Source organism: Dermacentor andersoni, chromosome 7 (assembly GCF_023375885.2).
Source record: "Dermacentor andersoni chromosome 7, qqDerAnde1_hic_scaffold, whole genome shotgun sequence".
Classification (NCBI taxonomy): domain Eukaryota; kingdom Metazoa; phylum Arthropoda; class Arachnida; order Ixodida; family Ixodidae; genus Dermacentor; species Dermacentor andersoni.
The window spans coordinates 73,589,442-73,650,389 of NC_092820.1; the positions used below are offsets into that span (position 1 = coordinate 73,589,442).

The 60,948-nt window shown below is 47.0% G+C and overlaps 2 long non-coding RNA genes and 2 other non-coding genes across 4 annotated transcripts; all 4 read right to left on the reverse strand.

The window, feature by feature from the left end:
* Nucleotides 1-7,429: 7,429 nt before the first annotated feature.
* On the reverse strand, nt 7,430-12,294 carry LOC126534302 (uncharacterized). The gene is made up of 2 exons (XR_011895710.1): nt 11,315-12,294; nt 7,430-7,891 (listed from the first exon to the last, which is right to left on the reverse strand). It is a non-coding gene; the product is annotated as an uncharacterized lncRNA (long non-coding RNA).
* Nucleotides 12,295-28,395: 16,101 nt separating this feature from the next.
* LOC126534999 (U2 spliceosomal RNA) lies at nt 28,396-28,584 on the reverse strand. Its single transcript, XR_007600448.1, has one exon. It is a non-coding gene; the product is annotated as a U2 spliceosomal RNA (small nuclear RNA).
* A 13,943-nt stretch (nt 28,585-42,527) lies between these two features.
* LOC140219425 (uncharacterized) lies at nt 42,528-44,813 on the reverse strand. The gene is made up of 2 exons (XR_011895711.1): nt 43,184-44,813; nt 42,528-42,666 (listed from the first exon to the last, which is right to left on the reverse strand). It is a non-coding gene; the product is annotated as an uncharacterized lncRNA (long non-coding RNA).
* A 76-nt stretch (nt 44,814-44,889) lies between these two features.
* On the reverse strand, nt 44,890-45,081 carry LOC126534990 (U2 spliceosomal RNA). Its single transcript, XR_007600444.1, has one exon. It is a non-coding gene; the product is annotated as a U2 spliceosomal RNA (small nuclear RNA).
* Nucleotides 45,082-60,948: the final 15,867 nt, after the last annotated feature.

Genomic DNA, 60,948 nt, shown 5'->3' on the forward strand with positions numbered 1-60,948 from the left:
CAACTATCACGCCCTGACAAACTTTGTACGTTTTCACGGAATATGTACCGCGAGACTCCCTCGTGCAACTCTCGCGGCTCGGAGTAAGCTACAGAAGCTAATAAGCAAACATCAAATTCACTCTAGAAATCAGTGAGCTAATCAACCTAATCAACCAACCGTAACAATTGCCTCCTTTTAGGCAGGTATTGTGTGACACTCCAGCCATAACCAATGCTGAAACAACCATACAGTAGTAGGGTAGTACCGTAAAGAAGCCATGACCGCTATGTCTTTTTACGTTAATATTGCGTCTTTGTCTTTTTCAAATAATCATTTTTCTTTTTCCGAGTTTACTGGTCAACGCTTGGGTACTGCGGGTGCGGCGCAACGTTGGTGCGGCATTGCCATCAGCTGTGCTAGCAGGCCGTTACAGTCAGAGCGGGCGATTTGAATTGCTCTAGTCGCGAATTTCCCTGCAACTTAAAAAAGAAACGTGTTGAGGCTCCTCCGGGTGGCCAGCCGTTGTCTGTAGGTGTGCAGCAATTGTCGAGTGCAGCTGCGCAGGGCGTGGTGACCGTCAAATTGATTTATAAAAGATGATGCGAGTCCAATGGGTGTGGCCACGCACAATCAGATAGAAGCTATCTAGCTGAAACCAGCTGTTATCGCTAGATGTTGCTTGTGCAGCCCAAAGCACGATGTTCAAGCGCTACAGGCAATGATGATGATGATGATGAATTATATTGAACATATTGTCGGTGTTCCAATAAGTAGCTAGCTGGCTATCCTTCTCGTAACGGGACCATCGCCAAGTTTCTGATTTAGGTTCAGTTTATCATGTGATGCACGGTCAAAAGCCTTCAAGTAATATTCAGCCTTGTGATGATGCCATGGTTGTTGCGTCGTTGTTGTTCCAGCTTTGTCATCGAACTCTTGTCATTACTTCAGCAACGTCATCCCATTGTTGTCAAGCAGTCATCGTTGTGACGCCTTCCTCCTTCCATCAACGTTAATCTTTCTTCATCATTGCATTGCACTCGTGCTGTCACCACTCAGTCATTATTATGCTGCTCTTGTCATGCCTCCATTGTCAGACCATTAACATAATGGCGTCTTCGTTGTGCCATCATTGTCACTCCAGCGTCATCATCCTACTCTCGTCATGCCAACGCCGTCATACACTTGTCGTCATTCCATTGTCCTCATATCGTTGCCATGCCATCGTAGCCGTTGCACCATTGTCATACATTCGTTGTCATACCGTTGTCGGAATGCCATTGAGGTGATTTCATCATCATCAACATCATCGTAACTTCGACATCCGGCTCTCGCCATCATACTGCCATTGTCAACGATTCAGTATTGTCACCCCAGTGTCCTCATGCCGTCATCGTCACACCACCTTCGTTGATCCATCAGTGTTATTCCTTGTTTGTTATTCTATTGTAATCACGCTGTCGTCATACAATCGTGGTTATGCCACCGTTTTCATGCCATATTTGTCATTGTGTTGTCATCACACAGACGCTATCATGTATTGGTTGTTATACTGCCGACGCTATGGCATCCAATTGGTCGTGCCATAATAGTCATTCCCACTTCATCATCCAGTTCTCGTCGTACTGGCTTCATCACCTGATTGTCGTCATACAATCATCTCATTGTCCTCATGTTGTCGTGGTCATGTTGTCAATGTCATACCATCGTCGTAATTTAAATGACATCTTATTGCCATCATGCCATGTCTTTGTCTTCCGATCAACTTCATTCCTTTTTTGTCATTCCATCCTCATTGCGTTGGCTTAATACAGTCATCGTGATGCCTCCATGCTTACGGGCGACTTTGGCAAGCGAGTGCCATAGCAGTGGGGCAATATTGCAGTATGTGGCATATAGCCGAAACAATGAAATGCTCATAATTACAACTGCGCATGTTACATAAATGTGGCTTCAGTAATATGGTCTGTCACTACGTTGCTTAATTGCTATTTGTATTACCATTGACAGTCATCGTGAGATATGAGTCTGCTGTAGTTTTTTTATGAAAGAGCATATTCTCTCTGATGACTGTGCACAGCAATGGATCGCTATATGAGACGTTCAAGCCGACTTTCTATTTAAGACACGATTGCAGCTGAACTGCTGACATACTGCCCGACAATGTCACATTTTTTTAGGGGCGTGCGAATAACAGTTTTAGAGAACAAATAGACTATTTGAATCATTTGTGAATGATGTACAGCTTTCTATCCATTCATATCAAACAATTTTGATGACCCAGTAGTCACAACAATGGAATGTTTCTGTTGTTATCCTGCATGTTACAATTAAAGCATGCTTTATTAAAAGCACAAAGGCAGCATTTATTAGAAACAACTAAGCAGATTGTTTGAAGACACACAACGCTTAGGAGAATATGCAGTCATGAATTATCAGTTTATGAAGGTAAGAACAATTGTGCAGGGGGCTAGTTGCGTGGTTAAACATATATGCTGGAGTTTTTGAGCAAGAATGAATGGACAGACTGAAAGTGAGTACCCACACAGGATAGGAGCACAATTGTACTCGGTGTACTTTTCCGGGAAGAGGGGTGGGGGAGGGGGCGACCAGCTTTCCTAACCCCCGTGTATATATATATATATATATATATATATATAGGTGACCCAGGTGATATATAGGTCACCTGTAGGAGAATATGAGAATATACCTCATAGTAGGAGACAGTTCAATTGCGCAGCCTAAGTCCTCTCGCACCACCAAGAATCTGGCGTCTCTCAGTGGTGTAATCTTCCTTCGTGTAATTGTCGTATACTTTGCTATCACTAATATTGCTTCACCTTTCTGGCGAAACTGCAGCCTCTCTCTAATTTTCCATGAGTCCGAGTATAAGCACTGCTCCGCGTGACTGCTATTGATTCCGATTTTGAGTGGATGCGGCTTGGCCTCATTTCAGTTACTGAGTTAATCGCACAGGGTGTTCCAACTATCATGCACCGAGACTTAAAAAAGAGCACTAGCTTTACTACAGCCGCCAGTAATTTGTTTGTTACTGAGATTTATTTCGGTAATTAAAATTTCAAAATCCCAGCTCTGCTAGCACCACACCGAAAGAGTGCGCGCGCAGCTATATTTCATGCCAAAAACTTGCTTTCGTGCCATAAACCAAATTAAAGTGACGGTTTATTTTTCACGAAAACGTATGCCTGCTGCAAAAACAGGTTCATGCCAAAAAATAAAAGCGAAACAAACAGACCGATAAGCAACCCACATATAGAGAAAGGCAGAACAGATGCATTCAAGAAAAAAAATATACACGTATCACTTCTAAATAAGCTTTATTGGCAATCAGAATTCCTGCACAAAAAGTAATAAAAAACATCAGATTTCAGTTTGCCCTTATTGTCTATGAATTCGTAAGCCCTGTTGAACACCCGCTGCTGCCTAGAGGACGTGTTCAAATAGGTCTCGTTCTGCAGCCACGCAGTACCGAGACCGCTTTATCATATCTTGAGTGGCTTTCTTGATGACCAACGCTCGAATTCTATGGCAGGCATCCGTTATCCTTGCCTTTAGCTAATCTGATGCCTGTCTTGATCATGTAAGCACGATCTTTCACATAACCCCAAAGAAAGAAATCGAGTGGAGAGGGGTCAGCTGATCTAGCCAGCCAATTTACACGCCCGTGCCTTCCAATCTATTGCATATAAAATGTCGCATCCAGCCAGTTGCATGCTCGGCTACTGCTGTGTGTGGATGCCCCATCTTGCTGATGCACACAGAGTTGGAAGACATGACAGTGTGACTTCGCTGAGAAACCCATCAACCACTCCTCGAAGGATTTCGTCCACGTAACGCTGTCCAGTCAGTGTGTGATCGAAGAAGATGGGACTGATTATAGCACCAGCATAAATTCTACACCACACATTGAACGACCACTGGTACTAGACCCAAGTGTGTTTTACCCAGTGTGGACTGGGGACACTTGAATAGTGTGCATTATGCAAATTTACCTCGGCACTTCTGTGAAAATTGGCTTCATCTGTGCGCATGATGTTGCTCAAGAAGTATGGTGACGCACCCGCATTTGCGAGGACCCAATTATAGAAATCTAGGCGATTCCGCAGGTCCCTATTTTCTAAGTATTGGTGCTGGTTAAGGTGATGCAGGTGAAAGGCCGTCATTTAGAATGCTCCAAACTGATGACTTGGAAATTGGTACCGGGGCGGCCACGTCCCGCATGCTAGCAATAGGGTTTGAGGCCATAAATGGTAGAACATCCGTGCATAGGCTAGGTTTCAAAGATTGAACCATCCACCGCTGTTTCTCGATGCTGCCGGTCTGTCTCAGGTTTTCATAATTTCTGATGATAGTCGATGCGTTTGGTCTAGCACCACACTTCTACGGCCGATATATATTTACGGCCTTCCTCTTGTTGCCATTTGCAGCTCTGAAGGCAAGGATCATCTTTTCCTTCTGCTTATTAGAGAAAGACACGGCGACTGGGATGAAACAAAATGCACCTTTAAACATTTGCACTGATGTTATCAATTTGCCTTTATGGCGACAGGTTTTGTGGCAAACAAAAAAAAAAAAAACCATCCATGCACTTTATCTATGCATTCCGCCACCATTAGAATTGCAGACACTGCTGCAGGGAACCAGACCCATGACCTCATGCTCAACAGCACTACAGTATGGCCAGAGAATGAGCACAGCGTGTTTGGTTTGATTGACAAACCATGTACAAATTATAGTAATTAAAGAGTGAAATCTTTATGGAGACCTGCAATCCACTGCGCGCTACACACGTGCTGAAAGAAGAGTGCCCGACTTAAAGACCCTGGGCCTTATAAACATAGCGACAACTGCTGGCAGCGCCTCATAGTTTGTGCCAAGAGAAAATAATTTAAACTACATGCACTGAGCTACATTAAGCAGCCACGCGACATTAGGCAGGAAATCCGCTAGTTCAATCTCTCTTATTGTTAAGCCACTCCCTCATCACCTTACCTTACCATTTGCGAGAACAGGCGTGGCCTGCTAGCTGTTCCTGGCCCACACCGGGGGTCGTGCTGAGCTTGCTGTCCAATCGCACAGTTCAGTGGCGAGATCAATGCATTTTGCTACTTTTTGAAGATTCTAGTTGGGGAGGGGGGGTCTTAGCACAGCCACCATCAAGGCACCTCTTTATGTTGGGGGAGCTTACACACTAGAGAAACAAGAGACTTCTTTCAATGGTAACTGCATCCTAAAAAATGCCATGGTTCACATAGTATATTTGCATGGCCTTTTGGGCCATGCAAATGGCTTGCCATTTCAATAGATGCTTACAATGTGCAAGTGATTCCATACTGCTATGTGCTGCGAAAGCACAAAATTACTGGAACGCAGTGAAAAAGATGATGGGAAAGCCACAGTGAATGGCTATTGATTGTTGGCGTAGATATTCTTCACAATTGGAATCAAGTCCACACTGTCAGTATGCAACACTCTGGCAAAAAAGCAAAAAGAAAAGTTAAGGAATAAAGAAAAGGCGATTGGAAGCACTAGTTAATTTGTGCATTGTGACGCTAAAATGAAATCAATTGGTGACCGCACAAATGGACAATGTTCAGATTCCTGATGGGCAGCTCTTCACGAGCCAGCCAGACATTCACTTCTCAGAACAGTCACATTGCCGAGTTGCAACTGTCAGTCTAAGCTGCACACCTGGCTCTTTACCAGTTTTGCGAGGACTCCCTGTCAATTATTGCCCTCATCGGCATAAAGGGCTTCCTTCACACTCATTGGCAGGGCTACTTACCTGTGTGAGCAACACACAATGTAGAATGTATGTAAACATTGCCTTTTGGAGCCCTTGTCAATCTCTGATAATGGCAGCCATGCATCTCAGACACCTTGGTGGTGGCGCCCATGAAAAATTGGCACTTTTTCCTGAAGGCTGGAACATTGAGAGCGATAGCAAGTTCTTGTGCTATGCTCAAGCTCCTCGAATGGGGCTATAATACACGGGGGCAAAATGTTGGCGCGACACAGTACACCAAGCAACCGCTGCAGCACATGAGAAACACTGCCTTGACAGCTATCAGGCATCTCACAACAACCAGCACATCTCTAGCAGTAGTACAGGTGAACAGTAAGGAATGTGCCCCGTAACACGAATGTGTGCCCTCTGCATCAGCATCTTTGTTCCAACCTCCAACCAGCAATCACCAGCTGTAAAAATGGGTGACAGGGTCAAAGAAAGCTATTTGCTTTAAAAAAATGGCAGGCATGCCTAACATGAAAATATGCCTTTATGCACACACATTTTTGTAGTGTACAATGTCATTCAAGTCAGTATTTCAGGGGCTACTGCAATTTGGTCACCTAATGAACGCATTTACACTATTTTCTTGAAATGTTCGCCCTCGCTGGACACTTCATGTGCATTGTTTACCTACTTGGAGGTGGTGACACGGAGACACGTTTTTGTCAAACGACTACGCATGAAGTCAAAATTAGGTCTTTTCTCCTTTGAATGTCCTATTCAGATTTAAGGTGCTCACACTAGACATGTTGCAAAATTACGAGAACCAGCCAGACGAGGTTAATGGTGTTGATTCAAACGAGCAACAGACCAAGGGTAATCTCAATGTTGGTAGTGGTAGGCCTTAGACACCGGGCACGGAGACTTACCGTGGTGCCACCTGTTGTTGGCACCAGTGACATGTCGATTTAAACCACATGCCAGAGCATCAATACTTTAGCGCTGCCACATGCTTTGTTCTGCATCGTACGGGCATGCAATTTTGCCCATAGTTAGCAATTCTCTAGCACGAACGATTTTTCGTTTTTCAACTTGAGTGTTTGTGTATGTCATGAAAAAATTTATGTTCTTCCAAACAGATTTCCCACACTTTGCATGCGACCTGTGTGGGATCTATTTCAAAGAATTAGCAAGGTGTACTGTCGTAGCTTCTACGGAAGCTGAATGGCAGTTGTGGCCTATCCTACGTAGGCCAGACCAAGCCTAGCAATAATAATTGGGGAGCATGCCAACAACGTAAAAACAGAAGTGCGGCAGCAACCTCGCCTAGCATTACCAGTCATGTGGGTGCAACCCCAAAATTCAAGGAAATGACAGACATCATGAGGTGCAACCAGCGCACATGCATTGTTTGCAAAAGTATTCAAACAGAAATTTCTCGTTAGAATGTGCGTCGAGAGCCCAATTTCCTTGTGTCACTACCATATCTGCTTCTTTACTCAGTTACAATGATGAAATGACAATAGTTGGACAACCGTGCCCCTTTCATGGAAGTGCAATAACAGTGGTGCTTGTAGCTAAATATAGCAACAGTTCGTTTCTGCAGCGGCACTGATCGTGCAAGTTGACTGGAAAAGTACACACATTGGTGTTTATTAATAGGAGACGCTTATCATTTAAAGAAATGTGACACCAAGATACAAGTTGCATATATTTTATTGCCCAGTTATGGCAAAAAATATTCCCCGTGAAGACTATCATCAGAATCGCAAGGATGGAACTTTCCTCGATGCTAGCTTCTGGGCTAGCCATACAAGCCACATCTACTCACAAATTCATACTTCGTGTCCAGTTTTCAAGCAGCAGTTCCAACAAGAGCTTGAAGAAACCTCACAAACTTCTACACTGTGGTCACCTTTTGCTCCACATGTCAGTTCCCAGCATTGCATAGGTGTGACAGGAATGCTAACAAAAACGCCGCACACTTTCCTACTTGTTCCTTCTGGACACTTTGTTACTTCGAGTACAAAGACGCATACCAAGTTACAATTTCCAGTAACTTTGATCCTTAGGTGGTTCACGTGACTGTTGCTAATGTCATTATTTATCTGTACAGTCTGTCATTTGGCTGTGGAGTTGCAGCTGATCCTTGCCCTGTACCTGCACACATGAACAAAGTTGAAGAATAGCAGGGTGAGGAATAAGCATGTCGAGATATCCGTGCACACATATTCTAAAAAAGATACTCATTCTAAATAATATAGGGCCACTGAAACACTTTTCAAATACTGTAAGACAGCATTCTCAATCTGTAGACAACAGTGCTGTAAAAATTCAAGCACAATATTGCTCTGCTGCAGGCAAAAGAGAACCAATAATCTAGCAATACAAGCAGACTGCTCTCTCCTGAACGTTTCAGGGCTCCTGCTTTGTCTGACACCCTACGTGGTGCCAACGATGACATTCTACATAAAGTGCAATGGCCCATGGACACAGGCCATCGGGCAATCACTTATGACCATGAATTCAGATTTAGAAAACAAAAAGGTGGTAGCTGTGAAGGCATTCCTCCCACGCAGTCACCATTCCTCTCGCGGCTTACAACTTTACAAAGGTTAGTAAACATACACTTTAGAACACTCCTTTTCTTATTGAAACATTCCTTTGCCTTGGCCTGTTAAGCATAAATTTTAGCTTCTCTAAGATTAAGCTGTACCTCTTGAGCGAGACAAGCTATGTAATCCAGACATCTCGCTAGAAGCACCACAGGGACTGCCCTCCATCTTCTTAATACTTTTCTCTCTTTCTCCTATCAAGCGATTAGCAGATTTTCTGGCACATTCATGCTTTATCTACATTATGCATCACTGTAAGCAAGAAAACCTGGCTAGTAAAGGCACATCATCAGCCCATTGCACCAGACACAATGGTATTAAACAAACACGGCTCCAGAATGCTGACAAACAAAGCTGCCTCTAGTGTGCCCAGCAAAGCACCATGAACTGCTTCGATTGCTTGCATAAAACAGCACGCTACCTTTGAGACCCCACGAGTTGACAGCTTTCTTGTTCCGAAAATGGGGCACACAGGCTTAGCACATACCAAGCAGGCCGTAGTTGGTGGACAACTTATACTGCCTATTTCACTTCCTATCATGCATAAAACGAGGCTCAAAGGGACAGACAACTGCTCAGAACATGAATGAACCCTGCCGATGGAATGATTCTCTATCGTAGTGGCTAAAACGAGGCATGTTTTTTCTCATTACATGTGGATTTATATTTTTAATTCATCACTAAAAGTTGCAAAAGATGACCTTTGGCGCCCCACGCGGCAAAAGTATGAAGCTGCGCAAGAGGTCCACCATGTGACATTCTACTAGTGTATGCAGTTCCTGGTCTTTGTATTAGTATTCAAATGTAGTATACTTTTTATAAGTTTTTCCTCACTTACAATGTGCAGATAAGCCTTCCTTTGTAGTGAGCTTAAAAGTGGCACTGCCTTCGCTTTTGTTTCGGATGAGTTCGCTTGGCTTGTCTATTGACAGAACAACAACTACGGGAGCCAGCCAGCCAAGACATAGGCGTGTACTTGGGAAAAAACGCGGTACTAATATAAGAAATGTCTGCACAACAACTCGAACTTATTGCACCAGCTTTTTATTTTCAAAAGTGGTTGGAAAGGTCAAGATGTAGGTGGTTAACCGCAGTTACACTCACTCCTGCAAAAGCAGAACGATGGGCGGCTTTCACAATTTGCGAGGCGAGCTAATGACATCGCTCTCACTTCTCAGCATTGCTGGAGGAGGGACTCTTACTTTTTTTAGATGCTGCTCAGATAAAAAAATTCTGCTTACTAAACATTCATGTGCTTTTGGAAGTAACCGCTGCAGATGTGAACACTACCGAGGATGAGCTTTGTGTTGCGCCATAAAAAACTAAGTCCTTAAAAATTGGTCCCTTTAAGTGCCTGTTTTGGGCACCCTAAAACCCGCTTCTGGCTTCCTCAAAATCAGGTCTCCAGTCACGACATTTTCTACACATAACTTTTTTGCACTGAAACTATGTACAGATCCACTAAACACTTATACCAGTAAGTGTCAGAGGGCTCTAAGTTTGCTGCTAATTTACTAGAATACTTGTTTCTAAGAATCAGTTCCAGCTTTGCTACCCAGGAGGTGGATGTCCATCACCATGACATCACAATACATTAGGTCTCTCCGTTTCTGCCATCGCTGTGGCTATTACATACTTGCTGAGCGTCATGCTTTCAGGGGGGCATGAAATGTGCGGTAGAGTTTCTCAGAAATGCATTTCAGTACTCTTTTAAAGGGACCAACAACCAATATTCATTGTACCCATTTTTCTTAGTGCAATGGAAAGCTCACCATTCAAGGTGTCTAATCATGAATGGGTAACGCTGAGAATGCCGTGGAACATATCAGAACTTTTCAGTCTGCTGTGACAATGTAGTCATTCACGGGAAGCGCACTGAAAACAGCAATAAGTCAGCGTGACAGCAATTACAAGCTGGCATTGGTGGGAGGCAGACAACAGTGCGCCATAGCTGTGAGGAAGTATTTTACGAAGCCGATGTTCCGGCAATTCACATTTTCCAAAGTGTTAAATTATTTCTACAATAATAGCTATGTGTTCTTGTGACTTCTTGTCCAGCTGCTTTGGTCATTAACCAGTCAAGAGTTTTTTTTGACCAAGTCAATTTAAGTTCTCGAAAGTGAAAGGGTGCTTTTACATTTGATGGGCAGTTCAGCATGTTGCTGTAGCCACGAGTATGCTTATATTGCAGTGCTGGCACCCATATTACAGCATAACTAGTTTATGGCATTTCTTATCTCGCAGGGAGACCACACAACTTTGGGCACTTATTCGCAAGCTCATGTGTGTATGACGGCATATGCGCCCCCATGTATTGCGGGACACCTTTGCCCTCCGTTAGCATGGACTTTCTTCATAATATTCACAGAAGAGATCGCAAGTGTCTACTAATATAGGAACAGCAAACTTAAGCAATAAGTATGCTGCACTTCATAACAGCCAGCTTACATACAGTTGCCTAATACACTACACCCCGAGTGATTACATGCAGCTGTACTTCGAGTCTCTGTGTGGAGCGCAGAATTAGCCGCACGGCAAACTAACCCCGGACACGCCACTTCCTGGTTTTTGTGATTTTCTTTGCCAAATTGAAATTATAATTCCTGCTTAAATTGTGAACAGTGTGCTGGATCCTATCACTATGAACTACGGCAATTTCTTTTCCATCGTTGTCTTACAACACATCCTGGCCAGTTGTGAGTCTCTTTAAAGAATCCAGCACCCTCAGAAGCTTCTCTGTCGTGAAGACAGCTGCTTCAGTATTGAAGCAGCTGTCTGCTTCAATACTGAAGCAGCTGTCTGAAGCAATTCTGTAATAGAAGGTGGCAGCCCACCAACCGACTGTCTGAAACAGGCAAACAGTGATTTCACAGGGCCACCTTAGGCCTTCTGTCCAAAGAGGGGAGAAATTTGCAGTGTGTAACACAAGAAAAAAAAAAGCAAATTAGGTTTACAGAAGGGCACTCACTTGACATGCTAAAGACGGTACTTTATCAATGCCACTGTGAATTAGTAGTCAGGGGTGCAGCCTTGTATGCTTCGTTTGAGGTGGTTACTTGATCTGCAGCCAGAACGCTGAAGTCCTTTTAAGAAGACGATGTGTGCTTTCTGCCATGAAAATCAGTCATCGCCTGTTGTTATTAAAGGCTCCTATTGCTGTCTCTGTGATCTCATCTGTCGGCTGCGAAGCTGAACCATGAATAGCATGAAGAACATGCCGCTTCGCACACGTATGCAAGAAGGCAATATGGCCGAGCACCCCTGAAACTCTTCTCCGTGCCTGGATGGTAGTGGCGGTTTCCTTGAAGATACTTGGGTGTCCCAATCACGATGGATGAAGAAACACGGGTTGTACTTGCCAATCTTCCTTGAAGTCGTTTGGCTCCTCATAAGAATGCAACAGTAATCTTGCCAGTTTGACATGCAAGAAGTTCACATCACTGTCAATTTATTGTGGCACACACCTTCTCAAATCACTTCGTGACCATCCATCAGCTTTCTTTCTAGAAAGTTCATCCAAGTGTTCGTGTAGAGCATGAAAAAGAGAGAGAGTTGCCAGACTGCAAGGGGTGCAGCACCACATGCTATCTCGCATTAGAAAAATGCAATGCTGGTTTTGAGGGGCATTACTCACGATACTCGCAACACAAAAGCCCACCTCCTCAGCCGCTTTCAGCACGTCCATTGTCATGGAAAAAAGTTCATTGCTTTTCAAGCATCTAGTAAAAAAATATCCGACATAGGAAGGCATTTAGAAGCCTCTCAAAACAAAACATGGCAAATGACTTGGGGGGACTGTGGAGTGATCCTAAAAACCAGTCAACAGGGTCAAAAAGGTTGTCGTGTTTGTGGCCAGTCCATCGATAATGTGGTTGATGAAGGTCTTGTTATGCACCAAGATCCTGAAATTAATCACGCAGGCTTTCGTTTGTCAGTGCCGTTTTTCATTAGTGAAGTGACTCCAACTTCACTCCCACAGTGGCCAACATGTCTGTACCATTGAGGGGGCTCGGCTCTTGCATGCTCACAGGCCTTGCTTGAGCAGGCCCTCCCAAAATAGCAAATTCGGCCTCTCCATGGAAGCTGTACACTTGGTTCATAATAGACACGGCAGTCTCGTCACCATGAGCAGCAGCGTCGAGCACCCTCATAAAGCAGTCAATGTCTTTGTTATTTTCATAAAAGTGAGCTCGCTCTTCGGCTTCATCGAGTTTACACTGCAGCGTTTGTAGCTCCCCTCTAAGAAGGGCGATCGTTGCTTGAAGGCGGCGCGTTGGGCACGTCTCATCCTTCACGGACGGACTTTCGTCGCAGTTTTCCACCGCTGGTTCAGATTGACGAGGCGTTATGGCGCCTTCGTGACGGTCAAACACTGTGTCGTTTTGACCGGCTATCCGCTTGCCTGCTCCACGAGCGTGCTTAACGTTCTCCGTTCCCTTTGGTCGCGGCCGCTTCCTTCGAGCACGGGTGCCTCTGACGACAGCTTTCTTAGTCGTGCAGCTCACGACCTCCTCTACAGAGGGGGTCGTGGTGCAGCTTGGATGAGCGGGGAACACGGTTGGCACAGCGGTCGGCAGCAGCAGCCTGAGCTTGTTGGTCGCCCTGTAGTCTTGCTCCGTGAAATGTAAGGAGCACACCAGCGATTTGTCACTCGGTACCCACTTCGTGGTTTTCCCGCCGGGTCCTTCCCCGAAAATGTTTCGCAGCCACACTTGCCGGCGTTCCGCGTCGCACGGAAACTCGTGGTAGCCGAGGTTGCGGTCTTTCCTGAAGCTCGACTCGCACGTCGGGACAACACAGCTGCGCGGCATTGTGCTGCACGCACCTTTTCGTCGGCGCGCAACAGCGACGGCACACACGTCAAGAGTAATGGGCGATATCTGTGTCCCCTGAAGCTGCGGCGACCAAATGTAAAGATCGCCTTCACGCTATCACCAGCTTGCGCGTTTTCACAGTATCACGGCACTCCCCCGAGCATCTTTCGAGGCTCGGAGTACAGAAGTACATCAAGGGCACTAATCCACTGTGGATATCCGACCGAGGCTATGATCCAATCACACATGGCCGGAGTTGCGCTCACCCGGCCGAGTGTCCAAGTGGGTTGGTTGCGTTCTTGTCATAGAATAAAGAACCATTTTTCTTTCCTAATTGCGTTGACTGGTGAGCACACTTTAAAAAAGACCTTGCTCGAACTGAGGCCCTCACTGCGTTATACACAACCATGTACACAACCATTATCAGCGCCTCTTATAGACAAAAAAATTGGCTTGGCTTCCTTCGGCTTCTTAACGGCGCTTGAATCGTCAGCGTGCCCGTGAGGGCGGCAAATTTTCGAGGTGTTTCTGTGTCGTCGTTAGTTTCTGTTTCGCTGCCGTTGTAATTTGGTTTGGCCGGTCTAGTAGTTCGTGTGAAAACGGTCTTCGCGTGTGATTGTAATGTTCTAGAGTTGTGGACACTGGAATGTGCTGATGGTCGTGTGCGAAGTGACTCGTTTTATGGTGGTGTGGTTCACGTGAATGCCTTCGCCGCATTCGCAAGTAGAGTTTCGCAAGTATATTACTGCGTCGCAGCGTCCTGCGAAAAGGAGCAAGCATTATAACGTCGCGCAGGCGCCGTAAATCTCCAGGAGTGTTGGCCATTGCACTCTGGCAGCCTGCGCGACCTATGAATGCGTGCGTGCAGCAGCTCTGGCAAATAAGTGGTGAAAGCTGTGCCGTGTTGTTTTTGTTTGGCACGCCTGTTTTGTTTACAAACTATATGTGCTATTGTCACATGTAGAGTTACACTTCTTTTTATACAAGGATGCGTTGCACAGTGACGTACCAACTACTTCTAGAGGGGGAGGGGGGCAAACACACAGGGACCCATGGGGGCCCAAAAAATGATCTGAATTTGGATTTACCTCTCAATTGCAACTATATAAAATCTCAAGATGATACAGGGACAAAAGGCACTGTGGTCCCAGATCCCGCCCAGTAGCAGCAATACAGCGCACATGAAAATTGCACATTTGCTGAAAAGAATGTGAATTCAACAAAGGAATGCATTTGCTATTTAAGTCTACAGCATAAATGTATCGCTAGTAATATATAGTGATATTATTGTTGAGGTTATAAGCAACGACGTACAATCAACCTAAATTACTTGCAATATTAAAAAAAATGATTTGCCATCTCGGCACTGCGTCAGTAGATGTCCAGCAAATCTGCTGAAAACAACCACTGCAACTGCTGAGGGGGTATGCAATGCTTTATTGCTTTATACCCCCTCCCCCCCCCCCTCTCTATTGCCCCTAGATTTGATATCTGTTAGGTTCAGAGTTCTTCCAGAGCAACGGGATAATTATTTTTTTTTTCACAAAGAACATTCATAAAGCTCCAGATAGCTTACATGCGTAATTTACTAAAAATGTCATATTTAGTCCCCTATCTTTGAAGTTTACCGAAAATAAAGGGCTCATATCGTGCCCTTTTTTTTTCGCCAAATGTAAACAAAATATCTTCTTTAGTTTATCGAGGATATCGCTGAAACTAAGACAGGAAGTGTTATGATGCCTGAAAACGCAAAGGAAAACGATGGCTCATTAATTATTTGCAGCACTTCTAACCAGACCAGAAACGTAAGAATTTTGTCACACGCTGCAGTTACCATGTCCCCACTCCCCTTTCCACAAACATAGACCCATTGTAAACTACAGCTATGTCTGGACACTGGGAAGCATAGCTGGTAGTAGCAATATCACATGCTCTAACAGTTCAATAAGAAATTTTTTACAAAGGCTGTGTTTGGACCAACCATATTTAGCTTCACACATACAGTTTCCATAGTGTACTAACAATTTTGGCTAAATTTGGTCTTGGCGGCTTTTATAGTTCTGTCACGGCAGCGTACTCGATTGTTCCCCGCTCAAACACACCCAAACACTCTGGAATGCTTGCATACATAATTTATTGTGAAAGCCCTAATTACCCATCTATATTTAACTTCACCTCCACATCAACCATTCATTAAGTTGTCCTTTCAGTCACCAAATATAATAAAACTGCCTCCTGTAGTTCAGTGAGGACACCAGGCGAAACTAATACGTCAATCCTGAAAAAGTAAAAAGGAAAAAGATGAGGGCTCAATAATTATTCGTAACACTTCTAAATAATCCAAAAACATTAAAACTATGTGCCACATTGCACTTACTATGCTTCCTATTGCTTCAAAGTACAAGATATCTGAAATGCAGAGTTGCCTTGGGACACTTGGAAACCTAGCTAATGACAGTAGCATGATACTTTCGAACACTTGCTTATAACTTTTTAACACTGTATTTGTTTAACAGATATTTGCCGTCGCACATAAACTTGGCGTATTGTTCCCCTGATGTTTGCAAAATTTGACTTCAGTTGTTGCTGTATGCCAGTGCAGTCATCTAAGTTTTACACCGCTCCTAAGACAGACCAATAACACTATGGGCCACTTGTATACGTATCCAACCGGAAAATGCGCATTTAACCCACCCATTTGGGAACATTGCCTATACGTTATCCATACCGTGTCCCTAATTTTCCCTCAGATACATATATCATGATAGAGAAATCGGTGAGCGAGGGAAAGGAGTGGTAGTTGTCGGCGAACGCCCCCCCCCCCCCCCCCCCCCCCGCCGCCCAATAAATTTCTGACTACGCCACTGCCGCCAACAGCCATGACCCGGTTACGGTTGGTAATGTACAAATCCTCGATGAGCACGACAAAGTGACTGCCTGCTCCTGCACCCCGTATTACGTCTAGCAAAGCCTGGTGAAGAACGGGGCTATACATTCGTGAAATCACGGAATGCGAGGCAGATGTCTTCGCCTCCGCTGCGGGCCCTGTCCAAGCGTTCCTGAAGAATGTGATTGTGCTCACTACGGGGTGTAGTGAACAGCAGGGATACCTAGAAGGGTGCGGTGGCTTCTCGCGTCCGCACTGCCAACACTGGTATACACCGTCCTGTTTGTGCGGACCCCGGGAATCTCCTCCAGGTACTGCACAAGAGACTGCCACCGAGAAGTCCAGGTAGCACTGCCGTACGAAGCTCAGCAGCCAGCCTCGCAGTACCCAACGAAGTGCGATGTGAAAAAAAAAATATACAAGAACCTGTCTTTCCCGTAGAGGCTGCCTGGCTGGAAGCGACGACGAGATGTCCAGGGCAGAAGAGAGGGCGGATGATCCCCCGGAACTCTCCGAGGCAGAGGCAGCCGAGGGCTCCGGTTTCCTGCACTCGTCCGGGATCCTCTAACGGCTCCACAGTCCATCCCGGGTGGCCACGGTGGTTGAAGCCCACTCCGTGACGCCAGGACCAAGCTGCCACGGCCACCAGGACACACAAGCTCAGCCCTCGATCCAGGCGGAATGCTCAGGCCGACACGGGTGGCAATCAGCGGCCGTAGAGCCACTGGCAGCAGGCAACTCCGCGCAGACTGCTGCACTAGACGACCTAACTCCCTAGCGTTGCCGTTTGGCCTGCCCCTGCCGGGGCCCTGGACACCCGCGTGCGTATCGAGCACACAATTGAAATCGACCGAAAGAATTACCTGACGCGAATCTAGAAAAATATACATCCAATGATTTACAAAAGCTGTTGGAATTTGCAGACTGTGCCGGACCATGAATACGCAAGAATCGGAGGCGTAGTGAGTCGAACGCCAGCACGCGTCCGCGCGCGTCGAAGGTTAGGTAATGGTCGCGCAACAGATTTCGGTCAAGAACAAACACTCCAACACCGCTCGACCGCGTGGCGGCGTACGAAAAGAAGCAATCAATATTATAAGCGCGTTATAACATCGAGACATCGTTTAATTTAAAAAAAAGTTCGTCTCTACAGGAAGGGAGGTCGCAAGCCGACGAACGGACGAAGGCAACACCTCTGCCTGCTTTTGGACGCTACGAAAGCCACGCACATTAAAGGTGATCGCTCTCAGGTTAATATCCATAATGCTAGAAAAAAGGGTTCAAGTACCTTTAACTGTCAAGGGCGAGTTCAACTGCGCCGAAATCGGTGCAGACAGTCTCACTTTTTCTGCACTGGCGACCCGTCGGAACCACGGGGATACCGGGGTCGGCTAGAAGCTCGTAACGGTCTCCTGTCACGGGAGGGAACGTCCAAGTCGTTGGTGTAACAGTGATGCCTTTTCGTGCCAGCGTTGCTGAGTGAGGATGACACAAACATATCCTGCTGGTTGCTGCCACTCAAGTACACGAGGAGTAATGTCCTCCTCGATCCTTGTCGACGACGCGCACGACTTGGCGACGACGGGCACGACGAGCTGGTGGATGCGTCGCATAGGGACGCCGCGTTCTCCTCATGGCCGGGCGTCTCGTCAATCACAAAATGGCAGGCTACGGAGTCCGCGGACAGAAAAGATGACAGTTCGGCCTCTGGAAGGTTGTCTTTTGTGGTCTCTCGTGATGCAGGGATCTCGACGCAGTGTTCATCGAGTGTGTCCAGGGGACACGGTGATCCAGGCGGTTGCAGAACACTTTCGTGGTTCTCAGGTTCAGGGCTCGCGGGGGACTCTGCTGGCGTTTCAGCTGGTGGCAGCTGTGCCACGTCTTTTTCCTGAGCGGATGTTAACGGGGCTGGCGACCCTCGCATAATCAAGTGCGTGCGTGCTTGACTGAGGCGGCGGAAAGTCCTTAGACGCTGCCTCCGAATAGGTACAGTACGCTGTAAAGAGCAGGTAACGGTCGCATGCGGGTCTCCATAGCGGCGGCACGACAGAACGCAGCCCTTGCCGACGTGGCCACAGATACCACACTTTGCACAGGAATTCAGGCGCCGTGCACTGCACCCTGGAATGGCCCGACGACCCACAACGCCTACAGACCCGCTGCATTCCTTTGTAGTCGCAGGTCTCTCGGTGGCCTGCCACTTTCAGGTAGTTGGGTGCCGGCGAGCTGGGCTTCATCTTGACGCGCACACAGCGCGTTGCAGTGGTGACAGGACGCGGACCCATCAGGCCTAGGCTGACATGTGAAGCACTTTGCCGTACAGCGACAGCGTTTGAGCCAAGGTTTCACAGGAGAGACGGCACGGGAGAAACACGACGGTCACCTGGGTGACTTGCGGGCTCAGAGGTACAATTGAGACGCGTTCCTCCCCGTTGACGAGGCTGGCAGCGTCGACGACGGCTTCACTCTTTATGGTGACTTGCTAATGGCGTCCGCCGAAGCGTTGGACGCAGTACATGCCATCCAGGTTCGCTATCGAAGTCGTCGAGTTGGCGACGTCTGGAGTTGCTGGTTTGCCATGGTTGCGACGTCTGCCAATTGAATAACGCCTGCCCTTGCGCGGAGATGACCCCGGTCACAACAAGCAGTAGCCGAGACACAGGCTAACGCATATACGCAAGCCCTGCCTTGACGTCCGAATCGAACACACAGTTGAAACAGCCCAAAATGATTACCCGACGCAAATATAGAAAACATACATCCGAGGATTTGCAAAAGCTATTGGAATTTGCAGACCCTACCGGACCATGAATACACAGGAATCGGAGGCGTCAAGAGCGAAATACGCATTCGAACGCCAGCACGCGTCCGAGCGGGTCGAAGGATACGCGATCGTCACGCAACAGATTGCGGCTAAAAACAAGCACTCCAACGCCGCTCGAACGTGTGGTGGCGTACGAAAGGAAGCATTCAACATAAAAGGGTGTTTAAACTTCAAAACGTGTTTTAGCTTTAAAAAAAAAGGAAACGTTCGTCTCTTGCAGGAAGAGGAGGTCGCAAGCCGACGAAGAGGCAAAGGCAACACCTCTGCCTCCTTTTGGGCGTTACCAAAGCCGTGCACATTAAAGGTGATCGCTCTAATGTTTGACATCCATAGTGCTAGAAAAAGCAAGAAGGTGCCTTCAACTGTTCAAGGTTTTCCTGTAACGTGTACAAACACAGCCTGCCCCTCCTGATATGCTTAGTCGTTTCGTGGCTGAGCTTTTCAAGTATTACGGCGAGCAACAAGGTGAACAATAAAGAAACGATAAATTAACGGAAATGACCATCTGTGGTATCGTTCCTCACTTGCGGCAAGTTGTTTTTTTCATCCACTTCCATTTCCATTAACTTATCGTTTCTTTATTTCATTTATTAGGCACAAGTAATTTCCCCTTTGTTGTCCTTGGTGTCAGTGTTTGTGGGATCGTTCCCCGCCTGCGGCAAGTTCTTTTTTAATCCACTTTCATTTCCATTGATTTAGCGGTTCTTTATTTCATTGATTAAGCACAAGTAATTTCCCCTATGTTGTCCATTGGGTCAGTGTTTGTTGTTTTCTTATGATATGACTAATAAATATTGGTCCCTTCGGTTAACCCCCTTTCTTTTCGTTTATTACATAACGAGGGTCTCAAATCCGGCAACATTGATGCCTTCAGGTAGCGTGTGTGGGTTCATTTACTGGTTGCCTCCACCCAAAAAGTCACATTCTCGTGACGCCTGCGGCACAAAGGATGTTCCACGTCCACCGCCAAGGTCTGTGAGTGGTGGCGCTGGCTAACACTCCCAGGGTTCTACAAGGAAACATAAATAGCCAAGAAAGCGGACGGGGAAACGGCGCCGCGGTAGCTCAATTGGTAGAACATCACACGCGAAATGCGAAGGTTGTGGGATCGTTCCCCACCTGCGGCAAGTTGTTTTTCATCCACTTTCATTTCAATTATTTTATCGTTTATTTCATTTAGTAAGCACAAGTAATTTCCCCTATGTTGTCCTTGGTGTCAGTGTTTGTTCGCTTCTTATGACATGGCTATATGTATATAGTGACCGCAACACATGTCTGACTTTCAACTACTTTATCATCATCATTCATTGTACGTCTTCTTCATCTGCATATGTCATCACCAGCAGCACAGCTTGATCCTCGTGGTATTAGCACGAGCTCGGCGGGAATAAAGCGGTTCCTTACATGTGGTGGACAGTGCTTTTCGTTCCCCGAGACCTCTCGCACGTTCTCACTGGAGCTCCGCTCGGGTCGCCGCATAACACCACCGGCCATGCTCGCTTCATCAAATCCAGGCACGTCCGAGGCCGCTGCTACACTGAGGCATTCGCCTTCTGTTGTGACCACCAACAGCCGCCAGCGTGACCCCCAAGACTTCGCTGGTCTACGAGGGGATGACGTAGAGGACTGGCTTCAAAACTACGACCTCGTAAGCGACTTCAACAAGTGGCAAAGTTCACAGAAATTACGGGACGTCCCGTTCTACCTGTCCGATGTCGCGAAAATCTGGTTTTGGAACCATGAGCTCGATCTTTATGACTGGGCGACGTTCACGCAACAGCTTCGGTAGGTTTTCGGTGCCCCAGCTGTTCGCGCTGAGGCCGCGAAGAAGAAGCTCGATGAGCGCATCCAATTCGCTGGGGAATCGTACACCTCATACATTGAGGATGTGCTTTACATTGTGCAAGCATGTGAACGCCGCCGTGTCCCAGAGTGACCAAATACGCCACATTATTAAATCCATAAACACCGTTGCCTTCAATGCCCTTGCTACGCAAAATCCTGCTACCTTCCAGGATGTCATAACTACTTGCCAGCGACTTGAGGAGCTCCAGTCCCTTCGGCTATGCACCGATACATCCGACCTTCGTCTCCCTTCGACCATGGACTTGCGCACGCTTATCCGCGACATCGTCCGCGACATCGTCCGCGAAAAGCTTCACGGGCGGTGCTCTTCCTGCGCTCCGCAAAGTATCGTCCCTTCACCACCGACTGGCTTGCGCGACATCATTCGGCAAGAGATCACGTCCACATAGCGTCTACCGTGCTCCGACGGCCCCTGCTCTCGTCAGGTACCAACGTATGCCGACGCCGCGGCGCTGTCTACACAAGGACACCACCCTCCGCAGTGGCTTCGTTGTCAACGCCAGTGCGTGTAGAACGTCACTACTTCACTCCGCGTCCTGCCAGACCCATACTACCGTGGCTATCGAGGGCACACCTCCCGATTTTGTCGTAGGCGTCAACAGGATGACCAATGTGGCTACGCTCCCAGGAACGTACAAGCGTCCATCCAGCATTGGGCTATCAGCGCACGTCTTGCTGCTTCTCTTATCACCGGTCACCTTCTTCTTCCTACCCTACTGATATGCCCGTGAATTCTCGTGAATCTCGCCGTAGGGCGCCGTCTCCCCGTCGTCGTTCGGTGTCGCCTCTTCGACCCCCTTCTCGTGTCACGAACGCCCTCTCGGAAAACTCCCCGATGCACTTTTAGTAAGGGAAACTGCATCCACTGGACAGCCTACAATTCCTCAGGCGCGACCGTACAACTTGTTGTCAGAGTTTGTAGAAGGTGTATACGTCGAAGCACTCGTAGATACAGGCATTGCCAATTCGATCATTCGTGTTGACTTTTGTTCCCGCTTCCGAAAAGTGGCCACGCCTTACTCCGGCCCTTTTCGTGCAGCGACCAACGCCAATCGGCCAATTCGGCCAATCGGCCAATTCGGCCAATCGCGCAGTGTCCTGTTCGGGTGTCCATAGACGTAATTCGTCACTACATTGTTTTTGCCATATTTCGTGAGTGTACCCACGAACTCATCTTGGGCTGGGACTTCATATCTTCCGCTTCCGCTTCTATCTCTTGTCAGCGCCTCATACAACTGGATGCCACCGGAAATTTTTTTCCTAACCACGAAGAACGCATTCGTCCTGTTACCTCCTGCGATTACGTTCTTTGGCCATCTAGAGAAGAGATTATTAGTGTCAACTACTGCAGCATTGTGGATGGCGCGACGTACTCATTCTACCCTACGACCATACCCTATCGCGAGGGATTCTGATTACCCCTGACCTTATTCACTTTTCTCAGGGGTCTGTATTGCTTACCGCCTTAAACCCAATTCCCGAACTGTGCCATGCTACTGCAACGTGACAATGCCTCCCGCGAACTAGTAATTGCTTACGCTAGTCGTACGGTAACCACTGCAGAGAAGAATTACACTATAACCGAGCAGGAGTGCCTTGCTGTTGTTTGAGCAGTGCAAAAATTTCGCCCATATCTTCGCGGCCGCAATTTCACAGTCGTTACTGACCATTAACGCAGTGTGCTGGCTTTCATCGCTAAAAAATTCATCAGGTCGCCTGGGTCACTGAGTGCTTCGCCTACAGGAGTACGATTTCGATGTCGCCTACAGGGCTGGAAAGAAGCATATAGACGCCGATGCTCTATCCCGCTGCTCTCTGCTGAATCATGATGACTCACCATGGCCTCCCCGTACTAGCGTATGTCCCGAGTCCTCTTCATCGGCTTTACCCATTGCAACCCTCGATTGGCTGAGACCCGACAGCTCATCTGTCCTTGTGTCCTACCAACGTATCGGCCCGTACTGCCGCACTATTCTTCAACGCATGGAAGGTTCTTCGTCACCTTCGAACGCTCGACTTCGTCGACAACTTAATCAATTCAAGCTGCGGAATGGGGATTTACATCGCTACGTTTATCACTTGGATGGCAACAAATGGGTCCCGGTCATACCGCGTTCTCTGCAACGGGAGGTGCTCGAAGCCTTTCACGATCATCCGACGGCCGGTCACCTAGGCTACCACAATACTTACGACGGAATACGAAGTCGATGATCCTGGCCTGGCCTGCCTTCAGCCGTTGCAAAGTACGTTGCATCCTGCGTTCGGCGTTCGTTGTCAAAGACGCAAACGACCAGAAAGAAAACAAAGGCGCAGCCGTCGATACATGCCTTTCGAAATCACTTTGCTTGTGTGGGATTCTCACTTGTTGCATCTTCCAAATGTCAAATATTCCCGAAAATTTAATTTTCTTTCGGCCGCCTTAGAAACAAGCTACTTCATAACCCGGTCTAAATCGTGTGCAGTAGTTCTCCCAAGGTGCAAATGAAGAAGAAGAAGAAGAAGAAGAAGAAGAAGAAGTCGGCTATGCCTAGAATGCGAAATTGTGCATCGCAGGTGTGTGTTTAGGCGCCGAAGACCGCTGAAAGACATCTCCGAGCTGGCTGCAGATGCTGGTACCGTCAGAATTCGGGCGATTACTCTTGCAATCTGATCCATTAGGCCTCGCACAACTGAGGCTTCCTCACCAGTTTTGCTGCCTATTGGAGTGCGCGCTGTACGGCGGCCGTATCTGCTGCAATATTTGGCAGCATCAGAAGCTGCACATGAAGCTGCTCGAGGTTAAAATCTGAAGCATGCACCCCTAGTAGCTGTTTCGAATTCTCGAAAGATGGTGGACTTCCCGACGCTGAGCTATTAAGTATCCCTTCCGGCCTGACGAGCCTGTCAAAACCGCCTTGTTTAAACCTCCGTCGCACCTCATTCATCAGCCGGTCTATGCAATTGCCTAAAAACCTTGCCTAAACGTCTCGTCAGGGCTAAGCTGTGCCGGAGCTGTCGAATATGCATACGTGCCATTATAATGTAAAAGCAAGTCACAGAAACATTAAACATACATCGGGGAATATTGTGGCGAACTATGCTGTGGCATAAATTATAACGACCCTTCAGTGTGGTGTGAAGCCTCTCGCTACCACTGCAGGTATATTATGCTGTGGTACAAAACCTACCTGCACAAAAACTATACGCAGATGCATTAGGATGATTGAACATACATTTGTACATAATACTTTTTTTTTCTTTGTGCATCAATGCTTCCTCTAGTCGCGTTTGTATGTCTTCTCCTGAAACACGACACCCTTTGACGCACACTGAAGGGGGTACGCGGGCTCACGCTGAAATACTGTAAAAGCGCGATGACCGACATAATAAAAGCGTCGAGCAGGCCCAATAACTATTCTGTGGGGGAGAAACATGCTTTGTACACTGCAACAGAATGTAATATGCCGCTGTGTTTCTTTTATTTTTTTCCTTTCTAACGCATAATAGGGGGTGCTTCCTAAACTGCAGCAAATGTCGGGTTCCTTATAGAGAACGCCAGACACGCACCGCTTTTGCTCGCTCGCTAACACGCGATAATGACACCGCTACATTCACATGACAGCGGGCGACAGCCGCTCCAGTAAGGTCTCGCAGAGAGATGAACGGGCGCTCACGGTATGAGGCCACAATGGCGGCCGGCCATATGAGCAGAGATAAAATATACAAATACAAACGAACAGCAACATCTTTAAACTATAGAATATTAGAATCTTGATATACGGTTACGTGACACTTTGACGGAAGCGTAGCTTGATTATTGTTTTTATTTGCGCTCAATAGATGGGTGCCATGATCAAGCGCGCTTCAGTTTCAGCCAAACATGAGCGCAGTCATATCTCCTTTGCGGTGTGTAGCTCTCAGGTAGCATGCCGGGAAGAGTATCGCCGATGCGGTCTTTTTGTAGCGGTCGTGTGTCGCGCCTTGTTTCATCACTTTAACCACGTTTTAACACTCGCCAATTTGGTGGCGCGCGCTTACCAATCCTTCTGTGTGTGTGTGAGTCGCCCGTGACTGGTGGTACAGTTACCAAAAAGACTCCTAAAGGTGCGCGAGCCGCGGGAAAGAAGCCATGCCGCCGTGGAGCTGCTATATATGTTTGGTGCGCTGCGTGGCCGCTGCAAGGAGACGCATTGCCGATGGACAATACTAAAGGTTCTTCGCTTACGTGAGAGTGGCGAGCATCGCTTTTGTTGTGACTGCTGTAAAGAATACCGAAGGCAGCAATAAATGTGACCTAGGTACGCAATGCTTCTTGTTCATTTATTTATTTGCTGGTGTTGTGGGTGTGTGCTTGTGTATGTGCGTGCGCGTGCGTGCGTGCGTGCGTGTGTGTGTGTGTGTGTGTGTGTGTGTGTGTGTGTGTGTGTGTGTGTGTGTGTGTGTGTGTGTGTGTGTGTGTGTGTGTGTGTGTGTGTGTGTGTGTGTGTGTGTGTGTGTGTGTGTGTGTGTGTGTGTGTGTGTGTGTCCTTGATTTCCCCGTAAATTCATGCTCATGCTTACGCTACTCAGTTTTATTGAAGCAAACTACTTGCTCGCTTCATAAACACAGTTTTTTTTATCTCTATCAGTTACCGTGTTAGTTATTCTTAAAGTTCGAGTATATGTTGCACTATTCTGCGTACGCACAGCATTAGACCTAATGCATAGAACGGGTGTTTTGTGCTGATATGGTCATACGTTTACAAATGAATTGTATACTTAATTACAGAATATTAATTGCAGCAATGCACTTTGTAATCACTCAATTGATATCGCGTTTTTGCTGTTTGACTGTCACATCCTTGTGGTGTTTTTGTACTGGAGTACGAACTGACTTGAGAGATAATTTTCATTACTTAGTTAGGGTTTATTATAGTTGTTTTAATTAATTATTATTGCATTTGCATTGTTATCCAAATTTCCTAGACGAGCATACTCAAATTTAGCGTGTTTAATTATATGTTCTGTGCTAATATTTTATTAGTTTGTGGTTTATTTATGCCTCTTTCATTACATGTCAGTAGCTGCTTGCAGTGCCACTTAAATAAGTAACTATAAGACTGCAAGATTACTATTCCGTCCGTGTAGGCTCCACTGCCCAGCAAGGAGATCGGAGAATTAGCAACTTACTGGCCGCAAACAGACATGATTGTGCTGTCAACAGGGATGAGATTGCCTTCCTTATGATAGTCTAAAACTTATATTCGTATTTAGACATATTGTACACGAACCTTCAACATTTACGTCTATTTGCATCATTCCTGGTGCTGCTGTAGAAATCTGTGCTGCCACGCAGCGCTGTGCTCGAAGGTATTTTCATTGTTGCTTCATGGCCGTGAAGAAACAAATACACAGCAAGGCAAGGTGTATTTTTGCTTACGAAAGGAAAACTTTGAGTTACCTTGTTTTGTAATGCAAATAATGCAATCATGAAATTTTTATTAAATGTTTTGTGTTAGCTTCTCTTTTCACAGGTGCTACATACACGAGTTCCATAATGTGCGTGTTGCCGCTTCATATCTCTATAAATTTCCTTTAATGCAGGCAATGTTGCATGCAGAAATGCGTAGTGATTCTGAAATGTGCCACCTTTCCAGACGTGCTTTGCATTGTGCCGAGTACAGTTATTAGAAATCTCGCTATAATGTTTGCAGAAAGTTTCCTTTCAACGTGGACCGCAGCAAAGAAATATGTTGCGGGTCCAACCTTTATACAGTGCATTCAACTCTACAAAAGTAGCACACTGTGTATTTCAACGATTACTCTGTGTTTTGCACATTTAATCCTCAAATTACCAAGTAGATGTGCTAGCTTATTTCAAAAGGTACAACTTTTATGATGCGTCGTGCCTTCTGTACGAGTTGCTGCAAGCTGCCTTGTGTAAATGACCTGCGCTGAAAAAATAGCAAGGCGGCAAAGGTGACTTGTACGCATTCATCCGAACTGTCCTTGAATACTAAGAATAGAGAATTTGAGTTGAAATGTTGATTTCTGCTGAACAAGTTTATAGAAATCGCAACAGAATTTCCGCAGTAATCGTTAGTACAAACATGACCAATACTTGACTGTTTATCGTGGAAATAACCATTTGTGGTTAACGGCAGAGCTGTTAAAGGAGCACTCCATATCCGGTTGCTGGAAGCATTCTGCCTCAGAATAGTCTTAAAAACACATACTGCAAACATGCCGTGAAGTGTATTGCTGTTCCAGTTGAGATATTTATCTACAAAATGTTGCTGCAGGACGTGCAGAAACAATAACTGAAGCAGCAACGCACTTCATTGCAGATTCTGTCTTTCAATTTCTGGAAACTCGTGGCAGGCACAATTTATGGCAAATTGGTATGTTTTCAGTGCTGACTGGCTTCAATATGTTATGACATGTCCATTAAAGAAATGAAAAGCGATAATTACTAAAATTTTGTCTCTAAGTTATTCTATTGTCTATCGCACAAATTCTGATTCCTGCAACCGCTATAAAGCTTTCAAAGCCGTAAAATGACACTTTGTCTAAAGACTTTGTCTTGTGCTTATTAATCTTCATCCCCACTTTTATACTCTGTCTGTTCAGGTCCTCAATCATTTGTGTAACTCGTCCCCAGTGTCGCTGAACAGGACAATGTCATCTGCAAATCTAAGGTTGCTGAGATATTCGCCGTTGATCCTTACTCCTAAGCCTTCCCATTTTAATAGCTTAAATACTTCCTCCAAGCACGCAGTGAATAGCATTGGAGAGATTGTGTCTCCTTGTCTGACCACTTTCTTTATAGGTGTCTTCCTACTTTTCTTGTGGAGAATTAAGGTAGCTGTGGACTCTCTGTAGTTACTTTCCAATATATTTACGTAAACTTCCTGTGCTCCTTGCTTATGCAATGCCTCTATGACTGCTGGTGTCTCAATTGAATCAAATGCCTTTTCGTAATCTATGAAAGCCATATGGAGAGGCTGATTGTACTCTACGGATTTCTCGATTACCTGATTGATGACATGAATGTGATCCATTGTAGAGTATCACATCTTGAAACCTCCGTGTTTCCTTGGTTGACTAAAGTCCAGTGTCGCTCTTATTCTGTTGCAGAAAATCTTGGTGAATATTTTATATAATATTGGAAGTAAGCTAATGGGTTTATAATTTTTCAACTCATTAACGTCTCCCTATTTGTGGATTAGTATAATGTTGACATTCTTCCAGTTCTCTGGGACCCTTGAAGTCGATAGGAAGTTTGTATAAAGGGCCGCTAGTTTTTCAAGCATTATATACCGTTGAATTTATAGGTGCACGAAATTGTGAGAATATACCCCTGTATAAAGCGTTACTTGAGTAAAGGTTACAATTTTATTCTTAGTTTCTAGGTGCACAAATGTGCACTTTCAGTAAAGGTTTGTTGAGTAAAGGTTACTATAAAATTTCTATTTATAAGTGCACAAAATTGTGAGAATATGTCCCTTTATTAAACGGCCTGCTGAAGCTTAAGGTGGCTTTTCCGCATGACTTAGTCGTCCAGTGGCTGAGGTTTTTAGGTATTCCTGGGGGCAACGATCTCGGAAGCCGCGTCTAAACCAGTGTGCCGATACCTTGTGAGGCGGAAAATGTTGTTTAAGTATGATTTTAGATTGAGTAAGGTTTCTTACCCCCGTAGGGGTGGGTGGGCCGATCCCGGAGGCAGTGCAATACCGGGCCTACCCATGACGGAGGTGAAGCGAGCTTCAAACACTCCGCCCCTTTCCAAAAATAAGTTTAATATGTTGGGTCCAATTAGGACCCGTATCAGATATTAGGCTGATAAGAACAGATACTGTTCTGTAATACTATATACTATACTATACTATACTAGATACTAGATACTATACTAGATACTATACATACTATATATACTAGATACTATACATACTGTAAGTCGTATGTATAGAACTATGTACACAGACATTAGAGAACTACACACTGTGAAACAGGGAAAACAGGGAGAAGGCGGGAGATGGAATGTCAAGGCGATGAGCAAAACGAGAACAAGGTGAAATCGGGAGCCAACGTTTCGACAAGTGGCCTTGAAACAGAGTACACTTGTAGAAAGCTTGGCTTCCGCTTTCACCTTGTTCTCGTTTTGCTCATCACACTGTGACACAGACACTTTACATATATGATGATAAGGAACATTGTGTATAATACAGGGAAATGAAATTGAAAATAGTAACCTGAAGTTTCAATTGAAGTGGCACATTTATCGCCACTCCTGACGGGAGACTAGATGCACTCGGCCGTTCTGAACCCAAACAAACGGGTACGACCAATAGCGGAGAAACCCCTGTTCCCCGAGGAAGAAAAGTTCGTCCGAAAGGAAAGCTAACATCGCCCGCTTCAGGCGGCCCAGCATACGCCTAATTGTTCGACGGCGACAGTTGTCTGCCACCGCTTCACAGCGAATACGCCAAAGGCTGAACAGGGCTGCCACGAGCAGCGAAACGCCCACGCGGAAACCTTCCGCTCGATACAAATTCTCGGACGCCCTGGCCTGGAAACCCCGCATGGACTGCGGGCCACAATACACGTGCGACAACGCACGAACGGGCAAAGGCGACCACCTCTGCCTGCTTTTGGACGCTACGAAAACCATGCACATTAAAAGTGATCACCTTGAGGTGAAGATTCATATTGCCAGATAACGGTTAGGGTACCTTTAACTGTCAGGGGCGAGTTCAATTGAACCGAAATCGGCGCAGAAAGTCTCACTTTTACCGCGCTGGCGACCCAGCGGAAGCAAGAGGCTTCCGGGGTCGAAAGGAAGCCCTCAATGGGCTCCTGTCACGGAACGGAATGTCCGAGTCACTGGTCGAGCCGTGGTGCCTTTTCGTGCCAGTGGTAGTGAGGGAGGGCGGTACGAAAATGTCCGGGCTGCTGCCGCTCAAGTCACTAGGAGCACTGTCCTCCCGCATTCTTGTGCAAGAGCTGGTAGATGCGTCGCACACGGATGCTGCGTCGTCCTCCTGGCCTGGCGTCTCATCTAATGGCCGAGAAGCCACTATACTTTGATCTTAGCCAAAAGGCCGAGAAGCTACTAGACTTTGATCTTAGCCAAAAGGCCGAGAAAGCCACTACACTTTCACCTTAGCCAAAAGGCCGAGAAGCTAGACTTCGATCTTAGCCAGATGGCCGAGAAGCTACTAGACCTTGATCTTAGCCAAAAGGCCGAGAAGCCACTACACTTTGATCTTAGCCAAAAGGCCGAGAAGCCACTAGACTTTGATCTTAGCCAAAAGGCCGAGAAACCACTACACTTTGACCTTAGCCAAAAGGCCGAGAAGCCACTACACTTTGATCTTAGCCAAAAGGCCGAGAAGCCACTAGACTTTGATCTTATCCAAAAACCACTACACTTTGATCTTAGCCAAAAGGCCGAGAAGCTACTAGACTTTAATCTTAGTCAAAAGACCGAGAAACCACTACACTTTGATCTTAGCCAAAAGGCCGAGAAGCCACTACACTTTGATCTTAGCCAAAAGGCCGAGAAGCCACTACACTTTGATCTTTGTCGTGTCGGTAAGATGTTTCATTTCCTGCGCCACTCAAATTCTTTAGCTTCTGTTGATGCTTTCATTTTCGCTATGTGTGCCCATTTTCCTTTCTTTGTTTCTTCGTTTTCTTCTGTTGTTAGTTCACGAATGGCGAATTCTTCGCTGAATGTTTTAACTGGTGTTTTCATTAGATATAGTTCTGGTGTTTGTAGTATTATTCTTTTGACTCCCGTGACTGCTCGATAAAATGGTAATGGTTGTTCTGCGGTCGGTCCATGGTGTATATCTGGAGAGAAAGTTTGCTTTAGAGTACTTAACCAGTATATCATTAGATTTCTTCCGAGATACGTGTTGTTGTCCGCTATTGTTTGTGTGGTTTTTGTGCTGATTACACGGGATATTATGGAAATGTTCGGTAAACTTAGTCCGCCTCTGCTTTCGGGTAGTTCAAGAATGTTTCTTCTGATCGGTGGGCTTTTTTTATTCCATAAAGAACTTGACATCATTTTGGTTAATTTGGCTACTGTCTGTTTTGGCATTGTGGCTACTTTAGCTACATAAAATGCGTATGCGCACGTTCTGGTCTTAATGATTTCGATGCGTCCCTTAAGAGACAGATCATATCTTTCTGCTTCTGTGATGACTTTTTCGGATTTCTTTATAGCTTCCGTCCAGGTTTTCAGAGCTATTCCGTTTGAATTGAAAGTTATTCCAAGTACTTTAATCGTGTCTAAAAGTTGTATGTGTGCTGGCAATTTTTCTGTAGGGAAATCGAAAAGTAGGGCTTTAGTTTTTGTTGAATTTAATTGGGCGCCTGATATCTGTGAATATTCAAAGAAAATTTGTTCAAATGTGCGTAAGCTGCTGGTGTCTCTGATAAATAATGCTCTGTCGTCTGCGTAAGCGGCTATTTTGACCGCCTCTTGCCTTATCATGGGAAAACCTCTAATTTTCTTTGAATTAGCTACTTTTCTTAAAAGGGGATCTAAGGACAAAACGAATAAAGGGGCTGACAAGGCGCATCCTTGTCTCACACCCCTTGTTATGGAGATTGCCGGTGTGAGCTCTCTATTACGATTTTGCTTTTAACATCTGTGTACAGTGTCTTTATATAGTCTATAAAATCATTAGGCATGCCGAAAGCTTCTAAAGTCTTAATGAGGTAGTCGTGTTCCACGCGGTCAAAAGCCTTAGATTGATCTATTGTAACATAGAAACCTTGAAGTTGTTTGTTTTGCATATATTCAAAGACGTCTCTTGTTAATGTTAGGGTTGCGAGTATAGATCTGCCTGGGACTGAAGATGTTTGGTAGGGTTAAATTAATTCCAGAAGAATTTTCGTTAGTCGTTTCGAAAGTACTGTAGTAAGTATCTTATAGTCTGTGTTTAGTAATGTTATAGGTCTCCACGCTCCGGGATCTGTGGTGTCTGCGCCTTCCTTAGGTATAAGTGTTATATGTCCTGTATTAAATGATGCTGGTTTCTGTTTGTTGTTAATGAAATTATTTAACATCTGTAAGAGAGTTTCGGCTATTTCTTCGAAAAAAGTATGGTAAAAGCCGGTCATTAAACCATCGGGTCCAGGAGCTGTTGTATGTTTCATTGATTTAATTACTGTTCTTAATTCTTGTTTGGTTATGGGTGCACAGAGTTCTTCTCTGTCTATCTTATGGTTTTCCATTGTGTCGCAAAAGGCGTTTATTATATCTCTGTAGTTGCTGGGTTTGTGGTGTTCGGTTTGACAAATTCTCCTGAAATGTTCTGCTAATATTTCTTTGATTTCTTGTGCGTCTGTCGTGCTTGTGCCATCATTTGTTTTAATCTCAGTTATTCGGGTTTGTTTGGGAGGTCTTAATGAAGTATCATGAGCATATAGTGTGTCTGTATCTCCATTTCCTGTGAGCTTTAGTTGTGTAGCTTTCTGCATTGCTTGCGACGCTTCTCGTATTGTTTGGTCGTATTTTGTCTTCATCACCTCTAAGTATTCTTGAGTTGTAAAAGTTAGTTCACCCCCCTTTTCAATTATTCTGATTCTTCTTAATATTTCTGTAAGAGTTTCTGTTATGCGATTGCATCGATTTTTGTCCGGCAGTTTTTAGGATCTCTTTCCATTCTTCCTTTATTTCGTCGCAATCTTTAGTGTGGTGTTGATTTTGTTCCTGCAGTGTGCGTTGTATTTCTCTTTTAATTTCCTCTTGGCTTTGTGTGTCATATAAGAGGGCAGCGTTCATTCTCCATGTGTTCTGATTTCTTAATCTTGTTGGGCTGCCTTTAATTGTGGCCGATACCGGTTTGTGATCACTGATGTCTAAGAGTTCTGGTGGTAGTGTGTGTATTTGGCAGTTTTATAGCTGCTGTCTTAAGGTATGGGCTATATAAATTCTATCTATTCTGCTGGCTGTGTGTCGTGATGTTCTTGTGGGTTCGAATCCATGTATCTGATAGTCTGTGCTGTATTAATATCTCTCTCAACTCTTTTGCGTGGTAATTAGACGCCCCTTGCCCTGGTCCTCTGATGTCCCGTGTTGTGTCTAGAACGCAATTAAAGTCTTCAAGAATGATGTACTGCCTGTGTTCTAAAAGATATGTTCTTAATTTTTTAAAGAATTTGTTTGTGAGACTTCTCGTTACGGGTGCGTATACATTAATAATTCTTACTCTTTTTCCATCCATAAAACAGTCCACCGCTGTTATTCTCCCCTCAGTGTCACAAGTGTAGTGTGCACTTTCTCTGTATTTAGTTGAAAGAAAAACAATGCCTGTACCTCGGGAACGAGCATCTGTTAATGAGAAGAAGGCATCTAGTCCGAATCTATTTTTGAACTCTATTACACCTCTTGGTGCTCTGAAATTTGTTTCTTGTATGCACAGGATGTCTATTTAGTTTTGCCTACAGAAATGAATTATCTCTCTTTGTTTGTCCGTATCTCGGAATCCCCGTACGTTAAATGACATAACGTTGAGTTTGGACATATCTTGGTGCAGGGACAAGAGCAAAAGAAAGGAAAAGAGGATTTGAAGAAAGACTGGAAGATGTCCCTCCCCATTTAACAGATGCTCGTTGTGCATAATTGTTTAGCATTTGTCTGCGGTGCCACTACTCGTCAGAAAAGGAAATAAGAGCGACAGCGGATGTATAGTATGGCACAGGAGAGTGTTCCTTATTATTCGATGTGGTTGAGTTCAGTATAGCTTAGAAATTAAATGTAATGCACACATGTATGTTTCCTTTTTTTTGTGCGGCTGTTCCTAGTTTGCATCATAGAAATTGGTGATCTTGTAGTGATAATAGTTCATTGTTCGGGCAATTTGACACGTGCGATGTGACATCGGTATAATAGAATAAGTGCTACTTTTTCGACAGAGCAGTGCACGTGCGTGCACATGTATCGCGCCGATGGTTATGAAAGATAGGCCGGTTAAAGTGGGCGCGACGGCCCTGTGATAAAACGCTAAGGGAGAGGGATAGCCTCTGTTCGGCCGTTCTTAATCATTGTTAGCTGTGCTGTGTTGCCGTAGAACGGCACCATTAGTTATAGAAAACCATAAAGGAAGGTTTGTTTTAAATGAAGGGCCGGCAGGAATCTGCATGTAAAGTGCCCTGCTCTGTCGATTATGTTGTTCTTGCATTATAGCGGGAGAAAGCGCATTAAGGTCATAGCATGTAAAACACTGCACAATGTGTGTGATGAAACTTATGTCTAAGAAAATATAGACTAGAACATATCATTATCGCTTACGTCGTCCGCAGACGAGTAGTGCGAGTTGGCTGGAGACTCCACCCGTGGTTTCTTGGTGCTCGATGCTTTGGCACCGGACACATCACTTCCGCTGCTAGCTGAATCTGGTTTGAGTCTTCGCTGGGACCTCGAACGGTCGCGTCGAAGTTCTGGCAGCTTTGTGGTCACAGCCTCTGGTATCCATGATTCTTTGATGTTCTTTTGGGCATTGTTTGTCTGGTTCGCTAACCGGGTGGTGATGCTCGTCATCGGTCTGAGAGGTCGATTGTCCATGTTTTCTGGTGGTGTCATTGTAATCGGTTTCCGGTTGTTGCCCTTTGTTTCCTCCTTCTTCGTTTGGGTGTCATCAACATCTCCTGTGCGAGAGTTGTTCTCATCCTCCAACTTCTGGGGCGGCTTCTGGTGGCGTTGCGTCGTCCGACGAACATTTCCGCTCGTCGTTTGATTCCCAGCTTGAGGCTTCGCTTTGACTTGTGCTTGCTGTTTCTGTTGGGGTTTGGCTTGTGCTCGGGCTGCTGGTCATCAGTTTTGTGGTTTCCATCGCTTCTAAATCATTTATAAGCGTTGCCTTTAGGGTTGCACTTCTTGATGATGTCGTTGGTTTCATCAAGATGGTCGTTTGTCTTGTCGGTGATCATGATAGCGAAGAGGGTGTTGCGGGCTGTGCATCTTTCCTATCGCTTGACATTATTGCCGCCGCGTAAGATCTTGGTAGAAAACAGTCCCTCGTTGAATGTTCTCTGCCGCATCTACGACATTTCCCCGTGCATTCCGCAGTGCTATGGCCATAACTCTTGCAGCGATCGCAGTGCGGTGTGGTGCAGGTCGCTGCTACATGTCCTTCTTCATTGCACTTGGGGCATACGCGGTGCATGCCCCTATATTCCAACATAGCTCTGTGGCCTTAGATAGTTAGGAAATTGGGGGCTGGCTTGGTCATTTCTAGTTTGGCAACGCGTGTGCCATTGAATACACTTTGTCTTGAGTGCATGGCTGCGAACATGACATCTCGGACTTTGCCAAACGGTTGAAGTGCTGCTGTTACTGCTTCGTGGGGGATGTACGGCGGAAGACCAAAAATGTTTACTGGTACACATGGCGTTCCCACTGCTTCAACAGGAATTTCATTTTCGGTTATCTTAAAGCTGCCTTGAACAAGAAGCTGTGTTGCTTGTTCAGGTGTCGTGACACACACGAGGAACTTCAACCCTCCAAGATGTTGCGAGAATAGTACGCCATCGGCGCCGGTAACTTCTTCTACGCTGTCAATAATTTCATCCACAAATGTGGTAGAATCTGGTACCGTGGACAAGAAACAATGTTCCTTGTTCCTTAGGAGGGGGTGGAACTTGGCGGGAAGCCCTTCTCTTGGGGAAAGAAAAGCAGAGTGGGCGTACCACACGGCCTTCTAATCTTGTCAAACTGATAGTCTTGTGCTTACTGGGGTGTGACTCTTGTTATCTGCCTCGGCCTGCTGGACCCATCCAGGCACGGCCGATGGCGCTGGCGTTCTTGACTGTCTGGTTGCTCCGGGGCCCGGCAAATGGTGCTGATCAGGGCGCTATGAATGGGGAGGAGATAACCGGCTTGTCGCCGGTCGTTCAAGATGCGGTGGTTCCCAAGGCTCAGCTAGAGGGCGCCAGGAGGGTACGCAGCTGATGCCGTTGTCTGGGAAGATCTTGAGGGTCTCCTGGGCGTCTCCGTCTTGAGGGCGAGACCCCAGGCACACGCCGATCACTCGTCGGAAACTCTTCTCGGCCCGGGGACACTTAGCCGGAATCTTAGCCAAAAGGCAGTTCGTACGCGTCAAGAAGCGCAAACTGCTGCACCAGCCGACTTAACTCCCTGGCGTTGCCGTTCGGCCTGCCCCTGCCAGGGCCCAGGACATCTGCATCCGAGTCAAGCACACAATTTAAGTCGCCCAAAGGAATTACCGGGCGCGAATCTAGGAAATATATACCTAATGATTTGAAAAAGGTGTTAGAATTTGCAGATTGCGCCGGACCATGGATACACAGTAATCGAATGCGTACAGAGTGAAATGTGCAGTCGAACGCCAGCACGCGTCCGAGCGCGTCAAAGGTTACGTGATAGGCGCGCAACAGATTACGATTAAGAACAAGAACTCCAACACCGCTCGAACGCGTGGTGGCGCACAAGAAAAAGCAGTCAATATTGAAAGAGCGCTTGAACATCAAGACATCGCTTAGCTTAAACAAATTTGTTTCTTGCAAGAAGAGGAGGTCGCAAACCGACGAACGGCCAAAGGCGACCACCTCTTCCTGCTTTTGAACCCCACGGAAACCATGCACATTAAATGTGATCACTCTGAGGTGAAGATCCATATTGCTAGATAACGGATAGGGTACCTTTAACTGTCGGGGGCGAGTTCAACTGCGCCGAAATCGGCGCAGAAAGTCTCACTTTTTCCGCGCTGGCGACCCGGCAGAAGCCCGAGGCTTCCGGGCTCGAGAGGAAGCCCTCAATGGGCTTGCGTCACGGTACAAAATGTCCGAGTCGCTGGTCGAGCCGTAGTGCCTTTTCGTGCCAGCGGTGGGGAGGGAGGGTGATGCAAAAATGTCCGGGCTGCTACCACTGAAGTCACTAGGAGTACTGTCCTCCTCGATTCTTGTAGACGACGCACACGAAGAGCTGGTGGATGCGTCGCACAGGGACGCCGCGCCGTCATCCTGGCCTGGCGTCTCATCAATCGGATTACACGCCACGGAGTCTACAGACAAACAAGGCGACAACACGGCCTTTGGAGCGTTGTCCTCTGTGGGCTGTCACGATGTTAGGGGCTCGACGCCGTGTTCACCGGCTGTTTCCTGGGTACAGTGCACTAGAAAATATTCCAATACTTCTAGTTCACTGTACTCTTGGGTACACGAATTTTGGCCGGTTCCAGAAGACTTCCGCCGTTCTCCTGTTCGGGGCTGGCGGGGGACACTGCCGGCGTTTCAGCTGGCGTTTCAGACAGCGCCGTACAATGAATACACAGTAATCGGATGCGTATATAATGGAATCTATAGTCGAACGCCTGCACGCGTCCGAGCGCGTCGAAGGTTACGTAATCGTTGCGCAACATATTTCGGTTAAAAACAAGCACTCGAACACTGCTCGAACGAGTGGTGGCGTACGAAAAGAAGCAATCAGTATTAAAAGCGGGCTTAAACTTCAAGACATCGCTTAATTTTAAAAAAAGTTCGTCTCTTGCAGGATGACGACGTCGCAAGCCGACGAATACCTGCTTTTGGACGTTACGAAAGGCATGCAGATGAAAGGTGATCGCTCTAAGGTTTAAGATCCATAGTGCTATAATATCCGAGAAGGCACCTTTAACTGCTCGAGGTTTTTCTGTAACGTATACAAAGAAAATAGTGCCTGCCGCTTCTGAAATTGAAGGTAGCTTTTTTGCATAGCTTGGGTGTCTAATGGCTGAGCTTTTCAAAAATTGTGGGGAGCGCAAATGATACCTCGATTTACGGCGTGTCACTAATGTGATACATTATAGAACTTACACTGTGAAACAGACATTTTACATGTATGGTGATCAGAAACATTGTGTATGATACAAGGAAATGGAACTGAAAATAGTACCCTGAAGCTACAATTGAAGTGGCATATTTATCGCCACTCCGGACGAAAGACTAGATGCACTCGGCCGCTCCGAACCCAAACAAACGGGCACGACCAGTGGCGGAGAAACTCCAGTTCCCCGAGGAAGAACAATTCGTCCGAGAGGAAAGCGAACACCTCTCACCTCAAGCGGCCCACTATGGGCCACATTGCTCGACGGCGACAGTTACCTGCCACTGCTTCACAGCGATTACGCCAAAGGCTGAACAGGGCCGCCACGAGAAGGCCCGCGAAACGCCCGCGCGGAATCCTTCCGCTCGATACAAATTCCCAGACGCCCTGGCCTCGAAACGCCGCACGGACGGCGCGCCAAAATACACGTGCCCCGCAGGGGCGTCTGCGTAAGCAGGCGTTTGGTGCGTTGCGACACCACGTACCCGAGCACACGAGGGTTGGACCCTCCCGCGTGTAGCCGTGCGCGGCTTAGCCGTGTCCGGGGAAAGGGGGATCCTGGGGGTTGAGCCAATGCCGGGTGTTTGGACCTTTGCGGCCCCTCGGCGGCGGCAACACACCCCTTTGGCCTCGGCCTCACGTAGACGGCACCCCTGGACTGACCCACCCGGGGGAAATTGGTAGTTGCCTTTTCCTATCCTCCTCTCTAATCTTCGTCTTTCTCTTCCTTTCGGTCTTTCCTGTGTCCTCCTAGCTTCCTTTTTATTTCCACTTTTCCCAGGCAGCAAGGGTGAACCTTGTGTGGTATAGCCAACCTTGGTTACAACAGATTTGGTTATAGTAGTGCCGTACGGCTGGCGCGTGCAGGACGTGTCTTTTCACGGTCCTGCAGCGTCCCCTTGTTGGGCTCCATGGTGGGTGGCTGGCGGTGCTGCCGAATTTCCGCATACATCTATGGCAAGTTGTTTTCCACCCCTTCCTGATCGCCCTCATAATCGAGGGCGCACCGAAGAAGTATTTAGGTTCTACGGTCGTCATAATGAAAGCTTTCCCAAATTTCATGTCACTCACTCGGAGAAAACAGCAAAGTGAGCGAGAATGATCTCTCCTTTTCTAGTATCTAAATCAATAGCCGATATTCTTGGCCAAGGCTTTAAAGTAACCAAACTTGCAAGTGGAGATCTCCTTTTGGAACTCCGAGATAAAAATCAGTTTGTAAAGCTGCCGAATCTTGTCTCTTTTGGGGACGTTCCAGTGAATGTGACACCGCATCGCACTATGAACACCAGCCGTGGTGTTGTATCTGATAGTGACCTGATTGATCTGACAGAGGCTCAACTACTTGAAGGCTACAGTGACCAGAATGTGATCAGTGTAAAACGAATCAAAATGAGGCGCGACGGTAAAGAAATTCAGACTAGCATCTTATTCTTACATTTGGTTCAAGTGTTCTGCCCGAAACAATCGAGGCAGGCTATGTGAAGATCAGGGTGAGGCCGTATATCCCAAATCCCCACCGATGTTTTAAGTGTCAAAGGTTTGGCCACAGTTCCCAGAACTGCCGTGGCCGACTAACCTGTGCCAAATGTAGCGACCATGAACATCCGTCCAAGTCATGCAAGAACACTCCACACTGTGTGAATTGTGAAAGGGAGCACCCCGCGTACTCGCGGTCCTGCCCACATTGGAAAAAAAAGGAAATAGTGGCAATCAAAACCAAAGAGAATATTTCTTTTAAGGAGGCACGCAAGCGCGTATCCTTTTCACCGAAGAATAGCTTTGCCGAAGTGGCGCGTCAGGGGCCAGCGCCACAACGGCCTCCGGCGGCTGTCCGGCACACACCTAGTAAGCTGGCAGTGACCTCACCTGCCCCCTCGGCGGTTGCGGCTAGCGCTGCTCCGTCATCCGAGAAGGGGCCGTCGACCTCCGGGCTGGTGGCCTCAAGGGCCTCATCCTTTGAGAAGAGGCTTCCTCAACAAACAAATCGCTCGCAAGAGCGGGTGTCCAGCGCTTCGCAGGAGGCGATGGACACGACACCAAGTCAAACGGCGCCACTAGCGCCTAAGGAGCGGCGAGAATCGCTCAACCGCTCCAAAAAAGAGAAACATCGCATTACAGGACCGGAAAAGGCTCCTGTAACCTAAATTCTCTTTCTAGACACACAACACTAACCTCGCTCCCGTTATGGATACCCAACTAATACAATGGAACGTGAGAGGACTTCTTCACAATCTTGATGTTAAAGAACTCCTTCGCAAATTCACTCCAAAGGTGCTGTGTGTCCAAGAAACACACCTGAAAGTAACAGAGACCAACTTTCTAAGGCAATATGCCACTTTCCGCAAAGACCGCGAAGATGCACTCACCTCAGGGGGTGTAGCCGTAATAGTCGATAAGGGCGTTGCATGTCAGCAAATCAAACTCCGAACTCTCCTTGAGGCAGTTGCAGTCCGAGCTGTGCTGTTTGGTAAGTTAATCACAGTTTGTTCGATATACGTCTCCCCCTCCTGTCAAATTTCTAAAGCAGAGTTTCAAAGCCTTATCGATGAACTTCTTCCACCATACATAGTCGTTGGTGATTTAAACGCACATAGCCCCCCTGCGGGACGACTCGAGTTCCGATGCGCGTGGGCGCCTGACAGAAAATTTTCTGTTTTCTTCAGGTGCATGTTTATTGAACAAAGAACCAATGTATTACAATGTTACACCTAACACATACTCGTCCATAGACTTGAGCATCGTTTCGAGTTGACCATTTCCTTACCTGGAGTGGTCTGTTCTCAAGAACCCCTATGGGAGTGACCACTTCCCGATGATATTAAACCTAACCAAACCAGATGCATGCTCGCCGCATTTCCCTCGATGGAACTTCGAATCAGCAAACTGGGAACTGCTTCGAGAAATCACGTGTTTAGGATGGGACGACATTTCTGATTTTAATATAGACGATGCTGTGGCATACCTAACTGGTTTTATTATTGACGCAGCAACAAAATGCATTAAACAATTTAACGGACTGGCAAAGAACCGTTGCATCCCGTGGCGGAATGACGAATGTCGAAATGCACGCAAAAATCAAAACAAAGCTTGGGGATTGCTTCGCAATTCTCCAACAGCTGAAAACCTTATTAATTTCAAACAAGTCAAATCTCAAGGCAGAAGAATACGTCGACGTGCGAAGAGAGAGAGCTGGGAGCGGTACATATCTAAAATAAATACTTACAAAGATGAGGCGAAAGTGTGGAATAGGGTGAATAAACTAAAAGGCCGGGAGACGAACCCCCTACCCTTAGTAAGTACCCATGGAGATGGCCTGGAAGACCAGGCAGACTGTCTGGGGAAACACTTTGAGTATATCTCCAGTGCATCGCATTACTCACAGTCATTCCTGAAGTTCAAAGAATGCGCAGAGCGACAGCGCCTTGATCGGAAATGTGCCCAAAATGAAGATTACAACCACCCGTTCAGTTTAGCTGAGCTCAAAACTTCTCTTGCTTGTTGCAACAGCTCAGCACCAGGTGGTAACCGTATCATTTATGAAATGATCAAGTACCTGCATCCTGAAACACAGAAAAAACTCCTCTCACTTTTTGATGTCATGTGGGCCGCTGGGTATATTCCATCTTCTTGGAAAGAAGCTGTAATAATACCCATACTCAAACAAGGTAAGGACCCGTCCTTACCTAGTAGTTACAGGCCTATCGCTTTGACAAGCTATTTCTGCAAGCTCTTTGAAAAGATGATAAACCGGCGCCTAATCTATATCCTTGAGAGCAATAGACTACTAGATCCTTACCAGTGTGGTTTCAGAGAAGGCAGGTCGACCGCAGACCACCTTGTCCGCATTGAGGCAAATATAAGGGATGCCTTCATAAACAAACAGTTTTTTCTCTCCGTATTTCTTGATTTGGAGAAAGCATACGGCACCACATGGCGCTTCGGTATTATTCGAGACCTTTCCGCTATGGGTATCCGCGGGAGTATGTTAAGTATCATTAAAAGTTACCTTTCTAACCGCACGTTTCGTGTTAGGGTGGGCCATGCCTTGTCAAGGTCTTTCACCCAGGAAACTGGTGTTCCACAAGGTGGTGTACTAAGCTGCACACTCTTTATTGTGAAAATGAATTCTTTGGGCATGGCTATCCCACGAACGATGTCATACTCTGTATATGTAGATGACGTGCAGCTTGGTTTTAAATCATGCAACCTAACTATCTGCGAACGACATGTCCAGCATGCCTTAAATAAAGTGGCAAAATGGGCTGACGAAAACGGTTTCAGGTTGAGCACACAGAATTCTTTTCACGAATAAGACAGGAATAGTACTACGTCCTGCTATTGAGCTCTCTGGTAGCAGATTACCTGTAAGCGCCGGGCACAAGTTTCTCGGCATCATACTGGATTCGAAACTGACATTCATCCCGCATATTAAATACTTGAAGGCTAAGTGCCTCAAAACAATGAACTTATTGAAACTTTTATCAAGTACAACATGGGGCAGTGGCAGGAAATGTCTTTTGAACTTGTATAGGTGTTTTGTCGGCTCACGTCTTGACTACGGCACTATTGTATATCAGTCCGCTACACCAAGTGCTTTAAAGATGTTGGATCCTGTCCATCATTTAGGAATCCGCCTCGCGACCTGAGCCTTCAGGACAAGCCCCGTACAAAGCCTTTATGCAGAAGCAAATGTATGGTCACTGCATTTTCAGAGATCATATAGCAGTTTTACATATTTCCTGAAAGTAAATTCTAACCGCGAACACCCCTCTTATTCATGCATAAACGATATGACCGACGCCATACTCTTCAATACCCGCCCTGCAGCGAGAAGACCGTTCTCTTTGCGCGCAAGGAATCTCAGTGAGGAAATGGGTGTTCCGGTGCTTGAACATTGTCTTATGGCTCCAGCGAAACTGTTAGCGCCATGGCAGTGGCAGCTGATAGAGTGTGACACATCCTTTGTAGAGGTCACTAAACATGCGCCAGAGACACATATCAAAATGCATTTCTTGGAGCTCCAGTACAAGTACTCGTGCACAGAGTTCTACACAGGACGCTTCTAAGTCGCATGCCGGGGTGTCCTACGCAGCCATTGGTCCATCCTTATCGGAATCCGTTGTACTGCACCCTGAAACAAGTATATTTACGGCTGAGGCCCATGCACTATTGTCGGCTGTGAAACATATCAGAAAATCAAGTCTTCAAAAATCAATTATATTTACAGACTCCTTAAGCGTCGTAAAAGCCTTGAAGTCACTCTGTAAACAGAAAAACCCTGTACTTACTGAACTCTATTCCATTCTCTGTAGAGCGTATATGTCTAACCAGCATGTCATTATATGCTGGGTACCTGGCCATAAAGGCATCGAGGGGAATGTACTAGCTGACGAAATGGCTACATCAATCACCTCGCAAGCTATTATTCCTACGGCTGCTGTCCCTGTCACAGATCTGAAGCCTCTCTTACGGAAGAATCTGCGAAGCCACTGGCAACGCTTGTGGGACATGGAAGCTACGAATAAGCTTCCCTTGATTAAGCCAAAGTTAGGTTTCTGGCCCTCGAAAACGAAAACACGACGAACTGATGTCCTGTTCTGTCGACTCAGGATAGGACACACCCATGACACCCACAATTTTTTACTCACCGGAAATTAACCTCCAACGAGTGGTAGATGTGGTGAGAGGCTGACCGTTCTCCACGTCCTCCTGGAGTGTCGGGAAGCCGAAGCTGAGAGAAAGAGACATTTTCCCCTTGTATATCGCCAGCATACCCCTCTCCATCCAGCAATGTTTCTTGGTGAAGAACCGTTCTTTGACACCAAAGCAGTTCTGGATTTCTTGAACGATGTCGACTTGCAAGTTTTTAGCCCCAGAAATTCATAGCACATCCTCTTTCTAGAGGATGCCGCTGTGATGGTAGTCTTGCATAGCACATGCCTACAGGCCCTTGCATCCCAAGGACACTGTTAAGGCAGTAGTGCTTATTGCAAAAAGTATATCTGTGAGATATTTCACTAAATCATCATTATTTCACAATGTGTATTTCGTGTCCATTGTACAGCCCATTGACCATCGGCCCATTGACCATAGTTTGATCTTGTATAGGTTTTATGCACTTTAGGGCGACTGTTCTTAGGCCCCTTTACAGCCACCGTAACATCTGCCCTTCGTTATTCATAGCTCCATTGTGAACGCATTACCACCGGCCTGGCGCTCTTTGGCCACAAAACACCACATTCATCATAAATATGTGCAATACTACTAATGAATGGGCCTTCGGCTTATTTATTGCTTGCTGCAGCGAACCGGTCCAAAATGCATATTTCATTCAAATATTTGACCGGAGCAGCCTGTGTCAGTTATCCAAACAGATTCACCATGTCTGTTTCTCAAGCAAGAAGCACCAGTAAATTGCTCAAGTGAGTTGAACGTGTAGCACGGAAAGGGAATAAATATTGGTAAATTCCTTTCTGTGTGCTGCAAACAGCTGTAAACCTCAATCAGCTTTGCTTCAAGTTACCGCCACTTAAATTTAACTGGTGATTAACGGCCTAATTTTGAGAAACAGTTAAAAACGCAAGTGGTGTTGGCCGAATCTAAACTGCAGTGGTAGTTAGGTGCTCGTGTTACTGCAAAGGGTTTCTGTGAAGAAATAGAAAAATTCTATATTATACTGTGAACTAGTCGTCGTGAGCAAACATGTTTTAGCGGGTTAAAATCAAGATGAATATTGTAGAAGTCATATACAGTCAGTGTTTAATTGTGACACGCATATTGCACCATGGTGGGTATGGAATCTTAACTAGAGTCTTATGTGCTGTGCTTTTGCGTCTATGCTTTTATTGTTCACGTGAGCTACCACTGGAAAGTGTAGATCCGCGTAAAAAAGCCCGTAATGGGCTGGTCTGAGCTCCCTCGTGAGGCAAGATAGCGTTGCCTTCGAGAAATGTATTGTCGTCTAGGAAATAAGCTCCTTGATTACATTTTCGCGAACGAAGACATCGTAAAATATATATTTGAGAGGCGCGTCATAAGCATACAAGCATTGGGAACGAGAGCGAACAAACGGAAACACTGCAGGAGGCGTCCGGACACCGCCCGAACTGCAGCAGACGACAGGCGCGAGTGCATTGATGACACGCGAGCGGCGCTCGCAGCGCCCCTCTAGGTGGTTCTATGCCCCTTCTGAAATTGAAGGTGGCTTTTCAGCATGACACCGGTGTCTAGTGGCTGAGCGTTTCGAATATTACCGGGGGGCAAATATAACCTCGATTAACAGCGACACCTTACGAGGAGCTCTGTGTTTTCAATTCTGATTTTAGATTGAATAAGGTTTTCCCACCCCCGTGGGGGTGAGTGGGCCGATCCCGGAGGCAGTGCAATACCGGGCCAACCCGTGGCGGAGGTGAAGCAAGCTTCAAGCACTCCGCCCCATTCCAAAAATAAGTTTAATATCTTGGGTCCAAATAGGACCCGTATCAGATATTAAGCTGATAAGAACAGATACTACACTTTGATCTTAGCCAAAAGGCCGAGAAGCGATAACCAGCACAGGACCGAGGTCTGTGCACACCATTTAAAACTCGAAAATGAAGTCAAGTGTTCTCATCAGCCCGTGCCAATATAACACCCCTTTTCCGGCACAGCACGTGTGGTACTCGCTTTGTGGAGTGCTAAGATTGTTTTACCGCAGCGCTTCTAGTTTAAAATGTTGAACTGTGACCTAATTTATTAATAAATTGCAATAAGAGACGCGAGATTCAACAATATGCGCGTGCAGATACTCTCGACGGCACGGTGACGTAAGACAGAATAGCGGTCGATATTGTCAAGTGCCATACGGAGAGGCAAAAAAGCAAGCACTTTTTCCTCCCGAATTAAAATTTTATCGACAAAAACCTAGACATAACCAAGTCGACAAAATCGACGAAAAACGTCACTCGTAGCAACACACGACAACGTCACATTCAACATGGCTTCGCCCATGGCATCCGCGTTCACGGCTTCCCCCTGTGCGTGTTCGTATCGCCAACTTTATCGGAAATATTTATCCTATCTAGCGGAGCCAGTTCCGAATGGGCCCAGGCGTTATCACCAAAGTCTACGTTTGCAGGCAAGGAAAAACTCTTCAGGAGGCAAGCGAGCGCCGTGAATCCGTGCGGATTCTCAACACGCCCGCGCAACCATCCACTGCTTCTTGCTGTTCAAGGGTTGCAGCGACTTCTGACACCTCCAAGGCACCGCCACGCACTGCGCTACCGTCGTCGTCAACTGTAGTTTGTTTTGCCGCAGTGCATCTAGTTTAAAATGTCGTTGTTCAAAGGTTGCAGCTATACTTCGGGAACTTCCAAGGCACCACCACACACTGCGATACCGTCGTTGTTGATTGGAATGATACAGCTCGAGGTAATAACGCTGCCACGATGCGCCAAACCCCAATCATCGTTTTTTCTCGTAACAGTTATTTCAGCGCGAATGTCTGCGTTACGCTACGATGAAGCGATGTTGTTTTGAGGTGAGCGCCGAAGCCGTGCAAGATTTCGCTTGCGTTGGTCATCGATCACGGCTCGGGTGCATGTGTGTGTACCTCATTCGAACAACCCGATGAACTGCACCTAACTTGGAGAAACATTTATTTTTGAACCATATCGTTTGCAAGGGAAGCGGAAACGTCGCTAAGAGTCTATGTATATAATTTTAGAAGAGTGCCGGAGCCGTGCAACGTATTGCGCCCGTTACTCGGATTCCCGTTTAAGAATAAATGAGGAATTCCCATAGCGAAGCAGCCGCTGAACCGGTAAGAATGAAATTTGTCGAGACCGAAAGTGAAAGTCAAGTTGTAGTGAAGTATACAGCCGCATAGCAAATTTGATTTAGATCAGACACGGTAGCAAAACAGAACGGCAGACGTTTCCACCACGACGTACCGTAGTACTGCAACTGGAACTCCAGACCTGCACAGGTATCCGGTTTCTACGGGAGCCACTTGCACCCACTCCCGTTCAACCGTTTGCCGTTGGTGCCGCTTTTGTAACCTGTTCGTCTGCTACTCAACGGTTGACTGGTGCGGCGTTGTAATTAGTACGGCGGCTGTTGTGTAGTGACGAACTGCTTGCATAGTTGAAGATTGTTGCGAAAACAGTGACGGTGATGTCACAAGGCTTTGATCAGTCAACTGGCTCCAAAACTTAACTGCCCGAACCGGAAAAATATCGGTGCGTGTAGTCCGCTGCTCTCTAAGGTAACGTTAAATAGCCACTCCTATTGCCTTTTTCACGCAGTAGCAAACCGCACAGATCTTGCACACTAAGTCAGATCGTTTATAGAGTTCGTGAAGTTCACAACAGTTTCATTGTATACATTGTAAAGTTTTCTGCGCTCTTTAGAAAACTGGAAACCGCTGTAACCTTCGACGACGGAACGATTAATTACCACTCATTTTACCTCTCAAAAGTTGTCCGTGAACGTGTCGTGAGTTCAAAAAGAGAATTACGCATGCAGCTTCACTGCGTACGTGTCTTTCGCACCACCGTTATGCTGCAGGCGTACCCCGCAGAAAAGCTAGCTTAATTTTGCAGGTTGGAAAGAGTTCCGTGACACAACCTGCATTGGAGCGCGTTTTAAAGCACTGGCATCGCTTTTTTGCAAACTTTCTACTCATCTAGACATCCAACAATATTAAAAACAAGCTATGCTCATCTTTCCTTGAAACACTCAATCCATTTCTTGCACACACCGGGCGCAGAAATAACTTGTCAATACGTTTACCAGATCCTCTGCCTTTCACTACGGCACACAGCAGTAAATACTAATGTCATCTCTAACATTAGGCTATCCGTAATCAACTCAAAAGAGCTAGATCATCCTATGAATATTTGAAAACAATTTATTCAATCTCTTACGGAGGCTAGGAAAGGGATATTTATGCCGTCTAGCATTGCAGCCGCCACCTATGCTCGTTGTTTACCTTTCTTGCACCGCTCCTCCTCCTCCTCCTCCTCCTCCTCCTCTAATTTCACTATTCAAGCGCGAAACATTCGCAAATTTCGTTTTCCTGTGAATTTATTCATGTACCGCCAATACGAGCGCTTTGTGCCTGCCGAAAAGGCAACTCAAGCATTGGAACAGGTCGCTGAAGCAGACGACAGGAACAGGTTATAACTAGCGCCACTCTGCCCGTAAGTTTCGTCCCTAGTGGCAAAGCAGCTGAACTAGACCAAGCGTGCTGGGCAAGGAACGTCTGTTCACCTCCGGAGCTCACTAGGTTGTGGTTTTCATGACTCGCCCGTCTAGGGCGGGGCTCTTGCGCCGCCACCGACGTCACTTGCGCGGCAGCTTCCCTCCCCCCCCCTCTCTCTGCTTGGCTTGCGACGAGTGTTTCCCGGGCACGGCTTCGCGCGCAGGCTCGTTTGCCTTGCTCCGCGTGCGATGTGTTTGTTTATGGCATTGGCGCGTGCACGATGAGCGATACTGTTGACGTTCAAGCACCCATTCGAAGGCACTTGCAGGACTTAAAACATGACATCTGGTCTGGCACTTTCGATCGCGTACTACCTCGATCCAGATAGAAATAAATTCGGACCGAGCGTTGCTACACAGTCATTTTCAATCGCATATTTCACTATGATCGTCCTTATCCGACACATGATCTAAACGTTTGATTCTGATTGACCTCAGTCGCTAATGAAAGTAGAGAAGCCTGAAGGCCGTGAACGCTTGTGTTTAAGAGGTTGAACGTTCGCACTATTTGCGCGGGACTCGCTGTGCCTGCTTGTGTGGACGGGGCGAATAATTTGGGCTCAGGTAGTGTTCATGATACCGCGTTGAGCAGTGTAAGTTGGTTCGCTTATCGCTCATAATTTTCATGCAGTAGAAACGAAGGAATTTCACATTCTTATGTAAAGCAAATGCATGCTTCTGTCTTGACGGGTAAATCGAAGACATAATCATTTAAGCTAGTTTTATTTTTTAACGCTGAAGTTGTGTTAACTTTGGAAAAGAACAATTACTGGAACAGAGATGTGCCGACTCCTCATGGACGATGAACCATTCGTTGCATGCACATCGAGTACTCGTTGCAACGGACGGAATAATTAAATTGGAGCCCTACAGAGGATGCACTTAGCGAGTTTCACACCAATGTGAATACAGACAGAAGCTGTCTAGCGGCCGCGCAGGAAAAAAAATGCAGTGCGGCCGGTCGGCACCAAAGGACTTCATGCAGATGCTAGAATGTAGAAAAGGGTGCCTTTTTGTGTACCACGATGGAGTAATAAAAAGTTGTTCTTCGCCCGATCCGATGCAAAGTACAAATGAAAAAAGAACGCGCTTCTCTATTCCCGAAGCGTCTGACACAGGGACGAACAGCCGTGGCCATCGAGGCACCCCGTAAAGCGGCTTTGAACAACGCCATCTAGGAGAACTTACGTCCGCCCTCCACCCCCCACCAAAAAAATGCCGCTCACGTGACTTGTGATGTCGCTGAAGGTGGCTGCGCAGAAGCCCCGCCACAGACGGGCGAGTTGTGAACACATCTGTTTCTGACAGATGCGACGTTGACGTTGTAGAAGTATTCCCTAGTAGACTGTACTGAAATGGGGAGAGGATGCAGAAAAAAAAAACGCTGAAATTGCGACGGCGCTGCCATCGCCTTATCCTGAAAAATGGGTTGTTTCGTCAGCGCCCTCTGGCAGAGGCGAGCTGACGGGCTAAGTAGCTGTCGTCTGCTCGACGGACCGGTCGTTGTTGCGTCGTTAGCGTCGTTTACCTCGTTCTTTCTCCACTTTATTGACTAGAGATCAGGGAGGGGGGGGGGGAGAATAAGTTCACTGTTTCCTCTACCGAGTATAAAAACTAGATACAGCACAGTGAAACGCATCTCAAAGCTCCATGTAGCTGCGGCGGGGTCTCCGACGAGACAAGCGTTCGGCCGGCGCGCGGGACCGCTCATTCGGGTGAAGGCGACGGTGGCTCCACCAACTTTTCAAAGAAGAAAAAAAAAATGAAAGACAAGTTTTATCGCGCAGTTTACGCTGTAGCCACTCCTCTTACCTAGTACACTCTAACGTTGTAGAGGTGTTCCCTATTCAACGCTGGCTAGATGGGTAGGTATGCCTAAAGCCCCTTAATCTCCCAAAGTAGCGCCATTCACTTCCCTCCTCCTCCGCTCGGCGCGGCCTCGACGGTGGCGCCGCCGGTGGTGGGCCTGCAGTAGCAGACGACGGCTAACACGCTACGGGAAGAAATCCGCGGAAAAGCTTGTTCGAGCCCTGCGGAGCAGCTTGTTTAATACAGATGTTGCTTCGTCAGTCGGTAACTGGCCTTAAAAATGTCGTGTTGGAATTGTGGAAGAAATAGAGAAAAGGACTATTATTCAAGGTGTATTTAAGGCGTAAAGTGCGCGCACGTTGAGAGTTCGTGTTGCTGAAACACGACGCAAGCACGCGGTGTGCTCATACACGCGCGTAATTACCGAAGTTTCAGGTTTTGACAGCCTGAAAGTATCTGTACGTGGTTTCGTAGGTTCATTTATGTACCTGCAGGATACTTTTGTTCGGCGGTGCGTGACAGATTCCGACTGTCTGCGGTCAGCGATGCCTGGCAACAGGGCCTCTTTTTTCATTGCGGGGTGCTTTGGTAATCGTGACGATAGATTTTCTTTTTTTACAAGTACTGCTCCAGGAGGGCACATGTAACGGCTAACGGAGGCCTCTGAAGAGCACGTGATATTACAATAAAGCAGGCGGCGCACGGAGTGTTCGCATACAAAATTGGCTGTCCGCGATCTTATACCCCCTTGGCATGCACAGGCTTCGGCGAGCCCCATCCAGCCCTGGTTCTAGCTTTGGTGCTCCCGTTGCAGCTTTAGTGCCCTGGAGGCGACGTCAATAGTACGAAATAATGACACGTTGTTACAACTAGTAAATAAAATATATTGAAGAAATACAATCGCGCTGAGGCGCCAACTTCTAAAGCAGCGCTAGTGCGCCCGCGCGAGAATTATGAAACGCCAAAGAGGAATTTAGCGGCCCACGTACGGCTCTACGATCAAAGTGCACGTTAAACATCCCCTGGCGACGTAGATAAAGTTATCCGGAGCCATGCACTACGACCTCCACCAGAGCTTTAGTCGCTTCGGGACGTTAAAAACGTTAATCACCACAAACCAAATCAATACATGCGGGCGTACATTCGAAGCTAGAAGACTGCATCCGAAAGTCATAGTGAGCCTTGCAAAAGCATCGAGAATGTGCTAACTTCTGGTGGAGCTCAAAACACACCCAGTATAAAGTCGCTTCTATGTCACAGGCCAGCTGCAGATGCGTGCACTTTCACCGCAAGACGAAACTACGTGAAACAAAGAGAGCACATTCGAAAAAAAAGTCAACTTCAACGCGCTAAAATCCAAGCAGAGCATGAACACATACACTTTTTCGAAGCAGAAGGCTCAAAACTTCCCGAAGCCGTGCGTTCTTTGCCACTTCCTCGGTCAACCCGCCCAATCCTGTGAATCCACACTTTTCTTCTTGCGTTGCGCCCGCCGGATGGTAAAACAAAAAGCTTTTTGCCCTCGCTGTGTCTGTTGCGGCAACCGAAGGCGCAGCAGCACGGCATCGCAATTAAGTTCTCGTCCCTAACACATTCTATTACGCTAACGTATTCCGTCAGTCCGCCTGCCGTACTTTCGTCGCGCAGGCCCAACAATGGAGGTCGGAGCGTGCTGGAAAGAAAAAAATATACAAAAGCGCGGCGCCTGCTTCCACGTGACACAGATTGGCGAATGGGGGAGCAGAGGACGCGGGGGGACAGGAGGCGTGGAGGAGGACTCGCCAGGGTGAGCGGGGTGGCGGAAAGATCAAAGAATGGCGCTACTTTTGAAAAATTGAGGGGTTTTAGTCGGGGCAGCGCTGAAGCGATGGAATGCGGGTAGCTGGGCTGGTTCGGCCGTTGTAAATTGCGCACTGTCGGGCTTTTTGCGCGAGATAGCAAGGGTATTGCGTCTCAGAAAAATCGTTACAGTCGAGTGCTCAATGTTCGTGTTCACTTTTCCTCTGCTACTTTAATGGAGCAGCCGACGGGTGCCGACGAAAGAGCGGATAAGTGTAATAAAACTCCTTCGCAAAAGGGAACGACTATGGAACGACCAGCTTCAATCCTTTGTCGTGTGTATTGCCGCTGAAATATAGAAGGAAACGTCCCGGCGTTGGCGTCCCGTGCTTGGAAAAAGTTCATTTCAACAAGAGGCGATGCGTACACCGAGTTACAGTCCAGCGTCCAGCGTCGGATGCCGCTTCGACAGAGAGAATTTCAGACCACGCAGGTCCTCCATGTGGCGCGAGGAAATTACTGAACTTATTGAATTTGTCGAGGTAAGATCCGTAGAAACATCGTAACGTACGACTAACACGCAACCTACGGACGTGATAGCGTCGGATTGTAATTTGAATATACGAGACAACATAATTCTGTTATGCGGAAACCCAAACAATAACCCCTTTTAACGCGACAGAGTTTTCCAGCTGCCGGTTTGAGGTCTGTGTGAGAAGGAGCGGCTCGGCTCCCTCTGTTCCTTGCACACCATCACAAAAAGAGCCATAAAACTCGCCTTCATACATAGCGTTCGCCGCCAGCGTTTCCCAGTGAAAATTACGTTTACATAAGCTACAGTTGCTGGGAAGCTTGAGAAGCACTTAGAAATATTTTAATGCTATCTCGTTCCACTTTTAAAGGCGCAGCTTAAGCGTCCTTCAATTTTTACCCATTTTAGTCCGGACAGAAAAAAAAAAAGATCGCCTCTAGCTGACAGCGCGGTTACGCGTCTTCGGGTGTAGTTAAGGAAGAGGCGGGCGTCACTTACGCGAGGAATCACAATGTCCATGTAGCTAATTAAGAAGATTGACTTTCTTATCTTTATCTTCACGGCATATGTGCTACAATGTCGAAATTGAAGCCGAGCGAGTCTTGCTGCACTTTCGAAATAACCCGCCCTAAAGCGTGCTACGAGACATGGGCGCGTTCCAGCTAACAGTTTCCCAAAACCACGCGGCGTTCGGTTGAGGGCAGTGTTAACAAAATTAAATTTTAGGATATTTCGGAGGCAGAATTTCGATCGAAAATGGCCCTTGCCTTAATATTTCTGCTACACAAGCACGACTTGAATTTCGCAATTGGAAGACGTTTGCTAGAGTGATTGAAGAAGTTAGTTGGTGGATCTTTGTAAGTAGAGACCTGCACACTGCGATTTCTCGCGCGAGAAACGTCTCAATTTTTATGAAATCCACCTAAAAAGGACGAATTGGGCTATATGTGCTTCAGGTGATTGACATTTTTTTACAATCAAACTGTGTGTGGCTAGGGCTCCACGTATTTCTCTTGTCCGGGCGTCAACAATAAAAGAAAAGCTAAGCGTGGGCCGATTCCGGAGATGTGCGCTAACGGGCCGACTCGAGGTGGACCTGAAGCAGGCTTCGAGAACTCCATTAATGATATTCCATCAATCAACCATGTTTATTTAACGTGCCCAGCAACAACCCTAAGGTCTGAATACTGTTGCACGCATGCATTATAATCCCCCCCCCCCCCCCACGCCCCAAACGGAGAATAAACAATGAATAAAAAGAACACTTGTGAGAACAAAAGAGCAGATGCAATAAAGGGTAATGTAAATGTAAAATTAAGAATGCATGAAACTATGACACAACAAGGCAAAGCTCAGAAACGAACGATGACAGCGGGTTATGAAAAATACCGATATAATGAAAATAAGCGTATTAGACACTATTCTTTGGACGGATGCGTGTTGTTGATGAGAGGCAGGAACATGGAAAGGACTATGTTATCTGGGGATGTTGCGCGGCTTACGAAACATGATACATCTGAGCAGTTCGGGACAGGTTAGGATACCGCGAAATAGCTTGAAGCGAAACATAGGGTCAGCGCGATTACGTCCGGATCGAAGTAAGGGCAATGACAATAATCCAGCAGTTCTAGAGCAAGGTACAGGGTACGTGTTAGCAAAGCGGAGATGATGTATGCTTATAAACGTTTACTGCACCCGATCTATATTGCACTGTTGGATTTGGAAAAGCCATTCCAGACGACCGACGCATATTCAAGTTGAGGAAGATAGATAGTTGCGTACAACTTGGGGAACGGTGTAGTAGACTTGAATTCCCTTGATAGTGTACAAACAGAGCCAAGAGTGCGCATATCCTGCGTTGCAACGCGTTTAGTGTGAGGAGAAAAGTTTAAGGTTGCATCAAAAGTACACCGGTATCATTAACCTCACATACGTTACACAATGATACTGAATCTACAGAATAAGAAAAAGAGGTTCTTCCTGCTTTGTGTGTGAAAGTCATGATTTTCCTCTTAGCAGCATCCGGGGTGAGGTTATTGTAAAGGATGTTGACAAACGGCATGGAGACTGAGAGGTAATTTCGCCCCAGAATTGTGGGAGATCGCCGTTTTCGGGCTTCGCCGAGAGTAATACCAGCTGGGTGCTTGGGTAGTGAGCCAGGAGGCGCTCTTCGGGGGCAGATAGAACGCGTCACCACCTCGGGACATCTTAACCTGTCGTACGTGTGGTCTGGAAACGCAGGAAAGGGTGTGACGTTGGTGGCTCTTTGGCCCGGAAGCGCGGACGGAGGCACCCTGCCTGGGACGGACGAGGGGCAAAGCGTCATTAGGGCGTCAATTGGCATGCCTGGGGTACAAAGGGGCAATTTCAAAGCCAGACCGATCGGTGACCCGATGCGCGGTCTCTTGAAAGACAGGCTGGCACCCGAGACATCATCCATCTCTGCATTTAGCTTTGTGGGCCCGCCGGAGGAGACGAACGATGCACAAGACGGCATGGTGAAGCGGTGGGTGTGCTTCGGCAGGGGTGCCCTTTGCGGCACGCAGTGCGCGGTGGTTTTAATTAAGGTGCGAGGACGGGGCGACGCAGATATGGTCGTTTCCCGTAAGTGTTCTACGAAGTGTCGGGAGACTTTCCCATACATGTCGCAGAGCAGGACGGTTGGGATATTGTTTGTTTATTTGTTGTTTGGTGGTTCCTTTCTCTGCCTCTATCTCTCTGGATGTTCCGAGGAACACAGGGAGAGGGTGAGAAAGAGAGAGTGTCCAGTGAGTGACAGCCCAGTTGACCCAATCAGGTCACTGGGGTGTCGTGATTTGCCGTGAGGGGATTCGGGAGGAGCAACTGAAGGGTTAAAAACTGGCTCCCGTCCTCTCACGGGGGTTCCGGGCGCAGGAAAGGTGCTCTGCACTTTCGGTTCTGCCGAGTTAAGACGCCGGTCCCAGTATAACCGAAAGGTCTGGACGTACGAACGGTGTTATGCACTATCGGCTATGTCGAGTTGATACGTCAGACCCACTGTAAATAGCTGTCGATGTAAATATTGTGTACATAAAGTCTTTTCTCTAAATGCAAACGTCTATGGCGTCCCATCTCTGATGGTAGGGGAGAAACGACTACGGAGGCAGCTGACGAAAAGCTTCTCTACCAAGTAAGCTGGTTACGTCAGCTTGGAGCACTCTGTGCTACGAAAGTAAGAAGAAGGCAAGAAATTTAGTGTTATTATCTGCGCATCATTTAGAGAAACAAAACAGGTCAGACTGCCAGGTGCGACAGTCCTCAACAGTGTGAATTTTCTGGTGTCATCAGCATATAGAAGATTTTGGTGTCGTCAGCAAATAGAAGGGAAAAAGAGTTCTGAATAGTGGTATGAACGTCATTATTCAAAATTTTAAAGAGGAGTGGTCCTAATACTGATCCTTGAGGGACGCCGCTAGTTGCCATGTAAGAAGAAGGCATTTGGCCTTTGACGTTAACATAACATTATCTATAAAGAAGATAACTGCGCAAGAGATTCACAGCTGAAGAGTCAACATCACAGTGCGCAAGCTTGATCAGAAGCAGTGAGTGGCAGACTACATCAAAGGCTACATCATATCAGTGGCAGTCTATGTCAGCCACATGGTCACAGCAAACGGTGTCAACTTGCCCTCTTTCAAGTACCGGCGCGGAGATCTGTGTCATGAAAACTGCGAGATTTGTGGTAGTAGAGTGGCCAGCTGAGAAATCCATGCTGATTCAGAATCAATGAGCTCTTGACAAAAAAAAAAAAAGGAGTCTTAGACGGGACACAGAGAAAAGAAATCGGGCGATAATTCGAGACACCAGTTTTAAAGCCAGACTTAAATACAGGAAAAGCGCGAGCAGTTTTCCACGTGTGAGGGAAAGTGGAAGTATTCAGAGTTATTAAATATAAATGTTAATACTGTGGCAAATATACTGTCGTAAGCTTTTACAATTGGGGTGGGGATGCCATCGAGGCTGCAGGATAGGGAAGGCTTCAAGCGCTTAAGACATTCGGGGATGAGCTTTTCATCAAACAACACAGCACTAGGTGAACGAACCGCTGTGTGCTGCTGACTGAGACCAGTGCTGAAACCTGAAGCTTTATATAAGGATGAGAAATAGGCAGTAAAATAATACCCGACGGCTTGTACTTCTGCTACTCCAGAGTCGAACAGGCGAAAACGCTCTCCACGTATATTAGAGCGTTTACGGATGTACTTCCAAAATTCCGTTGGCCGGTCGGTGGCGCTCTTTTCCAAGAATCCAGTATATGAGTCTTGATCCCGCTTACAGAGGCGTTTACAGAGAGCTTGAAAAAAGTGGAGTTCTTCTATGCGCTCATTAGGCAGAGGAATTCTAGATTTTCGGTGCGCGCGATATTGATGTTTTAGGGCAATTATGAGTTCAGATTAGAAAGAGCGGGAGTTATTTATAGCGCTTAATACTGTACTGAGGAACGTATTTGCACATACTGCTCAAAAGAAGCTTCGTAAACTGATCTACTTGGCCATCAACATTGTTCTGTTTTTTCTGTGACCAATGACCAATTGGTGGTGGACAAGAAATCAGATAAACCAACATAGTCCCCACGCTTGAAAGCAAAGCGAGAGCATTCATTAATTCCAGTGGAGGAGCTCTGCGTCTGGTCAGACGCAGGGACAGTTACCTTAAGTGGTGGGGGAAACTTATTGGGACGCACAAGTTTCGAGAGGCAGAGGTCAAAGGACAAGCATTCGAGAGGCAGAGGTCAAAGACGTTGCCACAGGAATTGGACGACACTCGTTTCCTTTAGAATGCTGTGATGCCACGTACATGGTTTCTACACAAGTGACGGTAGCTGCTCAAAAAATTTTATGCGTCGACTTTTGGGCCTTTGGAACTATTTAGAGAGGGCTGCTGTATATATTCACAGCACATGCGCGGAATGATATTCACAGCACACGACCCGCGATGGACGAACCAGGCTAGCACTAAGGAATTTCACAACACAATTTCCATTCCACGTTCAGTGATCCCACACAGATCATTAGCGGCTTCGTTCAGGGGCAGACGTGGGCTTTCAGTTTGGTGCTTGTAGTTGCGTTTAGTGCAGGAATATGGCTGGGAGCCGGAGCTGCTTATGAGCAATGACAAGCAATATACACACATCATTTCTCCAGAAGCTGACGTTGAGCCCGGGTAGCGCGAGGATCTCTTTGGGCTTACACGATAACGTCGCTGCAGCGGAATTATACGGAAGTGTTCCAGCACTCCGCCACCATCGGAACGCCCGAGCTGTGGCCGCGAACCGAACCCGCGACCTCGTGCTTAACAGCACTACCGAATGCCCACGAGACCAACCGCAGCGTGTTTGGTTTCATCGACAAACCATGTGCATGTTGAGGAAGTTAGAGAATTAACTTTAGAGACCCACAATTGAGCGAGTGCTACGCGCCCGGCGACGAGAGCGTGGCCACTATAAAAGCGCCTCGTCGTGTTGAGCGAGAGAAGCTTACAAACATGAAAAAAGAAGAAAGTCTGCTTTCATGTTAATCGAGTTCTTCCGGTGCCATCCGAAATCTTGGCCAATCTCCCATTATGGTTATGATCCATAAGTAGAGGACAAAGAAAGAAAGAAAGAAAGAAAGAAAGGAAGGAACAAACAAACAAACAGACAAACAAAGAAAGGAAGAAAGAAAGAAACAAACAAATAAACAAACAAGCGAATAAACAAAAATGACAATGCTGGCTCTCCCGTAATCGAGAGTAGATGTAGGCATGACATGGTATGGTATGGTATGGTATGGTGAAACTTTAAAGAAGTCCTGCAGGTCGTGAGTCTTCACGAAGCGGGCCGCTTCCACGTGGGAACCGGAAGGCCGAGCCTCTCGGCCGCATCGTGGGCCTGCTGGACAGCCCAGAGTTGGTCAGCCAAAAGAGGGCTGCGGAGGGCTACTGGTAAAGCAGATTGGTTGGAGATGATGCCAGCCACAATGTTAAAATGCGTGTAGTGCATATTCGCAACGGCACGCCACATCACACCACGCCGCACCAGGCCATACTATGCACCGGTCCATATGGACGCAGTAGTTTCCTATCACAGACAGAACCTCATGGCAAGTCTCGTCTCGGCCAAACAGCCACCCGCTGTGCGCCGGACGCAACGCGGAACTCACGGACCGCTGGCGTTCAAAAGAGCACAGGCGACCCTGTCTCAGCACAAAAAGATGACAGTCAGGTGTATAGTGCCCTGTATCTGCCTTTTGAAAGTCGCCCCTCTCCCCTATTGAAAATCACAAATAAAACTTCAGCATACTAGAAGTTACAGTTTGAGCGATAGTGTTAGCAAACATTAGGAAGAATTCTGAGGCAATATTTATTGTAACTTGTTTGGGCAGCAACTAGCGAATGTAATACGGTCCTGTACAAAGGGTTGGGAGCCAAAGGCCGCTTAATCTTAAATTTTGACTGGTTGCCCGGGTGATGTCGTTTTGTTCTCGCAACTTGTCTGTGCTTTTTCCGTGTGTATCATCAGCCTGGGCACCACGCATTGCGTCGCGGTTGCTTAGGTGAATCAGCTATGGACAAACCTGCGCCTGCTCAGCGTCCAACGAAAGCCCAGTGCTTTCTCTTCAATGTACCGGTTTCGACGCCGGTTGATGCCATCATCGACTCCATCGAAGAAGTCGTAGGTGCCGGAGGGTTGCAGTATCTGCAACATCACGGCGGCAACAAGTTCTTGGCAGCTGTCCGCTCCGCGGCTCAGGCAGCCAAGATGGCGGCAAAAGGCTCCCTGCTGCTCGCCAACAAGGTCGTACCGCTGGAACGCATGGGCACTCCAGTGGTTTATGTGACGGTCTATCGTCTTCCACCCTGTGTCAGTGACGACGCCCTGATTGCTGCACTTGCACCGTATGGGAAGTGCCGAGGCATTTCCGACGTTGTTTTCAAGGACAGGACGGACATCAGCAATGGCAGCCGCCTGGTCAAGCTCGAGATGGTAAAACCTTTACCGAATTTCATCATGGTGACTGGCTTTCGGGTAATGCTGGAATACAAAGGAATGAAGAGAGTGTGCTCCAAGTGCGGAGCAGAAGGTCATTTTGGGGCCACCTGCACATCAGCTCGATGCGCCCGATGTGCCATTTTTGGCCATGCGACTGCAACGTGCAACGCGCCATGCAGACGTTGTAATGGCGAGCACGCCACTGTTGACTGTGTGTTGCCACGTTCGTATGCTGCTGCAGTGAAACCAGTGACGCCCGCCCAGCCACGACTGGGAGAGAATACATCTGAAGACGCAGCACAGACGCAAGCCACAGATCAAGCAGGAAAAGAAAGTGCCCCAGAGGCGCTGACGCCAGCGTCCCCCGATGCCAGCGACGCTGCGTCTTCTCCCTCAACTGACGAAGACAGCAACGAGACGCCACCTGCCACAGTGGCGTCGTCTGCCACGGAAGACGATGAGGAGCCTACGTTAGACGCCCAGTCTACGCTATCACAGCGGGAACGGCTCCTTGCATGTGCTACAACACCGAACGCTAGCGAGAACGCGGATGGACGCCATCGCGGCCTCCCCGAAGTCTCGGCCGGTCCGTCGAGGATCACGCCGGTTGCCAAGACAACGACCGCGCTTGCGAGTGATACTAGTACAGCGGTGAATGAGAGACGCACGCGCTCGCAAACAGCGTCTGAAGAAGCCAAGAGAATGCTCTCTTCAGAGAGCTCTACGTCATCAGAACCAATGGCGACACCCTCCAAGAAATGCAAGAAAATGCCACGAGACACCACTACCATGGACATTGTCTCCGATTCGGAGACGTACTAACAATGGCGCCTTACAATGCTTCTGCTGCCCGTAAGGGCTGCTTTTCCTCTACTCCCCGCTACGAAGCTCAGGCAGCGTTGACGGAACGGTGTTTGGCGCAGACATCGCGTTCCCGTCCCTGTGCGAGCGTCTGCAACCTGGGTATTTTAGTAATCAGCTTGCTTCCGGCTAACTTGTGTGAAGAATATGAACAGTGCCCGTTTCGCGTTCGCCGCTGTGATACTCCTAAGTCATTGCTGACTTTGCCGTGTTCTGGCTGTTGCACTGATGTAGGACGCCGATTCAGTTCGCAACTAGCTTGTGGTAAGCCATTTGTCTTAGTCTATTTCTGTACGCAACTAACTCACCATGTATTTGCACATAATGACACTTAACGCACAAGGATTTCGTAGCATAGATAAGCAGAGGGAAGTAATTCATTTCGCTCGCGAGAAAAAGGTTGACCTCCTGTTTCTTCAGGAGTGTAACTTGAGAAACAAGCAGGAAGTTAAAAGATTTTGCGATGAATTTTCTGTTAAAGCTTATTTTTCATATAGCCCCGGGAGATGTCGTGGTGTAGGAGTGGTGGTTTTTCGTAGGGTGCTTCTACATGGAAGTCACCGCCTTTTTGACTTGGAAGGTCGTGTAATAGCTTTTGATTTTTTCTGGGGTGAGAGGAAAGTTCGGGCATTGAATCTCTATGGACCCGCCGTACGGTCAGACCGCAATGACTTCTTTGCGAGACTCTCCCCTTTTTTGTTAGACAACCACCCATTCTTTATCGTTGGCGATTTTAACTGTGTGCTCGACCCCATGCGCGACTCACGAGGGCCACGACAATACGCTTCCAATACGCACGCAACTGAATTATCTCGTATAGTGAAAGAATACAATTTATCTGATGCCTGGGTCCATATGCATGGCGGAAGTTTTGGCGCCACATGGCAGCAAAGGCAATCGCAATGTCGTCTAGATCGAATGTATTTCCCCCCTGAATTAACAACGCAAATTGTCCAGTGCAGCATCCTCGATCTCCCCGCGGACGCCGGGTACATTTCAGATCATCGCCCTTTCGCTGTCATATTGAACCTCGAAGGAAGGCCAGGTGAACGCACTGACATGTGGAGACTAGACATTGCTTCTTTGCGTGACCAGGCGACTCTAACCGAACTAAAAGCGTCAGTAGCTACAACAGTTCGCGATTATGAATGCAATATCGAAGCGTGGGATACATTAAAGGAAAGGTGGAGGTCAGTATG